At 34.6% G+C, this 72,089-nt stretch overlaps 3 protein-coding genes, 2 long non-coding RNA genes and 1 other non-coding gene across 8 annotated transcripts; 3 read left to right on the forward strand and 3 right to left on the reverse strand.

The window, feature by feature from the left end:
* Nucleotides 1-12,579: 12,579 nt before the first annotated feature.
* On the reverse strand, nt 12,580-12,715 carry LOC133038635 (small nucleolar RNA ACA64). Its single transcript, XR_009688134.1, has one exon. It is a non-coding gene; the product is annotated as a small nucleolar RNA ACA64 (small nucleolar RNA).
* A 221-nt stretch (nt 12,716-12,936) lies between these two features.
* On the reverse strand, nt 12,937-20,313 carry LOC115722827 (uncharacterized). 3 transcript variants are annotated; one of them, XM_061116065.1, is made up of 8 exons: nt 20,075-20,313; nt 16,572-16,664; nt 16,423-16,481; nt 14,387-16,051; nt 14,137-14,313; nt 13,945-14,055; nt 13,356-13,527; nt 12,937-13,181 (listed from the first exon to the last, which is right to left on the reverse strand). In XM_061116065.1, the coding sequence occupies exons 4-8, from the start codon at nt 16,039-16,041 to the stop codon at nt 13,080-13,082; spliced, it is 2,217 nt and encodes a 738-aa protein (XP_060972048.1). In that variant the 5' UTR covers nt 16,042-16,051; nt 16,423-16,481; nt 16,572-16,664; nt 20,075-20,313; the 3' UTR covers nt 12,937-13,079. The 3 variants fall into 3 exon arrangements, with proteins under 3 accessions (XP_060972048.1, XP_060972047.1, XP_060972049.1); XM_061116064.1 differs by having other exon boundaries at nt 14,387-16,481; XM_061116066.1 differs by having other exon boundaries at nt 14,387-16,481; nt 16,572-16,667.
* LOC133038137 (pentatricopeptide repeat-containing protein At1g74850, chloroplastic-like) lies at nt 18,258-19,103 on the forward strand. Its single transcript, XM_061116194.1, has one exon. It carries the CDS (start codon nt 18,258-18,260, stop codon nt 19,101-19,103), a length of 846 nt encoding a protein of 281 aa, XP_060972177.1.
* A 26,069-nt stretch (nt 20,314-46,382) lies between the features above and the next one.
* On the forward strand, nt 46,383-47,211 carry LOC133037797 (uncharacterized). The gene is made up of 3 exons (XR_009687792.1): nt 46,383-46,738; nt 46,887-47,051; nt 47,139-47,211. It is a non-coding gene; the product is annotated as an uncharacterized LOC133037797 (long non-coding RNA).
* Nucleotides 47,212-52,064: 4,853 nt separating this feature from the next.
* LOC115716971 (ribulose bisphosphate carboxylase small subunit, chloroplastic-like) lies at nt 52,065-53,769 on the forward strand. Its single transcript, XM_030645899.2, has 3 exons — nt 52,065-52,483; nt 53,074-53,208; nt 53,299-53,769. The coding sequence occupies exons 1-3, from the start codon at nt 52,298-52,300 to the stop codon at nt 53,524-53,526; spliced, it is 549 nt and encodes a 182-aa protein (XP_030501759.2). The 5' UTR covers nt 52,065-52,297; the 3' UTR covers nt 53,527-53,769.
* Nucleotides 53,770-54,245: 476 nt separating this feature from the next.
* On the reverse strand, nt 54,246-55,240 carry LOC133038056 (uncharacterized). The gene is made up of 2 exons (XR_009688014.1): nt 54,776-55,240; nt 54,246-54,518 (listed from the first exon to the last, which is right to left on the reverse strand). It is a non-coding gene; the product is annotated as an uncharacterized LOC133038056 (long non-coding RNA).
* Nucleotides 55,241-72,089: the final 16,849 nt, after the last annotated feature.

Consider the following 72,089-nt stretch of genomic DNA (forward strand, 5'->3'; position numbering starts at 1 on the left):
CTATCTTGGTCATCCTGGAACCTTTTGTTCTATCCCACAATTGGTGGTTTATTTAATTTTTGCTTCCTGAGCTGCCCGTAAGTTGGTTCCATATATTTCACCACATCCAGTGGCACAACAGGAAGTGTCAGTGGTATAGGAATAGACACAAGACGAGCAAGTTGCTCTCTCAGATCTCGAATCTGTTCCCCTTGGTGTCTAATTGTATCCTGCATAGTACCAATTACTCGTTCCCAATGTTGAGGCAGTAAAGGATGTGATAATATTTTTCTTAACAATTAGGCACGCCACGACAACTAATTACAAAACCATAATCCCCTAATCCAGGATTACTAGAAAGGTAAGCGCATGAAACTAACAACTTGACTAAAATTGTAACGCCTTAACAATTAGGCACGCCACGACAACTGATTACAAAAACCTAATCCCCTAATCCAGGATTACTAGAAAGGTAAGCGCGAGAAATTTAAACTTAATTGAAACCAAATGAAAATAAAACTTGTAATGATTATAAACTTTACAAATAACCAAAAGATACATGTTTCGGGATCTCGCAAATATTTTCACAAAATATTACAACTCTATTTCATGTGCTGACCTAAGCGGTAAAATTAGATTACAAAATACATCACTGGTAGACCCTAACCCGCTTAGTCTAGTGTGGCCCGAACATGTACAAGCAGCGCCAAACTCTTGCACTCATGGCTGATCACAGACTGATTTATCCTTTCCTGCACAGTAGAGCACCCGTGAGCCAAGCCTAGCAAGACATTATAAATATCAATAATCACAAATAACATATCACATATATAATTAAGCCATTTCACTTATTGTCTATTTGATATAGACATGCGTGTTACGCTCACACGCCTATTTGTGGCATAGACCCACGTGTTAAGCTCACACGTCTAAATATATTAAGGCCTTAGAACGGTTCATCTCGGTCCTAATTACCGAGTCTAACCAAATTATGCCTTGAACGTATAATTCTTAATCTCAATATATATAGCATTGCATATCATTTAAACATTAACAAATACTAGAATAATAACCCTATACCATATAACCGCTCACTTTAGGGTAATAACCCTAATCCCAGTTCTTAACAACTCAAAATTATAATATTCAATATGAGTGCCACTGTGCTTGACTCTACGTGCAATTACTGTCTTATCAATGTCCCGCAAACGTGGAGATTCCAAATCTCCAGGTGCTCCTGACCAAGTGCCGGTAATCCTAGTCACAATTTCTGGGATTTACAAATAGGGTTAATCCCTAAATCCACTTCCACATAATTATAAAATTTGGCATTCAAAACTAGATAAACATATAGAGCTTAGAACGAGCTTTCCAACAATATGTGGAACTCCCAAAACGGAGTCCGGATCAAAAAGTTTTGAATATTCGAATATTATATTCAAAACTGCCCAAAAACTAAGGGTGGGCCGCGACACCTGAGTTAAAAAACCAGGATTCAATAAGAGGCGGGCCGCGACGCCCAGTGAGTGGGGCCACGATCAGGAAACCCCATTTCTAGCTTCGAAACTCAAGACCAAAGCACACCTAAATCACCCCAAACATGCATTTAACATAAAATCATATTCCATAGATTAATAGGTACCATAGCAGGGTATTAGAACCCACAATTCAAGCTAAATTCTCATATAAACATGTATCCTAAAAAATAGATTAACAACACTCAAAATAAGCTCCAAACATTGAGCTAAAATCACTATATTTTTATACAGAGATGTTGCACTACAAAGTTTCAAAATAATCTCAAAAGCATGCAATTACAACAAACTTACTCTAATTTCAGTAATCCAAACCCCAATTTCAACCTAATTAACACACAACATAATCTAAATACAAAACATAAAATTTCCAAGCTTAAATCACATACAAAACACCCCCAATTTCAAAATCACAACAATCATGTATTTAAGAACATCATCACAAGAAATTCATGAACATTTAACCTCAGATTACAACACAAAATTAAAGCAAAAAAAAGGTGGAAAGCTACCTGAAACTCTTCACCAAGACAAGCATCCAAAACTCCACAAATCAAGCTTGAACCAAAGCTAATTTCCAAAAATCAAAGTAGGTTGAGAAGATGAATAAGGAGAGAAAGAGAGGGGGGTTTAAGGGCGAAGCAAAAATCAAAAAATGCTTCTCAATTTTTTTTAAAATTTCTTTTTGTTGAAAGTAATTCAAATAGGCAAAATGACTAAAATGCCCATAGGGCCATAATATAACATAAGCATAACTCAAGGGCATAAATGTCATTCAATCACACACCACACTTAAAATAATATTCATAATATTTAAATATCCATAAAATTCCAATACAATATCCTGAAAATGTATTTCTGCACCGAATTCGGTTCGGCCCGAAATACCCAATTGTGACTATACTGCACCTACTTGTCAAAAAATACCCGCAGAAGGACAAAACAAGTACACTATATAATAATATAGTCCATAAGCATGCAATTAAATTAAATTTATAATTTTACCCTTCTCAGGTCAAAATTACAAAAATATCCTTAGCTCACCAACGGGGTCTTAACATGTCATTTATCAAATTAATTCACATATAATATATTATATAATAATATAATTCCATATAAATACACATTTAACTAGTTAGCATTCGCTAATTCGTTTTCTTAATCTTAGGATATTACAATTATCCCCTCCTTATAGAAATTTCGTCCCAAAATTTACTTGAACAACTCCGAATATTTCTGTTGCATATCTGTCTCGATTTCCTAGTTTGCCTCTTCAACTTTATTGTTCCTCCATAATACCTTTATCAGTACAATTGTCTTGTTTCTTAAGACTTTTTCTCTTCTATCAAGTGCTTCCATAGGCTGTTCCTCGTATGACAGATCTGGCTGAAGTTCCAATGCTTCATAACTCAAATATGGGATGGGTTTGAGACATACTTATGAAGCATCGAAACATGGAACACATTTTGTACAGCTGCAAGCACTGGGGGCATAGCCAACCTGTACGCTACTTGCCCTATTCTCTCAAGGATTTCAAAAGTTCCAATGAACCTTGGGCTAAGTTTTCCTTTCTTACCAAAGCGTTTAATGCCCTTCATAGGTGATACTCGGAGAAATACTATATCCCCGATCTAAAAATCTATATCCCGACGCTTTGGATCTGCATAACTCTTCTGTCTACTCTGAGCCGCGAGCATACACACTCTAATTTTATCAACTGCCTCACTTGTTCTCTTAACAGCTTCGAGACCTAGGAACTTTCTTTCGCCTACTTCATCCCAGTGAATAGGTGATCCATATTTTCTTCCTTACAAAAGTTTATAAGGAGCCATCCCGATTGTTGCCTGATAGCTGTTGTTGTACGAGAACTCGATCAGGGGAAGGTACTTTACCCACGATCCTTCAAAGTATAGCACACATGCCCGAAGCATGTCTTCTAAGATCTGAATGGTCCTCTCAAATTGTCCATCCGTCTGAGGATGAAATGCTGTGCCTAATTTCAACTGAGTACCCATGGCTCGATGTAGACTCTCCCAAAATCTTGATGTGAACTTTGAACCCCTATCAGAAACAATAGACTTTGGGACACCATGGAGACAAACTATTTTTCTAACATACAATTTAGCTTACTGATCAATGGAGAAATTCATCCGAACAGGTAAAAAGTGCGATAACTTTGTTAACCCGCCAACTATGACCCACACAGAGTTGTACTGCCCCATGGTCCTAGGCAATCCAACCACGAAGTCCATGGCAATACCTTCCTATTTCCATTTCAGAAGATTCAATGGCTGCAACAACCCTGCAGGCCTCTGGTGTTCAGCTTTCACTTGTTGACAAGTTAAACACCTTGCAACATATTCAGCAGTACCATTCTTCATTACAGGCCACCAAAACATGGCCTTGAGATCTTGGTACATCTTCGTTGTTCATGGATGAACTGAGTAAGGAGTCGTATGAGACTCATTTAAGATTTCTCTTTGAATGTCATCATCCATAGGCACACAAACACGATTCATAAATCTTAGCATTCCTGTGTCATCCACTGTAAAATCACTAGTCTTTCCAGCCAAAACCCTCCCTCAAGATTTCACTAACTCTGGATCTTGCAATTGTGCTTCTTTGATTCACTCTAAAATAGTATATTACAGGGTAATATTAGCCAATTACCCTACCACGAACTCAATCTTAGCTCGGGTCATCTCATCTGCTAACTGTTTGGAGATCTACTTCACTATATTTATCTGACTTTGGCCTTTTCTACTCAGGGCATCAGCTACAGCTGTGGCCTTCCCAGGTTGATAAAGAATCTCACAATCGTAATCCTTCACCAATTCTAGCCAACGACTTTGTCTCATATTCAGGTCTTTCTAGGTAAAGAAGTATTTCAGACTCTTATGATCAATGTATATCTCACATTTCTTACCATATAAGTAATGCCGCCAAATCTTTAGCGCAAATACTACTACTGTGAGTTCTAAGTCGTGAGTAGGGTACCTCTGCTCGTACTCCTTTAACTGTCGAGAAGCATAGGCTATTACCTTTCCAGCTTGCATAAGAACACAGCCCAGATCCTGTCTCAAGGCATCATAATAAACAACAAACTTTACCTTATCTGAAGAAAGAGTTACTGGAGCGGTAATCAAGCGCTGCTTTAACTCCAAAAATCTTTTCTCACACCGATCAGTCCAAACAAACTTCAAATTATTTTGGGTCAGCTCCGTTAAGGTTACATCAATCTTTAAAAACCCTCCACGAACCGACAATAATACCCAGCTAAACCCAAAAAGCTTCTAACTTCCGTAGCCAATTTTGGTGTTGGCCAATCCCAAACAGCTTCGATCTTGGATGGATCAACCATGATCCCATCTTTATCCACTATGTGCCCTAAGAAAGAGACACGAGACAACCAGAATTCACACTTTTTGAACTTGGAATACAACTTGTGATTTGGTAACCACTGCAATAACGATCTGAGATGTAGCTCATGTTCCTCTTCTGACTCAGAATAGATTAAAATATCATCAATAAACACGATCACACATCTGTCCAGGTAATCCTTGAACACCCGATTCATAAGGTCCATAAATTCCGTCGGAGCATTGGTTAGTCCAAAAGACATCACCAGAAATTCATAATGTCCATACCGAGTACAGAACGCAGTTTTCGAGATATCCTCCTCTCAAATTCTCAGTTGATGGTAACCTGAGCGAAGATCAATCTTAGGAAATACCATCTTCCCCTTCAATTGATCAAATAGGTTGTCAATTCGTGGTAGAGGATATTTTTTTTTTTTTATGGTAAGCTTGTTCAACTCTTGATAATCAATACACATTCGCAGTGACCCGTCTTTCTTCTTTACAAACAATATTAGAGCACCCCAAGGAGAGTAACTCGGTCTAATGAACCCCAAGTTCAATAACTCCTGAAGTTGGATCTTTAATTCTTTCAATTCTACTGGAGTCATTCGATACGGTGCTTTTGGTATTGGTTCCGCTCCCGAAACTAACTCAATCATAAATTCAATATCTCAAGAAGGTGGCAATCCCGGTAAATCTTTAGGAAAAACATCAAGGAACTCGTACACCATTCTTATATTCTCAGATAAAGATGTTACAGGTTGGCTGGTATCCATCGCAGTGACTAGGAATCCTAGACAACCTCTACACATCCGATGTTTAGCTTTTGAAAGTGTTATTCTAGGTATGCGCGTCTCCTAAACTTTACCCACAAACACTGCTGGGTTAGCACTATCGGGCTCAAACAACACCATCTTTTGCTTGTAGTCGATCGTTGCCCCATACTTAGGCAAGAAATCCATTCCCATGATTATGTCAAAATCAATCAGTTGTAATCAATTAGATTAGAGGTTAATTCACAACGGTCAATCCAAAAGGATAAAGATCAAATTCACCTAGTGGATACTATAAGGTCTCTCGAAGGTAACAGGGTACCAAAACCACAAAGCATACACATCACATGGTTTATGGAAACTTTTTATTGCCCTACTTGACATGTAGGAGTGAGTAGCTCCCGAGTCAAACAGCACAGTGTAAGAACAACTATTTATAGATAACTGACTTATCACCACTGATGGACTAGCATCTGCATCAGCCTGAGTCATGGTAAATAGTCGTCTTGAGTTTAGATTTGCATTCTTCTTCGACTCTTCTTTCTTGGCCTGAGGACAATCTCTAATAAAGTGGCCCACCATGCCACACTGGAAATAAGTGTTGACCCAGCATTCACCTTGATGGTATTCTTACATTTCAGACACTCAGGGAAAGATCGAAATGAAGATCCACGGTCTTGATTTTGGATCCTCTGCTGGAAAACTAACACTCATTAAGTAAGTTCTAGGGGGTCTTCCTATGCATTAGAGGACCTGCCTAAGGATTCCTTTTTCTATTGCTGAAGAGCGTAGATAGACTTTTTATTTTTTTTGGTCTAACACCTTTGTTTCTCCGAAACTTTCTGTTACCCCTTGATGTTTTGGAAGCATCAGCCTTTCGTTTGTGATCAGGGTTACCACCGTCGGTCCCCTTACTGACATTACCACTTGCAGGAGGATTCGATGTCGTGGTGGCATCCTTTGTAGTCTGCTCCTTTATTAAATGTTGCTCAGCCTCCTCAGCTATCAAGGCTAATTCAAGCACTTTCTTATACAAAGTGTCGTGAGCAGTGATAATCTTCAAGTCCCGACTGATTGTAGCATTCATTCCTCTCATATATTTTTTGTTTCTTGGTGAAATCTGTAGGCACTAGATCACCAGAAAATTTGGACAGCCGATCAAATTCCAGAGTATATTCAGCCACAGACATTTTTCCCTGAGTTAGTTTCACAAAGTCTTCTGTATGTGACGTTCTCACAGCAATGTTATAATTTTTTTCCTTAAACAAACTCTTGAACTCATCCCAAGTCATCATACTAACATGTCGACTCTACCCCACAATATCCCACCATATGCGGGCATGATCTCCTAACATAAAGGCAGCACAGTTCACTCTCTCTGTTCTTGTCGCCCCCATGTTATCAAGGATGCGAGTGATAGTACTCATCCATTGCTCAGCTTTAATTATATCAGTATCTCCCAAAAACGTTGGAGGTTTCAACTTTACAAACCTCTCAAACACCGAATCTCTGTACAACAATACGAATCCCTGGTTACCCACCACTGGCACAAGAGCTGGTGGTAAAACTTGTTCTACGGGAGCTGTCGGTGCCGGTTGCCTCAACCAACGCCATTCTTCCTCTTGACGAAGTATGATACCTCGTATTTCTTGAAATATCTGCTACTAATCAGCATTCGGATTAGCATTATGCCAACCCCCACATTATCCCCCAAATTCTGCGGGGGTGCAGGCACTGCCGGTGGATTGGTTTGGTCTACACAAGGCTCTACTTGCTCGCCCTATGGTCTAGATGATTGCGGAGGGTCCATTTTTACAAATAACACTGAAATCAACAACACCGGCGAGTCAGGCACCCATACCACACTTATGCACTTATTGCCTTTAAATCATAACTCAACTATTTCATTCCAATTATATAGACATTTATTAATTGGTACTCGAGACATGGCTTCATATCACATAAATACACTAGATACTCACATACTGCCTAAAGTGGAAAGCGATAAATAAATAATCACATAAGTAGCTAAGTGCTTACTCTCAACACTTACTGCACCACGAGCCGAGCTTATCTCTGACGATGATTGTACATGTTCAGCCGGTCTACAGGAAGTTTAAAAACCTTGGCACTCTAATACCAAACTGTAATGCCCTAACAATTAGGCACGCCACGACAACTGATTACAAAACCCTAATCCCCTAATCCCCTAATCCATGATTACTAGAAAGGTAAGTGCGAGAAATTTAAACTTTATTTAAAACACAATGAAAATAAAACTTGTAGTAATTTTAAACTTTACAAATAACCAAAAGATACATGTTTTGGGATCCTGCAAATATTTTCACAAAATATTACAAGTCTATTTCACGTGCCAACCTAAGCAGTAAAATTAGAGTTACAAAATACATCATTAGTAGACCCCAACCCGCTTGGTCTAGTGTGGCCCGAACATGTACAAGCACTGCCAAACTCTCGCACTCATGGCTGATCACAGACTAATTTACCCTTTCCTGCACAGTAGAACACCCGTGAGCCAAGCCCAACAAGATAGTATAAATATCAATAATCACAAATAATATATCACATATATAATTAAGCCATTTCACTTATTGTCTATTTGATATAAACCAGCGTGTTACGCTCACATGCCTATTTATATCTATGTGGCATAGACCCACGTGTTACGCTCACACAGCTAAATACATTAAGGGCTTAGAATAGTTCATCTCGGTTCTAATTACCGAGTCCAACTAAATTATACCTTGAACGCATAATTCTTAATCTCAATATATATAGCATGGCATAACATTTAAACATTAACAAATACTAGGGTAATAACCCTAGACTATATAACCGCTCACTTTAGGGTAATAACCCTCATCCCGTTCTTAACAACTCACAATTATAATATTCAATATGATCACCACCGAGCTTAACTCTACGTGTAATTACTATCATACCTGATGTCCCGCGAATGTGGAGATTCTAAATCCCTAGGTGTTCCTGACCAAGTGTCGGTAATCCTAGTCACAATTTCTATGATTTACAAATAGGGTTAATCCTTAACTCCACTTCCACATCATTATAAAATTGGCATTCAAAATGAGATAAATATATAGAGCTCGGAACAACTTTCCAACGATATGCAGAACTCCTGAAATAGAGTCAGAATTAAAAAGTTATGAAGAAGGGCGGGTCGCGGCACTTGGGTTGAAAACCCAGGATTCAACAAGAGGCGGGCCGCGGTGCCTAGTGAGTGGGGCCGCGACGCCTGGGTTCCAAACCCAGGAAACCCCATTTCCAGCTTTGAAACTCAAGGCCAAAACACAACTGAATCACCCCAAACATGCATATAACTTACAATCATATTCCATAGATTACTAGACACCATAGCAGGGCATTAGAACCCACAATTCAAGATAAATTCTCATCCAAACATACATCCTAAAAATCAGATTAACAATACTCAAAATAAGCTTCAAACATTGAGCTAAAATCATCATATTTTCATATAAAGATGTTGCACTACAAAGTCTCAAAATAATCTCAAAAACCTAGCATTCAATTCCAACAAACTTACTCTAATTTCAGTATTCCAAACCCCAATTTCAACCTAATTAACACACAACATAATCTTAATGGAAAACATAAAATTTCCAAGCTTAAACCACATACAAAACACCCCAATTTCACAATCACAACAATCATGTTTTTAAGAAAATCATCACAAGAAATTCATGAACATTTAACTTCAGATTACATCACAAAATTCAAGCAAAAAAGAAGGTGGAAAGCTACCTCAAACTCTTCAACAAGATAAGCACCCGAAACTCCACAAATCAAGCTTGAACCAAAGCTAATTTCCAAAAATCAAAGTTGGTTGAGAAGATGAATAAGGAGAGAAAGAGAGGGGGTCGATTTAAGGGCCAAGCAAAAATCAGAAAATGCTTCTCAATTTTCTCTAAAATTTATTTTTGTTGAAAGTAATTCACAAGTAGGCAAATGACTAAAATGCCCCTAGGGCCATGATATAGCATAAGCCCAACTCAAGGGCATAAATGTCATTCAATCACACACCACACTTAAAATAATATTCAAAATATTCAAATATCCATAAAAATGCCAATACAAAATCCTGAAAATGTATTTCGGCCTCGAACCTAGTTCGACCCGAAATACCCGATTGTGACTATATCGCGCCGACTTGTCAGAAAACTCCTGTAGAAGGAAAAAAAAGTATAATATATAATAATATAGTCTATAAGCACACAATTAAATTAAATTTACAATTTTACCCTTCTCAGATCAAAATTTTAAAAATGCCCCTAGCTCTCCAGCGGGGTCTTAACATGTCATTTATCAAATTAATTCATATATAATAATATAATTCCATATAAATACACATTTAACTAGTTAGGGTTCTCTAATCCATTTTCTTAATCTTAGGATATTACAAAAGTAAAACACTAAAAACGAGCATCATAATGACATTAAAAATGTGTTCAGGGGATCCCTATTATAAAAGGTTTACAAAACGGCTATATACAACAATAATTTAAAATACTAAAATCAAAATACATAGTAGATACAACCCAAAACAACTCCAGGCGACTTGGCACACAGGCCGATGGGATCATTATGTACATTGTTGTAGAAGACTGTCACCTCATGGTTGATCTAACTTTTCTTTTCCTTTACTTGCACCACATAGCACCCGTGAGTCACAAGGACTCAGCAAGAAAAGTAATAAAAGATAATACATGGTGTTATCCAAGTTTTTATGCATGAGACACGTAGCCTGATTAAAGGACAAAGTGTATTAGCGAAAAGGATTAATCAAATTAACCCATAGGGTATCCCAGAGAGAACATCTTGACAATCTTGGAAGTGTTCGTTCGATACATGATAAGGCAAGTCATTCGCGCGAAAGAAACCCCTCCCGCATTTGGAAGATGGTTAAAACAGAAGACTCCCAGATGAAACTTCCTTAAGTAATGAACTTGGAGCGCAATAGCGATTTCAAGGGTACGGACTACGTCAGCATCACACAAAAATCGCTCTATAGATGGTTACACCTTTTTCTAACATCACATCAGATCTTCTCCCCTCATGCCAGGCCATGGTAGTGTGCATACGCACCGTAGGACATACCTTTTGCCCAATAGTTTGAATAGAGAGTATATTGCAAAGGAGGGACCTTTGCATGACACGTATCCTAAGTTATACAAAATCTCTTATTGCAACTGTACGCCACACAATGAAGAAGGTTCTCCTCAATCGATGGTCAAATCATCTTCTAGTATATCAGCCTTGGCATCGTGTAGGGTACGAAACCCTAGGTAGGTAAAATGAATTCCCTTCACCCCATGTGTGTCTATAAATACTCCTATTTTCTTTGGGCAAGGGGAGAACAATTTTTCGTTTACAGTTACTCTGCTAAAATTCCTAGAGAGCTTCCTCCCAAGAGAGAAATAAGAGGAATACAGAGAGCATATTTGTAATTACTTGTAATGTCAAAACACACGCCCAAAGAGGCTAATACTACTAACTCGTGGACTAAGGATCATTAACGCTTGAACCACATAAAAATCTTCTTGTCTATTATTTAATATCTTTAACTTTCTTATGTTATAAATATTTAGTTTCCAAAAAACTCGGTAAATAACCCTTGTGTGAATAGCCCTTGGGCACAATGAAATGAGGATAAAAATAGTTTACATTTGAGTTTACACTTTATATTTTTATTGGGCCACACGCTATATTTTAAACAAGTGACCGCGAAGTTGGAGATATCCACACTTCTCATCTCACTTGGAGGGATACCATGCCTAGCTGTGTGTGCCCCTAAAAAATGTACAGTGTTCCACAATTAATTATTTTGTTTATTAACATACACGAGTTCTATAACTTATATTAAAGCTTAAAGCAAGATGTGTTTTCAACCAAATTACTTAAAAGAAATAACACTTGAATCCCTTCTTAAAGCTAAAACAAATGTATATTTTGAAAATAGAATTATTTTCAGCCAAAATTCCCAGAAAAGGGAAGAACTTGCCTAAATTCTTTCTTCAAAGTTTTGAAGTGTTGCTTAAAATTTAAAATTATCAAAATGGAAAGGCCTTGCTTGAACTCATATGGACTTCAACTATATCATAACCAGGAGATATCGTCTAAAGTTCATAGCGTGTAAAACCGGTCTCCAAAAATTGTAAAGAAGTTTAAGTAGTTGAGGCTCCGCAACCATGCAGTGGTCCGGGAACAGTCTAAAAGGCTTATTCGTGTTGTTTATTTGCATTGTAAAATTTTTTAGTCTGCTTAAGTTTGGAGACTTTATAAAGGGCCAAGGCCAAGACCACCCTACTTGAAAATAGGAAGCAGGTAAAAGGATTGGAGGTCGAGCGAAATTCGAGGTTTGAAGTAGTGGTCATTGGAACCACACGTTTCTAAAACAACCAAAGAAAATAACCTTTAAAATGACCTAACAGGATGACACGTAAAGACTTAAAACTGAAAAATCAAAAGTTGGACAAAACATGAATGTCTGTAACAATGCCTCACGACAAGGCAAATTAAGTTGTTCCTGCACAAAAGATGATTGTCATACACAGCCCCACAGACTAGGAAAAAATAAAAAATAACTCTGCAAAAAAAGAAACTAAAATGTCTTAAGAAAAGAGATAGATAATGAAGAACAAAGGTGGTCCCTATTGGTCTTGAGTGGGAGAATGGACCGTTAAGTCGACTTGGACTGAGTCACCAACTAGCTTCCGTGGAAGATCTGGATTAGGCTCAACTCACTACTAAAAAATCCCAAATTCCCGTCGGTTTTACACTGTCAGCCAAAGAATTCCCGACAGTTCATAAAACCGTCGCCTATACGAGCGTCGCGAAAACTGAGTAAAATTAACGACGGTTGAAAACTGTCGGGAAAATAGTATGGGCCACGGTTTAAAACCGTCGCCTATAGTAAACACTATAGGCGACGGTTTTAAGCTGTGGCCTATACTATAGGCCACGGTTTTTAACCGTGGCCTATAGTATAGGCCACAGTTTAAAACCGTGGTCTATAATGTTGTAGGCACAGGTAAAAACCGTGGCCTTTAGTATAAGCCACAGTTTTAAATCATAGCCTATACTATAGGCCACTGTTTTTAACCATGGCATATAATGTTTTAAGCACAGATTTAAACCGTGGCATATAATGTTTTCAATCTATTATAAATTTCGTATTTTTCAACGACGGGTTTTGCCAGTCATTGGATTGTAAAAAAAAAAATAAAAAAATAATTAGGATAAAGTATATATATTGTCATTAGTGAAAGTTAAACAGATCCTGTTTTACATAGTAAAATTTTCCCTACATTAATTAATTTTTACTGTATATTGTCACTAATTAGTTAGGATAAAGTATAAACAAAAATAGAAATTGATCATTGTAAAAGCCCTTGTCGCACTGCTTGTGCTCGAACATATTCAATCCACTGATCACGCAAAATATTCATCTCGTCATTTGAGTACGGATCGCTCTTACCCTGCAAAAAAAAATGAAAGAAATTACATATTAATTAGTAAAAGACCTTATACATTATACTAAGTCCTAGCTAACTACCACGAAATTAGTGAAAAAGAAGCTTACAATAGACTATAATTACTATGTTTACGTATTATTGTGTAATATATAATGACTACGAGAAGATAAATTTTACCATTTCTCTCACTCGGCGTATTGGATCTTCTTCGTTCATGAAACTCTCAATAAATTTCATGACATAATATCCACATTGCTTCCCGTCTGGTTGTTGTGGACATATCGGAGTTATCCACTCAATGGGACGATCATTGCGGTTAGTTAAGCTTTTATTAACTATGTTGAGCGACCTACACAAAAAGTGAAATTAGCATATAAAATATCACACACTTATTCAGAACACCTATAATTGTATTTAATATGTATATAAGGAAAAGAAAGAAAAAAAAAACAAATTTGGTGGTATTTAATGTGTCTTTACTTACAAATTTAAAAATAGAGTATTGTATGAGTCTCACATTCATAACTAGAGGAATCAATATATAATTAAACAGCCACAAAAGAAATCAAACATTCTTACTCTCTCTTTCCAAAACTTTTCATATTCAATCTTCACATATATTAAGTACAATAAATATGCATTGGTTCTTAACACTTGGTTGATAAATTTACTATGTCTACATGCAGTTACTATGTCCTAATCAACAACAAAAGAAAAGGATAAAGTTAGCAGATTGCTTAAGATTTTAGGCATGTATAGAACTTACGTGTTAACAATGTATTTTAAATCTTCTGGTACATATCCATTGTTGGAATCCAAGTACGCTACTGTATGTGTACTTGGTTGGATAAGTACAACCATCCAATGATACATATTACTACACAAACAAACATGTTAGATTAACCATAAATTATGTAGAGTTATAAATTATGAAACTATAAATTTTAAATTTACTTACTAATTGTTATAGGGGGCAATAATCCATTTAGCCGGATTATCAATTTCAAGAATACGTTTGCGCAGTGCTCGAGAACGGGCATTATAATCCCCAGCATCAGAGGCAATGGCCCCAGGATTTAAAAATGCATATAGTCTGCTTAATCCATTAACATCTAGCAACCGTTCCTTCAAAAACCTGTTAAAAACACACAATTAATAACAAGCTCTCAAAACAAATTTTCAAGTTTAATAAGAATTGGATATCATACTTGCACCAGATTGCAATAGGTTGGGCTCCTAAAAATCCCATTTGGCACAATTCCTTGATGTCAATTGTTGGAAGCCATATTGACTTCTTTTTCCATGGCCCCTGATGTTCACTTGCAGCAACGTCACTTTTCTCACGCTGACCTTTTCTTTTCTTCGAAGTCAATTTTCGCTTTCCAAGGTGGAATTGAACTTTATTCAACTTTTCTAACAATTCTTCTCCTTGCAAAGGTGACGGCGGCATTTCTAATTCTTGCTTACCATCGAATGCTTTTTTCCAAGTCCTAAATACATGTCCTGTAGGCAAAAACTTTCGGTGTCCCATATAACTCATTTTCTTCGAGTGTTTTAACCACATAGAACATGTTCTCTCCTCACAAATCGGGCATGCATTGTACCCTTTGACACTGTATCCAGAAAGATTTCCAAAAGCTGGAAAATCATTTATGGTCCACAGTAATATAGCCTTAAGATTAAAGTCTTCATTCCTAAAGGCATCGTATGCAGGAACACCCTCATACCATAATTGACTCAAATCATCAACTAGAGGAGCTAAATACACATCAATGTTATTACCAGGCTGTGAAGGGCCAGATATCAACAATGTGAGCATAGTGAACTTTCTCTTCATTACCAACCAAGGCGGTAAATTATACATCACAAGCAAAACTGGCCAACAACTATACTTACTACTAAGGGTGGTATGTGGATTAATTCCATCTGCAGAAAGACCAAGACGGATATTCCTAGGTTCATTTGCAAATTCAGGCCACCTAGCATCGATTGTTTTCCAAGCAGGGGAGTCAGCTGGATGTCTCATCTTACCATCTAGTTTTCTATCGGTGGCATGCCAGGTCAAATTTTTTGCATGATTGACATTTCGAAAGAATCGAACCAAACGAGGTATTGGGGGTAAGTACCATAATACCTTTGCAGGGACACCAATCTTTACCTCATCAGAATTCTTTTTCTTTTGCCACCTAGACTCACCGCACGTGGGACACGATATTGCATCCACAAAACTCTTACGATATAGAATGCAATCATTAGGACATGCATGTATCTTTTCATATTGCATACCTAAGGAAGACAGTGTCTTCTTTGCCTCGTAGAAAGACAAAGGCATCTCATTACCTTCAGGTAATAACTCTACTAGAAAAGCTAGTAAATCCGTAAAACTTTTATCACTCCACCCATGTTTCGCTTTTATATTGTATAATCTAACAAGCGTAGACAATTTAGTAAACCTATTACAATTAGGGTAAATAGGTTTCTCAGCATCCTCTACAAAATTTTGAAATTCCAATGGATCGACATTTGATTGAAATTGTGCATCTCCTATCATTTCTGGAATGTGATCATCCTGATAATCCAAGTTAACATTCTTAACCTTCTTACACTTAGATGTTTCCTCGCCATGAACTCTAATATTTTCCCCGTGGTAACACCAAACCTTATAACTCTTGTCTATTCCGTTCCTAAATAAATGCTCCTTTATTTTACTAGTATTCATACGCTCCATGTTACCACATTTAAGACAAGGACAAAGAATCAACTTTGGATTTTTTGCGTGCTTATGACAAAAATCCAAAAAAAAGTCAACACCTTCCTTATACTCTGCTGATAATCTATTCGCACTCATCCAATTTCTATCCATTTTGCAACTTCTAAAAAAGAAAAAAAAAACTTTATTAAATTATTTGTTTGAATGTGTATTTATTAATCACCACACATATAAATTTTCACTAAGTTCTTACATTTTTTATCTAAAATTTATGTATTTTTAATGAAATTTATCCTAATTCGACCGAAATTTCGACAGCATAACAACTGTAATTGGACGTTCCCAAAAATTTTAAACATGCAAAAAACAAAAAACAAACACAGAAAATAATACAAAACTAACAAAACAATATTAAAACTATCCACCCATCCGACCGCAGTACATGTATATTCACAGAACCTACTTCACTACGGATGAATATCTAAGATATTCAAACTCCACTAAATTAAGAATTTAAAGTTTTAGTGATTATACCTTTCTCCGATAAAGTTAGCTACTTGTGTACTCTTCAATCAACACAAACCACTCGATACCTAAAAATTAAATTTAAAATATGCATCAATAATATTTACTTTTTCATGGGCTATTAACTCTTTTAGCTATTATTGATCAGAGTTACTTACACTTTTTTTTTGTTGGACCTCTTTCATATACAGTAGAAGCAGAAAGAATCTTAGTTGATCGTGTTGCTCATCTTAATCCTTCTGATGGAGGTTCTGCTACAACACAATGTAATTTTGATTTATCTTTGTTGCCAATAAAAATTAATAATAATAATAATAATAATAAGTCATTCATCCATTAAAATTTCAAGAACTTTAGCCACAATTGAAACAAGCATTGATTTTGTATTCTACTAAACAACAGATCAAACATTTTGCCTCAACTCACATCACCTGTTCAAAATTGAAAAATAAAAAATAAAAATATTTTTAAAAAAAGAGTACAAATTCTGGGGGAAAACGTAGACAAGATATCATTATCTTTCTTGTATTAATGTGAAATAGTAATACAAGATATCATTTTTGATTTTCCTAACCTACCAAATTGTGACTCATATATTACTATGCTTATCATCCAATAATGAAAGGCTAGCTTCAACTGCCTAAAAAGATTTTTGTTATTAATTAATGAAGCTAACTCATTGAAAGTATTCTTTAAAATAATTAATGAGTGTGTAATAATTATTTTAAACTTATTTTTCACGTCATAAATTATTTAAAAGAAGATGTTTAGTTACAATATACAACATGATACAATGAAAAATTGGGAAATAATTTTAAGTAACACTACAAAAGTAATTATGCTAAGAATCTCCAATTAAATATTATTGAACATTATTCATCAAGTAACGTGGGAATTTAATGGGAGAGAAAAGAGTATTGATAATTGGTTTTAATTAAGTTCAACTTTCTTAATCTTATTTATAACAATGACAAAGAATAACACCACCCCATGAAAGACCACCATCATCAACTTATTACAAATAAATAACTCATCTAAGTTCTAACTACCACTTTTATTCTTATTCACACCACAACAACTCCATATTTCAATGAAGCCACAAAGACAAACAACCAAACACAAATATTATAAGTGTATATAGAAATAATAATAATAATAATAATCTAATTTGATTCTCAATCAAAAATGGAGGACAAAGAACACAGCCTATGATTGTGAATTTATAATATGATATTTCAGAGAAGTTGTTTATTATGATATACAATAGAGATGGCAAACATAAAATAATTATTTTAAAAAAAATGATATGGAAGTAATTACAGTATTTTCTTATGACAAAAACAACATACATTTGTTTTAGTACTTTTCATTTTTGCAAGCTGAGCTGCTATGTAATTGCAGAACCAAAACTAGACTATGGATAAAATCTCTATATCAAAATATATCAGAAGAAAATAAATTCTACACATAAATCAGGGAAGAAAAAGTTAAGTTGTATCATTTATATCATTCTTGGAGACTTTACTCTTGGTCTCCAAGGAAAAATTTGTACATGGTTTTGGCATTTATCCCTTTAAAAATTTGTAGTAATCAGTGGTATTGTTAGCAGTTATTCTACTCATTGTTAAGCGCTTAAGTGAGAAACAAGTTCGACGAAGGCCTCTTCATTGCAGGGAATCGTAAGAGCTCCCATTGGATGATCAAATCCAAACTCTTGTTCAGCTTGACTTAGCAAGTCTTGGAATGATGGCTGGTTTAAGAATGATATAACCACATATACTTGTCTTGTTGAGACTTTTCGAAATTTGGGTAAGCTTGAGAAAGTTTCTGAGCTGCTCAAGGAAATGGAGTCTGAAGGGAATTTGCCTGATATAACCTCTTATAATGTGTTATTACAGGCTTATTCGCAATCCGAGTCCATAAAGGAGGCAGTGGGTGTTTTTAGACAGATGCAAGTGGCTGGTTGTATGCCAAATGCTAACACTTATAGTATTTTGTTGAATTTGTATGGAAAGCAAGGGAGGTATGAGGATGTTAGGGAACTTTTTCTTGAAATGAAAATTAGCAATACAGAGCCAGATGCAGCTACTTATAACATTCTTATTCAGGTGTTTGGTGAAGGTGGGTACTTTAAGGAGGTGGTGACTTTGTTTCATGATATGGTGGAGGAGAATGTAGAACCAAATATGGAGACGTATGAGGGACTAATAACTGCTTGTGGAAAAGGGGGGCTTCATGAGGACGCCAAAATAATTTTAAATCACATGAATGAGAAAGGAATAGTGCCTAGTACCAAAGCTTATACGGGGGTCATTGAGGCATATGGGCAAGCTGCATTGTATGAAGAATCTATTGTTGCATTCAACACAATGAATGAATTGGGAAGTAAGCCATCAGTTGAAACTTACAACACACTAGTTCATGCATTTGCACGAGGTGGTCTGTACAAGGAGTCTGAAGCAATTTTTATGAGAATGGGTGAATCTGGAGTTGCAAGGAATGTCGATACATTCAATGGCCTTATTGAATCTTTTAGGCAAGGAGGTCAGTTTGAAGAAGCAGTGAAGGCATATGTTGAAATGGGAAAGACAAGATGTGAGCCTGATGAGCGAACTCTTGAGGCACTTTTAAGTGTTTACTGCTTTGCAGGGCCTACCGTTCCCTGGACTGCATATGTTGAATATGTGTAAGACTTGTCCCAATTTCAAGGGTCACACTCATATTCATATTGAAATTAATAATTAAAGAAGCATTGGCTGTAAAATACATATAAAATAATTTTTATTTGGAAAGTACTTAATCCTAAAAATCAAGAAGATTCAAATCAGTATGTACTTTTTATAGTTCAATTAGATCCATTTGCTTATCATGTTAATTAAAAAAAAATTATTAATGAAGTGAAGGCTTGTCTTGATCTAATACTTCACATTTATCATGAAGAATAGTTCAAAATCAAGTATTTTTCTTTACACTCAATTCATGGCAAAAAACATTGTAGCACACACTTTTTACTTAATGTCTGACTTATATCCATAAACATTGATTAATTTGAAAATTCAGTAGGTCCATGAATGACATGGAATTATAGATAAGAGCCACTCATATAGTTTTACAGTTTCATATAGCCACATCTTTCATGACCTACTTAAGATATATATTTTGAAAAAAAAAAAAAGCATTAATGTTTTATTGCTCATCATTGTTGTTCTAATTTGTTTTGTTACAATCTGCAGAAAGAACACTTTGCAATTAGAGAAAAGAAAAAACCAGAGGACCCCATTGACTTAAATGACCTCAAATCAATGAGGTTTACTCGTGCGGTAAGAGATTTCAATGCCTTTTTAAAGATGCTCTATCTGGGTTTATTCAGACACTTAAGAATTTAAAGCATTAACATCTTTTTGCTTTAATTTTTTTAATTGCAGGTGATTTTTGAAACCTCGAGATTAGCTACGATTGTCAATGGTGTTCTTAGAAAAACCACTAAAGACATGGAACTAAATGGTGAGTTTGGAAGATTTCAAGCCTAGATTCATAGGTCATAGCCATATATCAACTTAGCCAAAAAATAGAAAACTAATTCTGTAAAAATTTGAAAAAGGAAAGAGAGAGAGAGAGAGAGAGAGAGAGAGAGAGAGAGAGAGAGAGAGAGAGAGCATACCGGCAGTGGAGGGGCTCTCGGCAGTGGAGGGGTGGCGGAGCTGCGTCGCCGGCAGTGGAGGGGTGGCGGAGCTGCGTCGCCGGTGGTGTGATTTCCGTCACCGTTAGAGAGAGAGAGAGAGGGAGATAGATGAGTGAGATCGAGAGAGGGAGATAGAGTAGTGAGTGAGATCGAGAGAGTGAGATGGAGTGAGTGAGTGGGTGAGAGATGGAAATAAATGGAGGGAATAATAAGGCAAAATGGGGGGAAAAATTTTAATAAAAAACCTTATACCCGACGGTTTTGAACCGTCGGGCAAAGAATGAGCCACGTTTTAAAACTGTGGCGAATACTTTCCCCGACGGTTCTAAACCGTGGCGAATAGTGCATCAATTTTTTTTTTTTAATTTTTTCTCTACATTTATTAACTGTCGCCTATTGTTTACGAGTGTTCAAAACTGTCGCCTATAGTACAATATAGGCGACGGTTTTAAACACTCAGATAATTTTTTTAGCGACGGATCCCCAAAAAAAGCGTTTTTGGGACCGTCGCGAATTTGGCCTTTTGTAGTAGTGACTACATCTTGGAAAAACCCCTTTCCAGTCCCCCAAGAGGATGCCTTAACTTTCGCAAGGCCTTGAGGACTTAAGACTTCATCGTCTGACTCCTCGTCGCTCTCAATGGTAAGGAAAAATTCCTGAAGATATGTGTCGCGCTGTATGGCAAGCACTCTCTTGGTAGTATCTTCTCTCTCTTCATCACCAAGAAGCCGGAGTATGGTAAGATCAACTTTCCATAAGTTATAAATGACCATGGCGTAAGCCCTCTCTAGGGAATAAAGGCAGTATCTCTCTACCTTGGCTTCCGCCTTAGATTCTTTAGTGAGAGTGTCCAGAATGGTCTGTAGGCAGTCTCTCTCATTCTTTGCATAGCAGCCAGGGCAATGTATGCTTTCACACCGTTCACCAGTCGTCGTTCAGCTTCCTTTTGGAATTTTTTGATAGTCTCTTGACGAAGGTTACTGGTATTACAAACTCCTTGAAAGAGCAGGTCTAGATTGTTGTACTTTGTCATCCAAGATTCCTTCTATTTCTTCTCTTAGTTATAATCATCATGCAAACCCTGGATAAGTAGGTCCTTTTGTTGGATGTCTCCCTAGAGGGTGTTAACTTCTTGGATTTGGGCAGTGATAGTTGCAGACTAGAGCATCACCCGGGCCTCAGCTTTATCTTTCTCCTCATGGGAAAGACAAAGTGCCACCTTGGTCTGGCCTAACTCTTCTTGAAGGGAACATACTGTTGGGTTTTATGCCCTAAATAAAACTCATTTCAATATAATCAGATTTACTTATTAATAAAGATCAGAAATAACATTTTATGTTGCATGGTTCACATGATTTATTTCATGATTATATATATATACATAATGTATGAATTCTATTTCAGTCCAGAACATATGAATTTGTTAATGATTATAGTGTTGTCTGCATAGTGGAATATAATCTTAATTATATGTTCGAAAGTTTATTCCCTGATTTGTCAGAACACTGGATTTATATTGGCATGGTATAATCAGCGATAGGTATTCTTACACCTTGGATAAGTGTTATGTCCTTTCCAGGGTATTGGCAAAGTTTACCAGTATCGGATGTATGGAGTATACATCGGAAGGGACCGATATTGAACTTTGATTAGATATATTAAAATTTACCGTAATATCTATTCAATTCAATCTCACCCGTTGATCCTAGATCAAATGATCTCAATCCTGATATGTTTAGGTTCAATCTCAAGAGTATTATACATGTTCTTTGATTTGTTAGTTAAGCCTACTTTTGGGTCAGGGTGATACGTACATTTTGGGAACATGATAGTATAATTGAGTGGGAGCGCTAACATAAATATGGAGTCTATAACTTCTATAGGAATTTAGAAGTGAAACGATGGTATCCTTCGAGCTTGGCTAAATAGAGATAAATGGTGGAGATCTCATTTCACTTCGCTGAAATATTATTTATACGGAGCTAAGTGTTTTAAGGATAAAATACATTGAAGGTGTAACGGTAACTTAGTACCTATTCAATGTAGATCATCTATTAGAGGGTCATTGATCAAATTAAGATTATAACAATGGATAACTAATGACGTATCTATATCGTGGAACATATAGAGCGCTCTATATGACTGAGAGTGCAATTCGAAGTTCTAAGTGTGGATTCAATAAGGAATTAATAAGTTAGGGAATTTACTTGGTAAATTCGGTTCGACTTATTGGAAGCTCGGTTTATATAGGCCCATGGTCCCCATACTAGTTGAGACCATACTGCTTGTAAGACTCAGCTAATTGATTTTGATTAATCAATTATAATTATAAAGTTAGACTATGTCTAGTTTATGAATTTTCACTATGTTATGGCTTGATTGTGAAGAAATAGTGTTTTGGGGTTTATTTGTTAATTAATAGACTTTATGGAGTCTAATTAATAAATATTATAAATGACAATTTTATTTGATAGTTATTTCAATTATTAAATAAATAGTTTGTCATTAGTAAGGTTGAATTGGAAAATATGGTATTATTGAAAAGAAGAATACGTGGTTGAAATAAAGTGGCAAAATTGTAACTATGGATTGGCTCATTTAAGTGTACGGCCAAGTGTGATTTATTGCCCAATATTTTATTCTTTTTTAATCCATTTAATTCAACCCTAACCCTATTGAAGAATAGTATAAAAGGAAGGTTATGGTCTCATTATCCAACTAATGCCTCCAAAGCTGAAAACCTAGATGAGACCTCTTCCTTCTTCTTTCTTCTTCAATTCGAAATACTAAGCCTGTCTTCACATTAAATATTTTCAGCCATTAGTGATAGAGTAGTGCCCACACACATCAAGTGGTATCTCAATCATAGTGTGTAAGACTATAGGAGATTCCAAACAACAAGAAGGAGGATCAGCATCAAAGGAAGGAGAGAAAGAGATCCAGGTTCAGATCTTGGTGATGCTCTGCTAGAGAAAGGAATCAAGGACTAGAGATCTGAACGGAAGGAGTCATTATATTCCGCTGCACCCAATGTAAGGTTTACTAAACTTTATATGTGTTTATTTCATTATTTTAGAATTCATATTAGGATGTTAATGAAACATACATGGCAGTAAATCTAGATCCATCACATACAGTCTCCTCAACCTTTTTCATAGCCAGGGCCTTGTGTTCAAGATATAGTTTTTAGTACTATGAGTCTATTTCTTTCTCTTTAACCACCAGCGTGGCATCCAGTCTTCCTTGCCCTTCTTGATGTCAAGTGTAGCCTGGGTTTGGATTTGCTCAATTTCTGCGTGTAAGGCCCCATTTTTAGATGTTAAGGATTGAACTTTGGCGCGAAGATGGCTCAGTTCAATAGTCATGTTGCCCACTTCTTTGGCTGTCGTCTCCGTAAATAAACCCATCAGATGAAGAAGTAGACAGTCAAATGACCTTCAATACTTAGGTGTTATAGCAAAAAGAATTTTTTTTTAGAAGGTTGAGGCTTACTCCTGCTGCCTGTTGTTTGGTGGCCACTAATAAAGTGTATGGGTCGACCCTACTACTTACAACCCATTTTTCGAACGTGAGCTCACTCATGCTAAGAACCACACTATCCAACATCTCCGTAGCAAAAAGAGCTACGACTCTGCAGCTTTAGGCACTAAGGTCTGACTCACCATAGCCATGTCCAACACCAGGCTAGGTGAGGAGGGTAGATGAATTCCTTCTGTAATCTCAGCTGTCTTGATGGAAGACAACCGGTTGGCCCATTTTTGGAGCATCACATGTTCACTCTCATGATGCCTCTTTAAGGTGGTAGTAGATTACCCACTTTGGTAAGGTAGTCCTGACCCAGAACAGGAGGCCTCATGGGGAAAGAAAATCCCAGTTGAGGAATCTTCCCCAAAGTCGTGCGCTGAGTTGGGTCACTAGAGGTAGACTTAGGAGTTGAACCCTCAGGATGATGTTAAGAGGCTGGTAACTGAGATTGGCGTGAAGCAGACTGCGATGGCACTATTTGTAGCTAGTAGGGAGACAAAACCGATTGTTTTTGTGATTGTTGTAGTTGTTGTTGCTATTGAGGGTGTTATTGGTGTTGTGGTTGTCGCAGTTGTTGTCGTTGGTGTTGTGTTTGTTGTTACTAATGCTATTGTTGTTGGATTGGGAGTGATGCAATGGAAGATGTGTTATGTGCCGTCAAGTTCGGGACCAAAGACTTGATCTTCTTGGCACTGTGACTCGGGGAAGAGCTTGATCCGTTGCGCTTGGACTTGGTAAAAGCCTCATTTGAGAGAGAAACGACCCATCCAGGCTGTCATCAGAATCCCCTATGTTTGGCACAATGTCACAAATTACTCCATCCACAGGCAAAACTTCTTTCGAGGTTCGCTCTCCTGGAGCGACTGGCACGTCAAAAGCCTCCCAGAAGGTAGGGGTCTCTTTCCTATCACCTACCAGAGTTGAAGAGCCCGGTACTAGAGATACAACCTTGGTGGGAGGAGTGATCTGCCTGACGTCAGATGATGGAGAGGTAGAGGGAAGGCTTGGCTTTTGGATCCTGGAAGCCCAGGTCTTGGACTTCCCCTTACCTCCTCCCTGACTGTTCTTAGCCTTGGCCAGAGCAGCGTTGATTTGGCTACCCAAAGATTTCAACATTTTGAACTCTGGAGTACCTGCACATAAAACAACAATATATGCAAATAAGAACCACAAAACTGATCGATCTCACTAAAGGAAATAATGACAGCAAAATGAGAAATCTACTAAAGAGGCTCGTGCATGGGTGCAACCCTTTAGTGAGACGCTATAAGATTGCCCACAAGCGAAGGCAGCTATGCCCCCATGACCAAGAAAGCTACCAGATTCCTCAAATTTGGGTAGAGACATAGCCATTAAAGGGTCCACTGTAATAGTGTCTGGAAGTGCTCCTGGATTCTTAAGGCTCCTAATGATTTGATCTACTTTATCTATGTAATCCTTCATGGGGTATCTACGACAGTTTATGCCTAAGAAATTTTTGTCAAATCCTCCATGATTCCCTTGGGACATGTGATATAGACTGGGGGTACGAAGAATGCAGAAGAGTCTATTACCTCTTCTCGAAGTACTAGCTCCCAGAGTCCCCACATCGGGGTACGCGGCAGCGAACCTCACTAAAATCTCTTCCTCCTCTGACAAAGGATCGAGATGGTGTGACAACCAATGAGATTTCAATGTATTGTCATTTCTAGCTGCCTCAGTGATGATAGCAACCAACTCAGCAAAAATGACCTCTTTCCTTTCCTTTGGAGGTTAACGTTGCCCTTAGAGGTTGACAAAACTTTATAATCAGACAAGCCTACGAAGAAGTTTGGTCGTCACTAAGCCCTCAACTTTAAGTTGATCTTCGGAGGAGGCCCTGTATTGAGCCTCTTTTTTAGCTATCTCTTCTGTCCTAGTGCTCTGGGGAGGGAGTTCTACTGAAAATCATGCACATTAGTAAAACTATGAAAATGTAGCAGAATCAGACCCAAACAGGAATTAAGTTAAAAAGTAAGAATACCTCGAAGATGGAAACTTAGGCGTAGAGATGGCACCCTCTTGGTAGGAAACTAGGAGGAGAAAAACCAGTATTCATGGAGGTCGTGAGTACGGTTCGTGTGGCAAATGGGACAATAAGAATTCAAACGCTTATCTAACTTGTAGAACCCCAGCTTTTTCATGTCCATCCTCATTGGATTAGCTTTTGCACTGTAAAAGTAAGGAATTTCCTCCAAAGAAGGGGTTGCTAGGTTGTTCATCTTACAAAATACATACCACCCTACCAAGAGCCTGTATGACGAGGGGATCAACTGAAAAGGAGTAATCCCAATTTTTTCAACTAGGTTCGCAAAAAAAGTCCTCAGAGGGAGGTGAGGGCCACTAAAAATGTGAGACCAGCTCCATGCACTAAATCTCTCTGTACTGATGGAAGCAAATTCTCCAATAATAGAAAGTCTGTGCCACATTAATCCAGGAACATTGCGAATGCCGACAACGTCGGAATAAGCTTGCAACATCCCATAAGATTGGAAGCAATTGTCTTTTTGATCCATTTCTCAAATGGAGTCATTATGAGCCTGAGCAGGTGGAGGAGTCTTGAACCCCTTCCCTTTTCTAGTTTTCACAGGAAGGTCCTTCTCAGCAGTGATTTCATTTTCGGGAGTGGTCTCCAAGGCCTCCTTAGGATGAGGTGCCACTGTAGGGACTACAATTTGATCTTGTCCCACAAAAACTCTTTTAGTAGGAGAGATAAGTAAACCCTCAGTAGGAGCAATCATGCTTGCGGGAAGGTCCTGGTTCAAGTCCATAGTTACTACCACAAAAAAGGAAAGAAAAAGTAAATTTCTTTAAATGGCTGATAGATGGAGGGAAAATAGTCACCAGATTAACATCCTAGTCGATTTAATCTCACAAAAAATGAGTATCAGGGCAAAGGTTCTCTCCCACACTCTATCCCAATGGTCGGCACAAAGGCAGTCCTAGCCCTAACTTGAACAAAAATTTCTACCCTAGACGTGAGATGTAAGAGGTTCGGATAGCGGGTTAGCGTACTTACTTGTCTAATACGGAGGGAAGAGTTACACGTTAAAGTAGTTGGCCTAAAAGCTCCATAGCTAGTCGATGCATTGGTCACAGCTAGCCTAAAAATCAAACGCTTCACCTAACGAGGATTTTGGTTGATCGAGTCGGAGAGGTTTGGTGATAGGAAAAAGCCTTGCATGGATGCATAGTAGGTTTTGGATTGAAATTTCTAACTCCTCTTGCATGCAAGAAGTTGGCTGATGAAGAGAGAAATTACAGAGAGAAATATGAACCTTCATGTGAAAGAAGTAAAAAGAATGCTATTGAGGGCAGTTTATATTTCAAAAAGAAATCTGGCCCCTACAAGATCAATGATTCAGACTCTGTAGTGGATCCAACAGTTAGGGAGATAAGAGGTACGATATAATTAGTCTTGGGCCCACTAAGTCATGACGATGGGCCCCTTCATTCAGTCGTTAGTTGCCACCACCTCTTTTTCCATATGCGCCTCGCCACGTGCCACAAGGGCCACGTGAGACCTTCAAAGGGTTACTTGGGTAGCACAAAGGAAAGATGTCTCATTCACCCTTAATAGGATACCGCCCTTGAGGAAGATGTATCCTTGACCTAAAACATCAGCACGTGTCATTAGCTAGTACCGAGAAAAGATGGCAAGCTCCCAGAACTCAAGGAGTTTCAAAAGCTTGGGGAGTAAATGTTATCCAAGTTTTCGTGCATGAGACACGTGTTATGATTAAAGGACAAAGTGTATTAGCGGAAAGGATTAATCAAATTAGCCCATACGGTATCCCAGAGAGAACATCTCGGCAATCCTGGAAGTGTTCGTTAAACGCCTGATAAGGCAAGTCATTTGCAAGAAAAAAAACCCTTTCCAATTCAAAAGATGGTTAAAACAGAAGACTCCTGGATGAAACTTCCTTAAGTAATGAACATGGAGCGGAATAGCAGTTTCAAGGGTACTGACCACGTCAATATCACAAAAAAATTGCTCTATAGATGGTTACACTATGTCCTGACATCAAATCAGATATTGTCCCCTCATGCCAGGCCATGGTAGTGTGCATACGCACCGCAAGACATACCTTTTGCCCAATAGTCTGAATAGAGAGTGTATTGGAAAGGAGGGACCTTTGCGTGACACATGTCTTGGGTTGTACAAAATCCCTTACTACAGTTATGCGCCACACGATATAGAAGGTTCTCCTCAACTGATGGTCAAATTGTCTTCTAGTATTATCAGCCTTGGTAGCGTGTAGGTAAGGAAACCCTGGGTAGGTAAAGGGAATGCCCTTTACCCCATGTGTGTCTATAAATACTCCTATTTTCTTTGAGCAAGGGGAGAACAATTTCTGATTTATAGTTACTCTGCTAAAATTCCTAGAGAGCTTCCTCCTAAGAGAGAAATAAGAGGAATACATAGAGCATATTTGTAAACACTTGTAATGTCAAAACACACGCCCAAAGAGGCTAGTACTGTTGACTCGTGGACTAAGGATCATTAACGTTTGAACCACGTAAAAATCTTCTTATCTATTATTTAATATCTTTAGCGCTCTTAAGTTATAATTATTTAGTTTCCGAAAAACTCAGTAAACACATGGAATAACCAATTATTTATCTCACTAATATGGAAGGATTTAGTAATAACATTCAAAAGTGGATAACATAATCAATCATATGCATGGAAATAAAAGTAATCATATATTGCATTGCCTAATCAAGCAATTCCATATCATAATTTGGCATTATATATAATGTCGCTGTATCAACTAATCAGATGAGCTCGTGCCATAATCTAGCACTAATGTATCGCTTCGTCTAACCAGACGAGTCTGTGCCTCAACCTGGTACTAATATATCGTATCGCGTAACCAGGCGAGCCCGTACCATAGCCTAGTACTCACATGTCACTGCCATTCGTACCTAATAAGGTACACCGCCAGGAAGACACCTAACAACGGTTTTAGTCTATGCCATAACCTGACATCAACATGTCACTGCCACCCGTACCTAATAAGGTACGCCGTCAGGAAGAAACCTAACAATGGTTTTGGTCTATCCCATAGCCTGGCACTCATATGTCATTACTGCACGTACTTAATCATGTACGCTGCCAGGAAGAAACTTAACAATGGTTTCAGTCTATGGCATAACTTGGCATCCACATATCACATCACCTAATCAAGTCCACTTGTATATCACATTTCCTAATTAGGCAAGCCCATGTCTTAGTCTATCATTCTTATGTCGCACACAATCAGGCAAATGCATACCAAAATTTGGCATTCTTATGCCACATTGCACAATTAGGCAAACTCATGCCATAGTTTGACATTCATATATCCCTTCACCTAATCAGGTGAGCTTGTCGCATTCAAATTCTCATTGCCTAATCAGACGATCAATAATTACGAAACTTGTCATGTCATGTGATACATTATACTTTTCTTACCTTTGATCTAAATTCATGCATGTCGGCCAACCCAAGTGGAGAAATATCCCTGATGGCACTACTATAATTTAGCCTTTTAGTGACACTATATAGTGACACTCACTTTTGTGCGAGTCACTAAATAGTTAAGAATGATTTTTAGTGACATGCATAAATAGACTTTAAACTTTCGGTGTTAGTCTCTCATATTGCATGTCACTAAAAACATGAAGAGTCACTAAAAAGTATTACCCATAATTTTCTATTTTTTTCTTTATTAAAAAACTTGACTTATAGAGTCACTTCATGAATAACTAGGAAAATGTGTCCCCACATGCCTTGCATGTCACTGTAGGTATTTTTAATAAAAAAATATATATAATAAAATAATTGGAAAGGCACGGCAATGCTTCTCTCTCTTTCTCAATAAGTCTTTTCAATTTTTTATTATTATTTTTTTATTTTTTCATTAAAAATTATTTAGGGTAATAGTTTCAATAAAACCATAATATTTGTTTCCCCCTCTCTCTCTCTCTCTCTCTCTCTCTCTCTCTCTCTCTCTCTCTCTCTCTCTCTCTATCTCCTTTCTCAACAGAGCGCCTCTTTCAGCTCTTTTTTTATTTTTTTTTATCTCATCTCTATGCTTGCATCTCTCTCTAAAATCTCCAACCCTCCTCCATTGAAGACAACAACCTCCAAACTTCCAGCCCCAAGTCGTCTCCAACTGCTCTACCACTGTAGGTCCACGGTTGATGTCTCCACCACCAAACACCCACTAAGTTCACTCAAACCGCTGGCTTAATCGGTACATTTTTTTTCTATCTGATAATTTTATGTATCTCTGATCTATGCCGTTGGACGGCGTTTGAAGGCCATCGTGGGTCTCACATTTAATGGCGTTTATGATTCTGGGTACACAATCGATGTTCGTGTTCGAAGGGTTTTAGTTCGACAAGCTTGGGTTCGACGGGCATGGTGTTCGACGGGCTTGGTGTTCGACGACTTGGTGTTCGACGGGCTTGGTGTTCGACGGCTTGGTGTTTGACGTTTGTGGTTGACAGTGGCTTTGAATCTGAATTTTTTTTTGTTATTTAGGTTTATTTTGTTATAAGTTTACACTTATATGGGTTTATTTCATTTTAAATAAATATGGTATCAATAAACTAATTTAGGTTTTCTTTTATTTATTTATTTTTGTAATTTTTAATAGAAATTGATATGAGTTTGTATTAAGGCTCATATAATTTATAATTTTAATTTAAAATTGTGTTTATAGATTGTATTACATTTTATTAATAATCTTAATAAAATTATTTTGTATTTTGTTATTTTATTTTTTAGTTGAAATAATAGAATGTTTACATTTACTTAATGAAAATTATTTTTATTATATTTAATTTTATTTATATATAATTAATATAAATTATTATTTATAATATATGAAATTTGAATTAAATCAAATTAAATATTATTTTTTTACAAAAAAATATATAATATAGTGACACTTTTTGTGTGTCACTATAACTCCAAAAATATTAATAAAAAAGAAATAAAAAAGGATACAGTGACACTTCATGTGTGTGGCTGTTACCTTTCCAGTCCGACAAAACCTGACTCTATACACCTATAGTGACACGCAGAAAATAAATGCAAAAGGTTTCAGTGACACGTGTGAAGTGTCACTAAAAATTGTCTTTCCAGTCACCCTCATTAGTGACGCGCGTTGAAGTGTCACTATACACTTTTAGAGTTACTCTATGTGTGTCACTAAAACCCAATTTTCTAGTAGTGTGGTCTCGGTCCTATGTAACAACAATGGTAAACCAATAAGTGTTTATCCTAAAATACTAATTAACAGTTACAAAGGACAACTTAGGGTTTCCTACCAAAACCTATAGTATAAATACACTAAAATAAAACTTATATTTTGGCTCTAAAACATAAACCATATGGTAGAGATTATGGCAAGCTTCGAAAAGGTATATAGAATGTCTAAAACGGACACTCAAGTGAAAAGTTATGGCGAAAATACGATTTCTAATTTCCCGAGACTTCCCAGAAACAGTTAATTGGTTGGGAGGTTAACCGCTTCCACCATAACCAGTTAATTGGTTCACAACCAGTGGACCAACTTGGCAGGTGGCTAAAAGTCACGATTTCTAAGTTTTTCACTCACCAAAATACTACCGAAACCTGTTCAAATCACTCCAAACTTCACAGGGCACATATATATCATAAATACTACCACCCTTATGTTACAAAAATTAAAATTGAGCCCTTCAATGAAAAACTCAATTAACATTCAAACTTAAGCTTTAGAAAATTCTAAACTCGATTTCTAACTCAAAATCACCTCAAATTCAATAAGTAAACATCGAAGCTAGTCCCATGGCTACCAAAGAACAATTCTATAAAATCAAAATCTTCGTATGAATTCTAAATCACAAAGTCACTATATAAAACCAATCGTATTTAATTTAAAACGAAACCAATCCTTACTTTAAGCTCTTCCTCTTCAATAATTTACTATCCTGCTACTACAAAAGCATAAATTACTAGGTTTCGGGTCAAAAATCAAAAAAATATGAATAGAAGGGGATGAGGGTTTCATTCGAATGGTTGAGGAGGGTTTCGTTCGTACGTACTGTTTATGAACTTAATATATATAAACTAAAAAATTTTATTAATTTAAAAAAGATATAATATTATTAATAATAATTATATAATAATATAATATTAATAAAAACTTTATTATTAATATTTATCTTATTATTTCTTAGCCACTAAGAAATCTCTAATTCTAAGACATTTGGTTAACTCCGAGTACCCCAAAATACTTCGATAATTTTAAAATCTGCTTGTCTCAATAATCCCAACAATATTAATAACTAATACTGTTGAGTTATTTTTGGCTTCCAATTGAGTCTCCAGGATCGCCGAAACTAAAAATATTTTTGTCTCACAATTAACTTACATTATATCCACATATTTCAAAAATTTATAATTTATGCTAAATTAGGTTAGCGGGATCATAATCCTTCGCATACTACCTAATCATTCCATAATGTATAATAAATCTTAATTATTCATAATTTGGTTTCCAGAATATTACAAGTTGCTTTCCACCTGGTCGCCTTACAAATGACTTAGAGTATAGTATGAGCGGTTCTGTAAAATCGGGACTTGGACTGCTAAACATACGTGTTGGAACGATTCTTCCTCTGAAAAGATACTTCAAAGACTATTGGGATTATGGTAGAACTAACTCATTCTAGCTAATCCTTAATGGATATATGGTTTTAGCTTTTATTAGATCGTTATATCACATGTTGGGATGGGATGGTTCCGAACCCTATGAGATCACTTGTATGTATACCCTTAAAGCGACTCCTGCGAGGAAGAATTATTCTGGAGGCTTTTTCTACCTCAGAATTTACACAAGTCATCGCAAAGTTATGGTTGAACTTTCCAACTAAAAGGAATTTAAGGACCAATTATTCTGGACAACAGGATTTCATCCTTGTTCATATACAACTTTTCAAAAACCTCATAAGATTCATATCCCACTCTCCCTATTTTTCATATGATGATTCCCTTGCATTTGTATCAATCTCACCATCCCTTTTTTATTTTAACAGCGATGATGCTAAAACCTACCCCATTAGAATTCGCGAAGCGATGTCACCAAATTATAGTGAATTTATCATTTGGAATGAGGGCATCAAGCTTTCTCCTCCTTGAACCAAACTCAGTAGCTTGTGGGTTTCTTAGAAAGAATCAGTCGACCATGGATGTCAAAGATAAAAAATTTTCTTCCTGGCCGTCAGTAAGGGTCCCCCCCTAGGAAGAAGATCAAGATCGGGCTAGTAGGGCGTTACATGTAGTTTACGAGATATGGCTTAATCAAAATTTTTGTGTATTTGAGAAGAAATGCTTGGCTCCACATGCTATGATAAAAGTGCTTAAAGATAGTTTAAAAGCGAGGATAAGACTTGTAAATGAAAGAGAAATATTTAAAAAAGATAGAGGCAGCTTGAATTGTGTTAAAGGCCTATAGATCTAATGTAATGGAAGGGGTATGCTCTAAATTATGATGTAATTTGCTAGTTTTGATTAATTAAAGTTGTTAACTCTAAAATTTCACCAGGTGCTGTCTCAAAGTTATGATGAAGTAGTTAAAATTGAGAGATTATCTCTTGACAATGATATTTGAAGGTTAATCACATAATTTATGTTAATTTGGGTGCCTTTGGCACTAATGGGTAGAAACAAGAAATGATTGATGATTAAATTTTTGAGGCGTGTCGTACCAATATTTTTAGGCATCTTTAAATTCCAAACTAGACAGGAAATAAAACATGAAAGTTGTAGACCTCTTTCTCAGCTTTGCAACGCATTCTTAATTGTCCAATTCTGAGTTATATTTAGAAAGTTATGGTTAATATACTAATAGGCTATGCTGTAGGAGGAATCCCAGTAGGAGAAATGCATGAGTCTCGCCCCAATGAAGAGGCTCCCCCATCTGTGAGAAAATGCACAAGCACACCCCCATAAGCGACCAGGGCCCCACAAGCTTGCCCAAAGCCTCAAAACTCAAGACAATTGGCGTTCGCTCCAAAACTTTGCAAGAGGGAAAATGAGCCAAAGAATGTGACTATCTCATGGCTCATTGCCCATAAAGGGAGAGTCGCACCTTGCCCATAAAGGGAGAGTCGCTCCATGCCTATAAAGAAAGAGTCGCTCCTTCCCCATTGTTGACCGTCCGAATTTTGCTAAGTAAAAATATCGAGGTCGTAACGAAAGGAGAGAAAAATAAGAGAGCTCGAGAGGTACCACGGGCAAGGGGTCTCCTAACGATGTCGCGCTGCAGCAGGTCGGAGGGATCTCTTGGTGTCGCACCATTGAGTAAGTGTTGTTGTCACTATTTTGGGCAATTGACATTGTCACTATCTCAGCCAAGTGACATTATCGCTTCTAGAGATGGAAGTTACAGGAGGAAGCAAGCACTACGAGATATGATGAGGAATTCCAAAGGGTATCAAAGGTGCGCCTAGGAAAGGATGGATCAGAGGGTACGACCACGATACCTGAAAAGGCTAATAAAGAGTAGTGGCAGAGGCGTGCTTGTGTCAGTATCACATGACACTCAACCAACAATGCCTCCATCTCACTACCACATGTCATCATAATAATATATGGTCCTCACCAGGACCACTTATAGTTTATTTTGTAAACAACACCAATAGAGCCTAACTATAAATACACTATACTCTAATAGAGGGAGTTAGAGCCTTGTAATTTGGGAGAGATATTTTTTGAATAAAAAAACATCTCACATCTTCTCTCTGTTATATTTTGACATTAAGATTATTTTAAAATTATTATCCGTTATTACTCAAAATTTCTGACTACAATGTAGTTGATGAGTTTTCTCTGTCAACAAAAATCTTATTAATTAAAAAAAAAAATTCAATTAATGTAAAATATATTTCGTATAACTAATTAAAAAATAAATTGACAATATTAGTTATTTAAGTTTTTTTTTTTATATAAGATGTATACATGTATATTTTTCTAAATAAAATGTAATATAATACTATAATATAAAATAAAAATAACAAATAATGTCATGATAAAATTAATAGGGGTTCTCTTTTTCTTTTTGACGCGGTGATCAAAATCACACATGATTAACAAAGTAGCAATCCATAATCGGCGAAGGCACCTCCTCTCGAACCAGGATAGCTCATCGTCTAATCGAAGGGCATGTTTTGCCAACCATGTGTTGTAGAATTCTAATCCCGAGCCACATGAGACAAATCTGCCCTCGGAAATTTAGACAATTAAGCTATAACGTCTACAAAACAGCACCACATCAGATTGAAGAAACACCTTCCCATTATTAATAATTGTCTCCAGAGCTAGCGAAACTGAATAAACAATGCAACACCAAACCAAAAAATATAGTTATATTAGAATGACAATCTTCAAAATAAAATTAATATACAAACTTAAAAATTGACACGCAACTCATATCACTAGCTCAACATTACTAAAAAAATAAAAACTACAAAATTTTTAAGAATAACTAGCCAAAAGTATTACCCTTTGGCTAGTAACAACATACTAGTAACCTAATATATATTGCTGAAAATCAAAATCAATCAAATTATATTTAAAATTAAAGTTATGAGTAAATTCCTTGTAATTGTAGACCCTCCACAAAAAAACCTACAAAATAAACAAAAAATAAATTCTATTACCACACAAGATAATGGAAAGAGATAATGTGAAAGAACAATGATATATCAATCCATCTTAAATATAAGGACATAAAAATTTGAAATATTTATCTGTTAAAAGTGAAAAAAAGTCGTTGAAGTAGAAATCATGAGCACAAAAAGAATCACTTTTCTTGCTAATTGACCATACCACAAAACTAGCCTAAACAAATAGGGACAAACCATAAAATATGGTACAAAAACCATAAAAGGCACATAAGTCGTAAAAGGTATCAAAACCATCAAAAAAATATAGTACAAAAAACTTGAGTGGTCTTAAAAATACTTTAAACATATATTAACTATTAGAATAGTTAGCAAAAAGAAACAAATCAAACAATTATATATACATATATAAATAAATACGAATAATAAAAAATATTAAAAATACTTTATCAGATTTATATAACAAAACTATGCATAAAACTCATCAAGATTAAATAGGAAAATGTATAAAAATTCGAATGTCTAATGTCGGTATCAATACTCAAAATATTAAATATACCAAATACGATATTGAAACTAAATTTGACACCCTTAGAAAATATTAACACCCTTAGAAATTAAAATTAAAAGTGAAAGTTGACCTTTTCATCATAAACTTCACACCTAGAAAATACGCACAGACTATATTTATTATAATAAAAAACTATTTATAATAATTACGAATTAAATTAATATAAATAAAATAATACTATTAAAACATAATTGACTAAAAAATTATTAAGTTATATCAAACCGTAATAAATAAAAATAAAAGATTATAAACATCTTAAAACAAATAAATATTAATAGACAAAATAAAGTTGACTAAAATAATGCAATAAATGAAAAGAGCCCAAAATTAAAATTTACATTAAAATTATATCGGTGGCAGAACCTAAATCAATACAAAAAATGATAAATACCATTTTGGACTCTGGGTTTTGCAAAAGTTATTAATTGGACCATCTGTTTTGTTAAATGACAAAATAGACCCTGTATTTTCTAAAATGGTACAAATAGGACCCTGAATTGATTTTTTTATCAAAATAAAATTTAATTATAATCCGATCTAAAAGTATTATCACAAAATTGTTTATATTTTCTGCATCTGTTCGTATTAGGAATTATTTTCAAGTTGATTATATTAAAAAAAAAAGTTGTCAAAAATTAAGCTCAGGGTCCTATTTTTACTATTTTGGAAAATACAGGGTCCATTTTGTCATTTAACAAAACACGTGGTCCAATCAGTAATTTTTGCAAAACACAGTGTCCAAAATAGTATTTACCCTACAAAAAACTTGCCAAAATAAATATTAATTAAGAAATAAAATATTGCAAAAACCTAATATTGTTATAAATATTAATAATTATGTGGATGTCCAAATCTTTTATTTATTACCATTAATTGTAATCAACATTCCTCTTTTTCTTAGTTTCCCTTTTTCTTAGTTTCTTAATATCTCACTCTTGTATTTGTATAAATAGGAGTTCACCCCATTGGAATAAACAACTCAAAAATTCTCATTCACTTTCTCTTTCTCTCTTCATCTTCTTCTTCTTTCCTCTCATCTACTTTATATTATTTTATAACACGTTATCAAACCGAGTCTCTGCCCAAGCTTCAAGCATGAGTCTCTGCCCAAGTCCCAATGTAAGTATCTTGTTAAAGTTCTTGAATTATTTCAAAGTCAAAATACACTAAATATATTTATATATACTCCTCTGACTGAAACAATTTCAAGAATCATTTAAGTTTCTTTTTTCTTTTTATCTATATATCTATATATTATATATGTATGTATATATTTTTATATATTTATTATTGATTTCATATATATATTATGTTATTATCATTCATAATATTTACAATATATGTGTGCCTATGATATGATAGAGAAAATCTATATAAATTATACATATATCCAGAAGATTATGTATCATCGATAAAATATTGCATATATCCTAAAGATTATGCATCATTGATAAAATATTGCATATATCCTGAAGATTATGCATCATCGATAAAATACTGCATATATCCTGAAGATTATGCATCCTCGATAAAATACTGCATATATCCTGAAGATTATGCATCCTCAATAAAATATTGCATATATCCTGATGATTATGCGTCCTCAATAAAATCTTGCATATATCCTGAAGATTATGCAAACGTAATATTCATTATATAGTTGATGGATATATAATGAAAGAGATGAATACATATTTATATATATGTTCTTGTATTCTTTGAGGACAATGAAAAGTAATCTAATATCGATATAGATTTTGACAAACATTTCCTGAAGTAAATGTTTTATATTTATCGAAGAAAAAAAAATGATTGTATTTACGTGAATACAACTAAAGAATCATTAAAAATGATTAGTATTGATGCAATTTTACAGTGGGTTTTGAATACCCAAAAAGAATGTTAAGAAAATTGCATTGAAACATCAAAGTATAAGAATAACAATGAGCATGACTAATGTCATTTAAATACATGAGGCAATATTTATTGTTCATCATTCCCTACAGAGAATGATACGAATTGAAGTCAATCACTTTTAAAGATTCCTCCTATTAGTCATGTTATTATACATTGTTATTACTTGCAATGTTTGAAATTATTGAATCTGACATATGTTAAAGATTAAATTTTGCATACATCTTGGAGACTATGCAAAAATTGCATTCATATATTCTTTAAAATATCGTAAAAGAAATTGTTGAATAATTTCTTATATTTTTTATGGATGAATAAGTAATAAATTTTTAAGAAATTTATAATAATGTTCTACTTGTTCAACGTCATTCCCCGAAGTGAATGTAATGATTTTAAATAATCAATGACATTATTTACTACTCAAATATTTCCAGAAAAAGTGGAAACAACCAAAAGATGAGATACCACACATAATCAAAGTGCATGAAATCTATATATCATGTATGGAATTGAATAATAGTGGTCGCGTACCTGTAGTACGGACATACTTATAATCAAGATAAAAGTATACTTGATTATTTAATAGAATGTGAATTGTACAAACTTATTGTACATGTAGAATATTTAAATATCATTACCTAAAGAGAATGAATAGACATGAAATTCTATTTCAAAGAATATAGATTTCACATATATTGGTAATGCCAGAAGCAAATTAATATATACATATTTTATTATTTCTTGAAATCAATAGTTTCAAACTATTGTTAGTACAGATATGTATATATATAGTTACTATTAACTATATAATTCAGTTTGCATATTCCCAAAAGTGGATATATAATTTACTAATATTTGTTAGTGATCCAATATAATCAAAGTGATAAAGAATCACAAAATGATTATTTGAAAAGCTTCCTGAAGAAGTCTTACATACAATTGCTACTTGGAGTAGTAAAAGATATTTGTATGTACCTAGATGTATAACTTTTATCTAGTTATGAAAGTAATAAGAAATAACTTATTGTATGTACTGGTTGTACATTTAAATATATAATATATCAAGTCATGATAATTAGACTAATTAATAGTCTATTAATAAATTAGACGACTTGTTAAAAAGATACCAGGAAAAATGAATGATATATTATGGTTATATCTATTTGACCATTACAATAACATGATGAAGTTGTCATGTATCTTTAAATTATACACATCATTAAATTGATGATAGTGATTCCTGAAGAAATATAAAATTTGATAAACATAATAGTGACTCCTGAAGAGTGTATATGTTTTGGAGAATAATATAATTATATTATTCGTGTATATAAAAATGAAACTTTTTATGATTACTTATATGTTGTAGTGATTTTACATTACCTTGTGAAAGTTTCATTAAAATACAAATTATAGTGAACCTGAAGTTCATGAATTGAGTTATTTTGACATGATCAATCATATGCAATAAATTGTCAAAGGATTTGACTAAATTTTGTTGAAGAACCAGAAGATTCTTCTCATTATTAATTTATAAGGCTCAAAATAAGAATATGCATATATTTGCACATAAAAAATATTTAAATTATATTTATTTAACAATCTTGAGCCATTGTTAGATTTTTATTGCATAGTTTCTTATCGATGTGATAAGATTTTATGATCATGCATTTACAAAATGTGTAAATTTATGTATTTCTTATTATACACGTGTGACTCATTCTTAGAAATGAATTAAGTTCATAAGTATTGAACTTGGACCTGAAGTTTATTGAACCTGAAGTTCAATGTCATATAGTATATATGGGTTTAAATAAATATTGATTCATTGTGATATATTGAAATCCCTATAGGTGTATTAATATTATTAGATATCACAATTTTTAAAAATTCTCTCGATCAGGGGGAGAGAAGCAGTTGGGATCGATGATAATTTTTGAAAAATGATCCTTGCACAAAGTATATAAGAACGATATAGTTCAAAATGATATATACCAACTGCAAATCAATATTACTCAAAGTTGAGATAGAATGAGTTGAAAACGCCTAAAGCGTAAATGAACAATATAGAAATTATTAGTAAACGTTCATTTGATTTGTCCTGAAGTTGTTAAATCTAGAAGTACTCATGGAGATACCTTAATGTTATAAAGTATTAAAATGATAACCGTGATGAAAACGGTACTCGAAGAGACTCCCAAGAGAAGTTAGACATAACACATTTCATCATAATTGAATCCCTGAAGTGATTCGTTATAGGTACCTATAAATGATAAACATATTTGAAAATATGTAATTTAAAGAGATCTCTATAAGTTATGTCAATATGGGAGGAAATTATCATTTATTAAAATTTTTGTCGTCAATAAATATTGAATGTGTGCATATGCAATAAACTAACATGAGATAGCAAGGATCATTGTATTAGATTGTCGAGAATTATCGACATACATTTTAATTTTTGGCCAAAATATTATGACGCAGTCCAGGCAAATTTACTCACATAAAGTGAAGTAAGACCTGTAGGGTGTGTAAATAAATATTTCTAATAAAAAATTTGCATATATGTATTGTACATAATGAATTGTTGTACAAAGTTTGCATAGACATGAGATTGATTGAAGTAAGGCTTAAATATTGAGAAAATATAATCATGATTTGATTATAGCCTGGAATATATTTTATGAGAATTTATAAGCGTCACATAAATATTGCAACAAAAAATTATTTATTTGGAGCTCCTAATATAGTGAGAATTTGAAATAAGCCTTATCTAAAAGTTTAGAAGAATTTAATACATGTCTTAAGTGATATAAATTCTAAGTCGCGCGCACTATATGACAAAGATCTTTGTGTGAAATAAAGACATGTAAGTAAATTATTGTTTGAAAAATACGTATGGTTGTCTATGCAGTATAAATACGTATATTATACGTTGTGATAGACTCTTGAAGAGTTTTTGATTAATTGCAAAACAAACTTTTATTTCTTTTGTATATCGAGAAATATTAAATGTATAAAGTTTGTTCATTAGTATTGAAGTCCTGAAGTACTTCATATGTATTAAGAATTATAGATATATGATCATTTGATATGGAAATTAAGATCATACAACAAGGTGGAACAAATATATAGTCTTGGAGTACCATCATTGTCACAAACAAAAATTTATATTATCATTAATGTGTTATGTTCATATCTACTTGAAATGTTAAATTTTAGTATGAACAAGATTGTATATACACATGAATGATACAATTAGTTGGATAAAGATTAATGTTCCGTGAACCCCTCATCTATAATTTAGATGTCCATACATACTCTGGAAGAGTTATAGAAAATATATGATCAAAGATTATATATGGTGATATTTTAAAAGTGATAACAATAATCTTATGAGATCTATTATCACTAAAAGAATTATGGATCATATGTGCATGAGGGGGAGACATATTCATGTTGCACTCTTTTTCCCTTAGCTCAGGTTTTGTCCCACTGGGTTTCCTGGCAAGGTTTTTAACGAGGAAACTTGCAAATAGTTATGAATATGAAATATATATTGTACTCTTTTTCCTTAGCTCAGATTTTGTCCCACTGGATTTTTCTGACAAGGTTTTTAAAGAGGCAACTTTAAATCATGTTAACATACTTGCATTTTATGAAGCAAGTAGAGAATGTGTGTGAGTTAGATCATTGACATAGCATATTCGGGAAACATATGGATTGCACGCAATAAAGAAGTATCAACCCAAGCAATTCTCTATGGATAATACTGCTTGCATCGCTCAACTAAAAGGATGGTACATTGAAGGAGATAGAGTTAGAACACATTTCACGAAATTCTTCTTTATACGCTTCAAGAAAATACATATTGGTGTTCAACATATTTAATCAAGTGTCAATCTTGTAAACTTATTCACAAAGTTATTACCAACATCAACATTTGAGAAGACGTCAGATAAGATCGAAATTCGTCGATTAGAAGATTTCCACAAATGCTTAAATGAGGGGGAGTTAGTTTACACTATACTCTTTTTCCTTTGATCAAGTTTTCAGCAAGATTTTTAATAAGGCAGTTATTATGGACATCCAAGGGGGAGTGTTATAAATATTAATAATTATGTGGATGTCCAAACCTTTTATTTATTACCATTAATTGTAATCAACATTCCTTTTTTTCTTAGTTTCTTAATATCTCACTCTTGTATTTATATAAATAGGGGTTCACCCATTAGAATAAACAACTCAGAAATTCTCATTCACTTTCTCTTTCTCTCTTCATCTTCTTCTTCTTTCCTCTCATCTACTTTATATTATTTTATAATAAATATAAAGTTGTAACCATATAATATAAATGCTAATAAAAGTACCAAAACAAAAGGCTAATAAAACCTAATTTTACTACCAAATTTAAAGCAATTAGAAGAAACAAAAAAGTTAAAAAATATTTAAAATAAATTAAAATAATAAAAAAAGACAAAAACATAGTTATTAACGACATCAATCATGTCCCATGTAATGTTATCACCGGTGAACTCAGCCTTGATAATAGAAAACGAATAACCCATGGCTGCCGGATATCATAAAGCAAGCACCTAGATCTTACCGATCATTGAAAGTTGCAAAGAATCTCAAACAAAACACATGATAACTATTAAATGGAAACTAAAAAAAGAATCTTATATCAACAAATACTACCTTAGCAACTTAAACAAAACACATGATAACTATTAAACTAATAACACTACAAAAAATTTTACTTTTACTCACAACAAAATTTGTGAATAAAGATAAAAAAGTTGTGACTAATTATAAATTATTATTATTGTGTTGTAACTAAAAGGTCCGTGACTAAAAGTATTAGTCACAAAAATTACAATTTGTTGTGACTAAATGTGTTTTTAGTCACAATATTTGTTGTCACTAAAAGTAAATTAGTGACAACTTGTAACTAAATACTATGTTTTAGTCACAAGTAATTTTTTGTTGTGACTAAAAAATTTTCACTAAAAGTAGCAGTTTTTTATAGTGTAATAAAATAATAAGATGCCTATATACGAAAGACGAATATATTACTTACCGAACAAATATATAATTATACAAATAACAAAGGAATTTTAATCATGAAATGATGTGTATTATGAAGCTTCTAAAATAATAGGTAGAGATCTACGATTCTTAAGCTTCTCCCACATTCTTAGTCACTTTTTTTTTTCAGCACCATTTCTTTTTCTTTAAGTACATTCTTTTCTCTCTTTGTTTTGTATCATCAAAAACTTTTTTTTTTCTAAAATCTATTTTTATCATGCTTTTAAAAAAGAATTATAACCAGCTACATCATTAATTGTTTGAATTTAAGAAAAGTACTATCTTGACCTATATTTTAGTATGTGGGAAGTATATGTTTTTTTTACCATTATCAAATAAGTCATTCCAAATTAAAAGTAATCTTTTAGTTTATTTTATATTTAATTAACCAAAATAAAATATTTTAATTTAGTTATATAATTAAAAAAAAAACACTAAGACATTAGTTTGGTTTTGTTTTAAATTTTTAATAAGCTCCATTTTAAGGTTATATTATCCCATATGTGTTTTTGTTACCTATTTGATTAATTTTTAAACTATAGTTTTATTTTTAAGTTATATAATGTTATTGATCAAGATAATTTACGTTATTTATTTTTTAATTTCTTTATAGCAACTTTCACATTACCTTCCAATATAATTAATGAGTTACAATAAAATATAAAAAAACTACCAAATAATTAATTAGTATATAAGAAATATATAAGTATAATTTTTTTTCTTTGTACTATAATCATTGTATAATATTTAAGATATCATTTAGTTTCTTCACAAATTAATTGTTTTTAGATATTTATTGAAAATAATTCTATAAAATAAGCTTATATAAAGTACGTACATACCATATGGTAGCTTTAAAATAAATTTACAAATAATTTTTAGTAATTTATAAAATAGCTAAACGTTTTTATGTCCTGTCTATTGACATGGTGTTTTATGTTTTGATTTAGTCTCCAAAAGTTCTTATTTGTTTGTTTGCGGTCAGAGTTTTGTTTGTTGTGATTACGTGCTATTATGGCTGAAGAGGTGAGGAGAGGTTATGCCAGTATCTCGATTGAGGATGATGAAGATGAAGGCCTATTGTTTGACAATGGTGATCAAGAGATGCCTGAGTTCGATGCACGCTGGTGCTTAGTCGGCCGATTATTAACAGATAGATCTCTGGATTTCATGGCAATGCAACACAAGATGGCGTCCCTTTAGAGGCCGGGCAGGGGATTAAGTGTGAAAGAGTTGGATCCAAATCTTTATCTTTTCCAGTTTTTTCATGAGTTTGATGTAGAGAGAGTGATTGAAGGAAGCCCCTGGACTTTTGATAGGGTCCCTCTGGTTTTTACAAGGCTTAAAGAAGGTGATGATCCAAGAATGGTGGTAATAAAGAAGCTGGATTTCTGGGTTCAGATCCATAGCTTAACAGCTGGGTTTAAATCTGAGACTGTGGTGAGACAGTTAGGAAATTTTGTTGGCTCTTACGTTGAATCGGATAAAAATAATTTTATGGGCTTATGGAGGGATTATTTCAGAGTAAGAGTTTCGGTTCAAGTAGATCGGCCATTAAAACGCAAGAAAAAGCTACAGTTGAAGAATGGGCTTGAATGTTATGCATATTTTAAATATGAAGACCTTTCCACTTTTTGCTTTATTTGTGGAATTTTGGGGCACTCGGAGAAGTTCTCTGATGTAAACTTTACCACACCACAGCACTTGATTAAGAAGAACTATGATCTTGAGATGAAGGCTGACCCACGACGTCGTCGTCAACATACCATCGGTGCAAAATGGCTTCGTTATGGGCTATCAAGCAGCGTGGGCAACTCCAGTTGACATGGCAGTGGAAGCTTCAGGGGACAAGGTAGTGATGACAGGGAGCAATCAATGGAGGAAAATCAGGGATTGAAAGGGGTTATAACAGGGAAGCATATTGCTAATTTAGGAGTAATGGTAGGAATCAATCCCGAGTCTGTAGTGGTGAATATGGAAACTAATAAAGATGGCAATATGGATATTTATTCATGTAATAGTCTCGGTCAACAGGAAGTTAATGAGGAGGATGAGTTGATGATTTTAGAAAATAAAAGAAGAAAGACTTTTCTAAAGGAAGCTAATGGGCCGATAGATATTCAAAATGCCAACACAACTGTTTTGGAGGGTCCAAAAAACTCATTTGGTGCGGGTTCTGGTATCCAGGTCCGCAAGGAGTTATGAATGTTCTAAGCTGGAATTGCCGGGGGCTTGGGAACCAACAAGCTATTCAATTCCTAAAAGAGCTACTTTCTCAAAAGAAACCCAATTTGTTATTTTTATGTGAAATTGATAAAAATCGTGCAAATAATGTGGGCCGGTTATTGGGCTTTGAAGGAGTTTTTGTTGTGGAGGCCCAAGGCTTGAGTGGGATTTGATTATGTGTTGGAAAAATAGAGAGGAGGCCCGTATTCTTGGTTACTCCCAACATCACATTGATGTTGAAGTAACGATAGATGACCGACTTCAATGGAGGCTCACCGGACTGTATGGAGAGCCGAACCGAAATTTGCGTCGTGAAACGTGGACGCTTATGCGTTCTCTGGTGACTCAATCGGTGCAATCTTGGTGTATGATCGGAGACATGAATAATCTCCTGAACTTCAGTGATCAGCGTGGTGGACGTAGTTACCCTTGGTGGTTACTGGAAGGATTCCAACAGGCGGTTCAGAGCTGCAATTTGGTTGATGTTGAGCTCCAAGGCCACCGTTACACCTGGGAGAGAGGCAGGGGAACCCAACATTAGGTGGAAAGCCGACTGGATAGGGCTTTGGTCTCTAATAATTGGTATGATTTCTTTCCCCAAACTAGATTAATTAATCTGGAAACTTCCACCTCCGATCATTGCCCAATTTTTCTTGAGATTGAATGCAATTCTATTCCTAGTTCTAATAAAAGGTTTAGATTTGAGAATGTGTGGTTGAAGGAACCCGTTTGCTATGAAATTGTTAAGAGTTGCTGGAATGAGAGTGGACATATGGATGTTTTTTCAAATATTAATTCTTGTGCTTCTGCTTTAACAATATGGGGAAAAGATGTTACTGATAATTTCAAAGCTAGAATAAATAAATGCAAAAAGGAGTTGAAGCTGTTAAAGAACAAGAGAGACTCCCTGTCTGTCAACAGGTATACTGAAGTGAAAAAGCAACTTTTTGAAATCTTAGATCAGAAAGAGGCTTTTTGGAAAGGGAAATTTGCGGCAAAAGTCCCCAAAAAGTTCACGTTGATACAGATTAGTCCCCAAGGTCCGAAAATAGCGGCAATAGTCCTCAAGGTCACACTTTTTATTTGTCCGTCGATACCCAGTTTGACAGCCTCGTTAAGTACTGGCAAGAATGCCACGTGTTGAAGTATTATTGGTCCAAATTTTAATTTTAATTAAAAATAAAAAAAATAATTAAAAAATAAATAAATAAAAAGTTTAATATTATTTTTATTTTCTTATTTAAAATTAATTTCTTTTTCTTTTTCTTTTTTTCTTTTTTCTTTTTTCTTTTTTTTTTCTTTTTCTTTCTTTTCTTCTTCATCTTCTTCGTCTTCTTCTCCTTCTTCTCACTGCCATCACCATCAACCCCCAACCTTAACCCCAAACCAGCTGCACCACCACCTTCAAATAATTTCCAATGCATTAATAAATTTCTATTGCACAAATAAAAAATCCCAAAACCCCAAAAATAATTTAAATCAAAAAAACAAATCAAAACCCCAAATCCTAAATTGTTTGTAGTGATATGAATAGTCTAGCTTATATGTGAATTAATGATGGTGATTAAGTAGCTATGCAAATCCACCCCTACATAGTTTCAGTAATATGATTATCTCATTCTGCATTGATATTCTGGGTATGTGGATTTACTCTTGGAATGCTTCTTGTTTACGAGGGAGAGAAATTTGCAATTCCTTTTCCAATGTTTTCATTTCCAATTATTCCTTCACTATATTGCTTCTGTTATATATGTATCCTAAGGTTCCATTGTCATGTAATTGCAGATCAAGAATTTGTCTGCAATGGAGGTGAATATAGTCCGCCCATTTGTTGGTCGAGCGCTGCAGGCATTCTATAAGCACGGTAGTCCAGATCTCATTCCGAATCCAGAGAGAATGTCTAACTCTAACAGATTTCAACAACCAGCACCAGCTGATCATGGACAAAGAGTATGTCATAAACTCAAAAACATTTTGTGGTTGCAAAGGTTATTTGCTAATCTGTTGTCAACTTTTTTTTTTCTTTCCCTTTCTCAGCGTCCTCTACGTAAAAGGTAGAAGGGTTCTTAAGTGATATGATTAGTTATCTTCACAAATCACGTCGAAGCAATGGATTTGGGGTTTTTGATTGAGGATTTGGGGTTTTGATTTGTTTTTTTGATTTAAATTATTTTTGGGGTTTTGGGATTTTTTATTTGTGCAATAGAAATTTATTAATGCATTGGAAATTATTTGAAGGTGGTGGTGCAACTGGTTTGGGGTTAAGGTTGGGGGTTGATGGTGATGGCAGTGAGAAGAAGGAGAAGAAGACGAAGAAGATGAAGAAGAAAAGAAAGAAAAAGAAAAAAAAAAGAAAAAGGAAAAAGAAAAAAGAAAAAAAAGAAAAAGAAAAAGAAATTAATTTTAAATAACAAAATAAAAATAATATTAAACTTTTTATTTATTTATTTTTTAATTATTTTTTTTATTTTTAATTAAAATTAAAATTTGGACCAATAATACTTCAACACGTGGCATTCTTGCCAGTACTTAACGAGGCTGTCAAACTGGGTATCGACGGACAAATAAAAAGTGTGACCTTGAGGACTATTGCCGCTATTTTCGGACCTTGGGGACTAATCTGTATCAACGTGAACTTTTTGGGGACTTTTGCCGCAAATTTCCCTTTTGGAAACAAAGGGCTAAACAATTTTGGCTCAAGGATGGGGATCAGAACAGTAAGTACTTCCATAGAGCGGCAAGTAACAGACGAAGTCACAACCGCATTGTTAAGCTGAAAAATGACAATGGCGATTGGGTAGAATGGGATCATGGATTGGAAAATGTGATTGTTGACTATTTTTCGAATTTGTTTGCTACTGATGGTAGTGCTTGTACTGAGGTGATTGATTGCATTCAGTCACGGGTTACTAGCCAAATGAATGAGGAGTTGACTCGGAATGTCTCTGCAGAGGAAGTGAAGCGAGCAGTTTTTGATATGCATCCTGATAAGAGCCCTGGTCCAGATGGGATGACCCCCGCGTTTTATCAAAAATGTTGGGGAATTGTTTGCAATGATGTGGTCAGCCTTGTTCAACAATATTTCAGTACAGGAGTTTTTCCACCGGGTTGTTGTGACGCTAATATAGTTCTTATTCCAAAGAAGAAAAGGCTCGAAAGAATGGTTGACTTAAGGCCTATTGCGCTATGTAATGTTCTGTATAAAGTGATCACCAAAGTCATGGCAAACCGAATGAAACCTTTTATGGATGAAATTGTGGCAGATACTCAAAGTGCGTTTATTCCGGGTCGTCTTATTTCTGATAACATCATGGTCTCCTTCGAAGTGCTTCATTATTTAAAGCGGAAAAGAAAAGGAAAAGAATGGTACATGGCTCTGAAATTGGACATGAGTAAGGCTTATGACAGAATTGAGTGGGGCTTTTTGAGAGCGATGCTTGCTAAACTTGGCTTCGGTCAATTTTGGGTGAACTTAATCTTAAATTGTGTCACTTCTGCTTGCTACAAGGTTACTCATGGAGGACGTGGCAATATTGGCCCTATTGTACCAAGTAGGGGAATTTGTCAGGGGGATCCGTTATCACCATATATTTTTATCCTTTGTGCTGAAGGACTTTCTGCGCTTATTCGGAAGTATGAAGATCGGGACTGGGTACATGGGTGTAAGGTGGCTAATGGCGCTCCAAGGATCTCTCATATGCTCTTTGCAGATGATAGCTACCTCTACTGTAAAGCTACTGTTGCGGAGGCGTTGAAAATTCAAGAGTTGCTTCACAAATTTGAGATGGCTTCGGGACAGAAAGTGAATTTGAACAAATCCTCAATATTTTACAGTGTCACAGACATCAGGCAGAGATATGACATTAATGCATATGACACAAGCGGATGAAAATAGTCTCTATTTGGGCCTGCCTAGTACACTGGGGAGAAATAAGTCTGCAGTTTTGGGCTATCTCAAAGATCGAGTAAGGAAAAGACTTCAAGGATGGGAAGCTAAGATCCTTTCTCGTGTCGGAAAGGAGATTCTCATAAAGACGGTGGCTCAATCTTTACCGAATTATGCAATGAGTGTTTTTCTGTTACCGGCGGAGATTGGTAAAGACATTGAGTGTCAGATGGCGAATTTTTGGTGGAAAACATCCTCGGGGGGCACCAAGGGGATTAATTGGATGTCGTGGGATCGTATGTGTAAGCATAAATCAGTGGGTGGCATGGGCTTTCGTAAATTACGGGACTTCAATCTTGCTCTCCTTGGAAAGCAGGGCTGGCGTCTACTTTCTAGGCCAAACTCTTTGGTGGCACGAGTTTACAAAGCTCGTTACTTCCCAAATGAGAGTTTTCTTACAGCACAATTAGGAAACAACCCAAGTTTTGTTTGGAGGAGTATTTGGGAAGCTCAAGATCTTGTTCGGAAAGGTATAAGGATGGCAAGTGGGAGACGGCGGCTCAATCTCTGTTTTGGGGGATCCGTGGTTGCCTGATGCTGATAATCCGTATGTTCTTTCATCTCATCCAGGCTTGGAAGGGGTTAAAGTTTGTAGCCTCATGTGTCCGAATGATAGATGTTGGGATTTGGAGATTTTGCAGGACATGTTTAGGGATAGGGATATCAGTCTGATCACAAAAATTCCTTTACAAGTGTCCCCGTATCCCGATCAATATTTTTGGCATATGGAGAATTCAGGTCTTTACACTGTTAAGAGCGCGTATAGCCTTATCCAACAGAGCAAGGGGCTAGTCTATGAAGATAACTTCTCCACTTTTTGGAAACACTTATGGGCATTACGCATTCCACCAAAGGTCAAGAATTTGATTTGGCGTGCAGGTACGCAGTGCCTCCCAACTATGTGTCAATTGCTTACTAAGCGAGTGGCAGTTAGCGCATTGTGTCCTGTGTGTGAACTTGAGGAGGAGACTATCCTTCACTGCTTGTTTACTTGCCATCATGTGCATCTTTGCTGGGACAGAGTATGGATAGGAACTCAGGTACCTGTCAATCATAACTTTTTATCCTGGATGGCTCTTCTTTTTGAGAAACTTGAGGTTGAGATGAAAGCGATGGTTGCTACTCTTTGTTGGGCGATATGGAATGCCAGAAATGAGCTGGTATGGAAACGGAAAAGAGTGGGTGCTTCAGATATTGTTGTGTCGGCAAGGAACTATCTTGACCAATGGAGAAATGCTCAGAAATCTCAAACCGAGATATCATGGCCTGGTTTCCAGGCGGGTGATGGTGCTGAGCAATGGTCTTGTCCACCTGAGAATAGTGTCAAGATTAATGTGGATGCAGCTTTGTTTGAAGATGGGAATCGGGCGAGTGTGGGAGTAGTGGTCAGGGATGCCAAGGGACTCTTCATCGATGGTTTCACAAGGATGTTTCAGGAAACGTTAGATCCAGCTCTTGTGGAAGCAATGAGAGTTCGAGAAGCGCTAAGTTGGTTGAAGAGAAGACCAAGGCAACAGGCTTTTGTTGAAACTGATTGCCTTACGGTAGTGCAAGCACTTCGGAGTCAAGTGAAGATGATTTCGTTATTTGGTATTGTTATTTCAGAATGTAAATGTATTCTTCAAGAGTTGAAAAATGTCTCAATTTGTTTTATTAAGCGGTCAGCTAATATGGTAGCTCATTGTCTCGCAAGAGCTTCCATTTTATATCCTGATCGTAGTTTCAGTTTGGGGGATGTCCCAACTGATATGCTACCTTATTTGGTAGCTGAATTTGCTGGCTAATAAAGTTTGCTTTTGCTTTCAAAAAAAAAAAAAAAAGTACGTACATACCATATGGTAGCTTTAAAATAAATTTACAAATAATTTTTAGTAATTTATAAAATTAGTTGACATATATTATATTTTGTTTAAGTTATTTGCTAATTCTTTTTCGTTAACAAACTATAAAGTTACTTTTAATTTCAAACATTTTACGTTATTAAAATTGGTATATTAGATTTTTTTTTTATGTTAAAGTTTGATTGCTTATTTTTTAAAAAAAGTGAATAGAAAAGAAATTAAAATGTTATATACCCTGAAGTACTTTTTCAGGTGTATTTAGAATACTATATGAATAACAAATTTATTTTAGTAACCTATTAAAATTGATTGGCATATATACTCTTGTTGATTTTAAAATTTGATTAATTAAATTGGAAAAGAAAAAAAACCAACAAAGTTATTTTTATTTCGGTCATCTATTGGTGTTGGCGAAGAAATATATTTTTTGCATATCAAAATAATTATCTCTAAAAGTAAATTATAATTAGTATAATTTTTGAACTCAAATAATTACTAATGAAGTCAGAAAAACTTTATAAAGTTTTTAAAAAATAAAATAAAATTAAAATTAAGAAAATGAGAGAGACATGTAAATGTTATTTTATTGTGAAAAAATAAAATGTAAATAAATAGAAAAGCAAGTCAAATAGTGTTAATAAACAATTGAGTAAGAGGGTTTGAAAAAAAAAAATAGAAGAAGAGACTCTCAGTGGTTAGAAAGTAAATAATTTAAAAAATGTGTATACTGAGCTAATTTTCTCTAAAATTAATATGATATTTTACTACTTTTTTTGGCGCATGTACAAAACCTATGGTTGTAATAACTCATGAAATTCCATGGTCTCTAATTGACAAAGACATATTTAACTGTCTATGAAAGAATACAAATATTTATATGTGTTAATATTAAGCAATAAAAAATATATATATATAATTTACATATAGCAAGTAGACATATATGCAAGGTGGAAATTAAGCTGATAAATTAAAAAATGACGTGGAAATTATCAATGATATAGGTTAATTCACAAGTCACAATTAAAATCATATCAGAAAAATACAATTGCTTGGATTGGATATTCACTCAAAACCCTTCATGCAAACTCAACTACTTAGGCTGTGAGATAAGATTACACTAGAGAATGCCACGTGTCAATACCAATGAAGCATAAGACGGCTATTTTTTTTGCAGTACGTATATGTGTGTGGTCAATAAGATTCGAATTTGGCACTAAACATGATCCAACGGTCAAAAGACACCCATCCTTTTAGAACACAAAATCAAAGCTGTTGGATTGAAAAGAAGGGCAAAACAGGAGTAGTTGGTCTATAAATAAAGGAGGAACAAAGCTTATTAGAGCATAGCAAAACAAATCTATATTCTCTTATTTACATAGTAAAGTAGTTAAGCAAAGGGTACAATATAAATGGCTTCCTCAATTGTATCTTCCGCCGCCACCGTCGCCTCGGTCGGCCGCTCCACACCGGTACAAGCCAGCATGGTGGCTCCTTTCTCTGGGCTCAAGTCAAGTGCTGCATTCCCAGTGACTCAAAAATCCAACAATGATATCACAACTTTGGCCAGCAATGGTGGAAGAGTTCAATGCATGAAGGTACTACTTTACCTTAGTTAATTGACTTTCATTTATAGAATGTGAGCCAAATTTTAGCTAAATGTGATTAAATTAACCTAAAACTATTTTATTATTATTATTATTATTATTATTATTATTATTATTATTATTATTTAAAAATAGAAAATTACTCCATATATGGTGTGATGTATTGAAAAAAAAATTAGTAATGTATTTTAAAAAATAAAGAAAAAAAATTGTTGATAAAGACTGTCACATATATTACACTAAAACTATAAGCGTTATAATTGTAAGATTTTTGGATCTTTCATTTATAGAAAGTGAGCCAAATTTTAGCTAAATGTGACTAAATTGACCTAAAACTATTTTTTTTTATTTTTATTATTATTATTATTTAAAAATAGAAAATTATTCCTTATATGGTGTAATGTATTGAAAAATCAATAAATGTTTTTATAATGTATTTTAAAAGATAAAAAAAAAAAAATTGTTGATAAAGACTGTTACACATACAATTACACTAAAATTATAAGCGTTACAATTGTAAAAATTTTTAATCTGTCTCTAAATTTGGGTGAATTGATTAATAAAATGTTGTATAAATATAGGTATGGCCACCAAGAAACTTGAAGAAGTTCGAGACACTTTCATACCTTCCACCTTTGACTACTGAGCAATTGTTAAAGGAAATTGAATACCTTCTCAAGAACAACTGGATTCCCTGTTTGGAATTTGAAGTTGGTGTAAGTAATTATTAATTATATTACTAATTATGTGAATTAATTAATAATAATTATAATAATAAATGTGTTATTGTATGTATATATATATAGGAGGCTTTCGTGTACCGTGAGCACAACAGGTCCCCAGGGTACTACGATGGACGTTACTGGACAATGTGGAAGTTGCCTATGTATGGTTGCACAGACGCAACACAAGTGCTTAAAGAGGTTGAGGAAGCCAGTAAGGAGTACCCAGATGCACACGTTCGTATCATTGGATTCGACAACGTTCGCCAAGTCCAGTGCATCAGTTTCATTGCTTACAAGCCCCCACAATAATTAACTTAATTAATTGAGTTAATTCTTAATTAATTATGTGACCATATCCATCCACATTCCGTTACTTTCATTTCAATTTGTTTTTGTTTCGGTTTGTTTTGTTATCAAAAGACTTGTATTAATGCATGTTTGTGTTAATTAAGTTCTTCATTATCTTTATACTTAATATCTTTTTTTCTTTTTTGTATTATCAATGTGAATGAATTATTTTATATAATAAAGAGAATAATGTTGGAGTTCAAATTTATAATTCGTCATTTAATAAATATATTTGTAACCGTCCTAAATATTTGGGAAGTCCTCTTCTAATTTTAAAAGTTGGGCCCCTATAAAAAAATATACAATTTATAAATAATATTTTTAAATATTATCATACGGTTATATATTTTACAAAACACTACAAAATTCCAATTAATTTATAAAAATTGTTATTGATTGCAATACAATAAAAAATTATAAAAAAAAATATAAAAGGTTTAAAAAAAATAATATATAGCAATAATGAATTTTTATTTTTTTGCTAAAAAACAATAATAGAATTGAGAATAAATTTTGAAAATTGACATAGAAATAATCAATGATAAGTTATTAGCTTTTTAAAAAATTGAGTTCATTAAAAAAATTGAAAAGCATTAAAATATATCTTACCTTATATATAAAATGGCTATGTAACGGTTTTTGTTGTGTCCTTTTAACAGTTTGTTATCTATTTAACAGAATATACTCAAAAACAAGTTAACTTTAACAGACATTTATTCATACACAACTGAAAAGAAACCATTTACAACAATTATACAAAACAACATAATTATTCGAAGGATACCTATTCACAGAAGCACCCATTCATTTACACATGTTATATATGAAAAATTAAACATTTTTGCAATAGTTAAACAAAACAAAAACTTTGTGTGGTGCCGCCTTCCAAATTAATTTCCACTCATTGTTGAAGCCTTATAATCTGATAAAATCTGCAAAGTTCTCACTGCGATCTGTAAAGGTATTTTTTTGATGCTTCATTATTTAAATTTAATAGCAATAAATTTATAGACATTCTCACTGCGATCTGTAAAGGTATTTTTTGACGCTTCATTATTGTAAATTTAATAGCAATAAATTTATAGACAAAACTTAATAAATTTAATAGCAGATTGAAAGAAGGAGATTGATAGAAATTTTATTTTATATATGTATACTATATATTTGATTTATATATACATTATATATATAAGGTAACAGAACTACAAACCTGGGATTATCTTTGATCATTTTCATTATTGGACTATGATAAGATCAGTCCTTTTGCTCTGCTTCCCCTCCCTTTCTCTATGCCATTCCCTTCAATCGTTTTTTTAAAGCGGAAAGAATCGGCTTTTGAAGAAAATCGATGGGTAAAGAGGAGTCTTCTTCCTCTGCCCTTCTCTATGCCTTTCCTTCAATCTTTGAAGTAGTATCAATTGATTTCCTATAAAAAAATGGTTTCTATGTAACAAAAGAAAAATATATAAAAAACATAGAACCATACAAAGTATATACTTGTGAGATTTAGTGTGAATGGCCAAACATTCTCCACCATCGAACACTAACGGCGCCACCATCACCACCATCGACCATAATAAAATTACTCAACCATAAAAATTCTAGCTTCTTCCGTAAGAAGAGAGGAGAAGAAAATTTCATAATTTGAAGTTTTTTAGACAAAATAATGGCTGCCCTAAGTGATATTATAATTAGATGGAAAATTACTTAGGTTTGACATTTAGGGTTTTTTTTTTGGGTTGCTTTTACCTTTTGGGCCGACTAAATAGTTTTTAAATATACCATTTTTATTGTATGCGCAATTAATTAATACGTGTCGTTTTCTAAGTTTACTAAATTGGTTATTGATCATTTTAATGAGATTTTTGGATTTTAACTTTACTAATTACTACATTCCTTTAGATTTGTTTCAAAATGTCTAATTAATACAATTCCTTTGATTTTAACTTTACTAATTACTACATTCCTTTAGATTTTTGGTTACATTGAAGTGCTATAAAAAGTGGTATGGTGGCATAATAGAAAGTAAAAATTAAAAATACCACAATTTGTATTAATTTGTTTATAGGTTTAATTGATACACTAAATTATGATGTAATTCATTTTAATTATATTATAATATACTTTTTTTATTTAGCTGCTATTTGTTGACATTTTATAATTTATTAATTAATTTTTACAACATTGATAAATACAACTACAAATTAAAAGCATACATGGCTAATGATGAGGATTGGTTTCCATTTACGAATAATGCCGGCATTGTAATTTCTTACCTTAATGCTTATTTAGTTGGAGAAAATGATAAGTGTTTAGGTGAAAATTGTCCCGTGTGCTTAGAAGAATTTAAAATAGGCACAAATGGTGCAAAAATGCCTACATGTATACATTTATTTCATGTAGATTGTATTGCTAATTGGCTTCGTAGGAATCCAACTTGTCCTGTTTGTAGGTCTCATTTATTTTATTTAATTTGGTTGTAACTTGTAATAATTAATATTACTTATTTAAATGAAAGCTATTTTATTAAATTTGATTGCATCTTTTAACTATTAACATTAGTTAAATTTATCAAAATTATTCCATTTAGTATAGTTGTAACTTGTAATAATTAATACATTATATTTGAAAATTATTTGTGGTATTGAGAAAAAAAAAATTCCAAAAAAAAAGGCTAATTTTTTAAAAAAAAAAAACTAACTCAAGTATTTAGAAAACTATCATAATATATACTATTATCATTTAAATATGTAAGAACTAAACCTTATAACTTTTAACTTCTCATATCTTCATTTTGCAGTTTAAATAATAAAAAATTAATTTGATAGTTTTTGTATTTATAAACCAGGATAAGAAAATGAAAAAAGAAAAAAAAAAAGAAGCTTTATACAGATCTTTCAGAAGAAATGAAAGAAACAATTTGTCGAAGAAAAAGAGAAAGATATGCTAAAAAAAAAATGAAAGAAATAATGCAATTTCTATAGATGAATCATCATCAAGCATCCAAAATCACTTACACGAGGCCAATAATAATACAATGAGAAGTAAGAAAGTTGCTAATGTCATGAATAATATTTGTGAAACGTCTACACAACTATCAACAATTAACGCAGGTAACTAATTTTTATTTACATATAAATTATTTAAGTTTATATACTAAGTTTTCATTTGAAAATAAGCACATAATAAATATTTAATTTACAATATTTTTTTGGTGTATAAACAGATCCAAACACCAAATCATATCCCAACTCAAAAATTAGAAAATTTCTCAATGATGTCCCATATGAAGCTTCTACTTTGAAATTAATGCCAATATGTGTACATTGTAAAGCAAAAAGATATCCTCATGAGACATCTGGATTTTGTTGTGCTAATGGAAAGATTCGATTAGCCAAAACCAATGTTCCTGAAAAGCTTCGTGATTTGTTAACAAGTAACACATATGAATCTACTCAATTTAGGACATATATTCGCACTTACAACAACAAGTTTGCATTTACATCATTTGGAGTTAAAGTTGATAAAGATCTTTGTCGAAGGAATAAAGGAATCTACACTTTCAGAAGTCAAGGACAAATCTATCACTACATCAATGATTTGCTTCCCTCAAATGGCCATCCGTTTAAGCTACAATTATATTTCTATGACACAGATCATGAATTAGAAAATCGTCTTTCAGATTCAAAAATAATGGTTCCATCAGTTGTTGCTGAACTAATAGAAATTCTCCACACCAATCCATATTCTTCATTTTTCAGATCACTAGGTGATTTGGAACATCTTCAAAACCAAAAAATAATTGTACGAACAGATATTGGACTTGATCAACGCGTTTACCATGCTCCAACGTCTTCACAAGTTGCAGCAATATGGACAGAAAATGATGATGGTGAAGAACTAATTGGTTGTAACATCTTAGTAAACAAAACAAATGATAAGAACAGGGAACGAAATAAGAAAGAAAAACTAACAAATGCATAATATTCATAGTATACTTTTAAATACAAGTATATATTGGTACTATATTATTTCACATATATATAATTCGATTGATATATATTATAATATATAATAAATTTTATAAATTATATTATTTTTAAATTTTTATGTTTCTAACACTATAGTTAATAAATCTTAAAAATGACAGAATTAACCAATATGGAGACTACAATCAACAATATCAATCCAACAACAAGTAACTGGAAAGCAAAGATGATCGTTGGTTATAAGTCATTGGTGCAAACAAGTCCATACAAGCATAAAAAATATCAAAAGTTAACTCTTATTGATACAAAGGTAAATTAATTTATTTAATACTCAAATGAATATTAAATATTATTTTTTTTATTTCATAAATTTAATTGAAATTGTATACTTACTTTTAACACAGGGAAATAAAGTAGAAGCTACAATTTTGAATCTAATATCGACACTTAGAAAGATACATTAAATATGTATCAATGGTATTACATCAGTAATGCACGTGTTACTAAAGCACATGACCATTTTAAATACAAAGATTATCCATACCAATGGATAATCACCTGTACAACAAAAATAGAAGAATCAACAAAAAATGAAGACAAAAACCAACAACCAGAGTACAAAATTCATTCATTAATGTTTTAATTTTATATAAGGCTTAACTTTGTCAACGACAAAAATGGCTAACGTCATAATCAATCCACGACTACAACAAGCAACAACAATGAAAAAAATGGTAAATTCTCAAATAAATTAAATTCATTATATTATCAAATGAACTACTAATAAAAAATTACAACATATAATTAATTATAACAATATATTATTATAACATTTCTCAGGGCAGAGAAGAATAAATTAAAAATAAAAAAATATAATTGCAAAAAGTTGTACATATCCATCAACCTCTTCATCATCAGTTGGAATTAGAGAAATTGTGAAGATCGAAAATATCCAATATTTAATGACAGCTTTACAACCAACAGAGGTAAAATTTACTTTCCATATATTAATAATTATATCTAAAAATATTGCTAACTATTTTTTATAATCTAATTATTTAGATTGCAAAATTCTGGATACAAGGAAAAGTTGTTATTACAAATTTATCACAATCATTCTACTATATGTCATGTCATGGATGTAACAAAGGAGCTCAAAAAAACTACAATGAAAGATTTCTTTGTTTATGTGGATATGAATCAACAGCTACACCACGGTACCTATCTAATCCAATAAATATAAATATCAAACATATTTTAAAATAGAATTTTAATATATATATAAATCGTACTATATTTGCAGTGCAAGAATATATGCTCAAATAAATGACGATACTGGAAGCGTATCTGTAATTATGTTTGGTCATGAAGTAGAACAAGTGTTGGGTTGTTATGCAACAAAAATAATAGAATATTCTGAAGAGGTATAGTTTCAATTTACACATATTTATTTCTTTATATACTTAAAAAAATAATAAATAAAAACTAATACCAACTTTTATAATTTATTCTCAGGAAAAGAATAAATATATTGAAAATGTTTCAAACGAATTGACAACTAAGTATTGGATACTACAAATTTGTGCTGACCAAGAGAAGATGAAGACTGAAAGATACAAAAAAATTTCAATGTATACTCAATTGAAGAAGCAAAACAAGAAGAAGTTGCTAATTCTTCATCTTAAATTATAAAAAACATAAAACTAATATTGTATGAATTAGATTAATAATCAATGTAATATTTTAAAAGAATTAAACATCTTATGTAAAAAATATAGAACTTAAAATTTATAGAATATGTAAAATAATATAATATGTAAATATATAATCAAACACAACGTGTCTTGCACGTAGTTGTCGCCTAGTATATATATATATATATTAGGCCCTTTATTTTTTTGGGGCCCTGTACAATAGCCCAGCTTGCACGCCATAAGAGCCGCCCATGGTAACGAGTAGTAAATATTAAGTCCTCTGTTTAATTGTTTAACTACTGATCCCCTTTTCTAGCTTAACAGTTATTGTTAGTTAGAATATTAGTTACATGTCAGTAGTTTGTTATTGTCTAAGTCGGTGGTTGTTAAATACTGTTAGTCATTATGGTCGACTATATATGTGTCCCCTATTCTCATTGTAAACTTAACTTTCAGATCAATAAATCTTTTTCTTTCTGTCCTCTCTTCCGCATTATGGTATTAGAGCGGGAAAGCTATACTCTCCCTGTCCGATCCTAGTCTCCTTCTCCGGTGACAGTATTGCGTTCAGTCTTCTTCTCCGATACTCTGTCCATTGTGTTCTTTTCTTGCTTTGTGTCATGTCGAGCGAAAACCAAGCTGAAACCCAGATGGAAGGTGAAGATCAAACACCAAGAACTGCTCGAAGTCCTTCAACCTCCATTGGACACAGCAATCAGGAATTACAGTTCATCAACTCAAAAAAGCCTCTCGAAGATCCAACCAATCCGTATTACATTCACCATGGCGATAACCCAGGTAACATTCTTGTCTCTCAACTTCTTACTGGACAAGATAATTATGTTTCTTGGAGTAGAGCTATGCAACTCTCTATATCTGTCAAAAACAAATTAGGATTTCTTGATGGGTCTATCCCAAAACCATCCCCCTCCGATTATACTCTGTATAATGCTTGGGTAAGGAACAACAATATCGTTATCTCCTGGATATTGAATTGTGTTTCAAAAGAAATTTCCTCCAGCATCTTGTACGATGAATCAGCTGCAAACATTTGGGAAAACCTTAAAGTTCATTTTCATCACAGGAATGGGCCTCATATCTATAACCTAAGGAAGAACTTGATGAATCTTAAGCAAGAAACACTCAACATTGGGATGTACTTTACCAAGTTGAAAACAATCTGGGAGGAATTGGCCAATTACAAACCAAGTTTCACTTGCAACGGATGCACCTGTGGAGGAGTTAAGAAACTCCAAGAACATCACCATATGGAATACATTATGTCTTTTCTTAGGGGTCTATCCGAAAAATTCTCTCAAGTCCGTGGAAGCATTCTTCTGATGGATCCTCTCCCAGAGATCAATCGAGTTTTCCATCTCATTACTCAGGAAGAAAATCAAAAAGGGAACCCTTCTGCAGAAACCGATATCAATACTAGCCATGCCTTTGCTTTCCAAGGTGACAAAAACAAGACTGATCAACAAGGCATAAAACCTCAAACATCCAAGAAAGGGAGGCCCTTTTTCACCCATTGTAACATCCATGGACACAACATAGAAAGATGTTACAAGATTCATGGATACCCTCCTGGGTACAACAAGCCTAACAAACCAAAGGATGTTGTAGCTAATCAAGTCCACACCAGTGGAGACACCAGCACCAAGATCGAAGATTCACACACCCTTTTGCCTCAACTAAGTGCTACTCAATATCAACAATTATTCAATCTCCTTGCGAGCCAACATGGTAACATACCTGTAAATGATCCAAGTTCTTCTACTGAAAATTCTGGTATAATTCTGAACTACACTTCCTCTGATTTTTTTGACACTTCATGGATCATTGATTCAGGTGCCACTAGGCACATTTGCAATAATATAAAAATGTTCCAAAGCATCAGTAATGTGTCTCCCACTAGACTCATTTTACCTAATAATGAAAATTTATTAGTAAATAAAAGTGGTACTGTTTCCATTTCAGAAAAATTAATTCTTGAAAATGTACTGTATGTCCCAACTTTTAAGTTCAATATAATCTCTGTTAGTTGTCTTACCAACCGAGAATCTATTGAAGTTAAATTCTCTACTAATAATTTTTTTCATTCAGGAAAAGGAACTCAAGATGGTGATTGGCAGAGGTAAAGAGAAAAATGGTTTATATGTCTTGGATGATATTCATTCTGTTGCCTGCAACATTACAGTAACAGCTATGTTTGGCATTCTCAAATGGGGCATCCTTCTCATAAACGTTTGGCTTTGCTTTGCAATAAACTTGACTGTAATTTTGATGTTTTTCATAAAGGTAATCACTGTTTTGTATGTCCTCTAGCAAAACAAAGGAAACTTCCCTTTTCTAAACATACTGGTTTTGCAAAATTCAAATTTGATATGATTCATTGTGACACTTGGGGTCCTTATCATATACCTTCTCACTCCAATCACAAATACTTTCTCACTTTGGTTGATGACAAAACTAGATTCACATAGATTTTTTTAATGAAACAAAAATCTGATGCTATCCAAATCATTCCTGATTTTCTATCTTATGTCCAAATTTGTGTTAAGGGTCCTGGATATGTAACTGCTCAAGATATCATCTTACCATCTTCGGTGGAAACTCAATTTCATTACACTTTTAAATGCTTCAGATCTGATAATGCACCTGAATTATATTTTAAAGACCTCTTTGCTAGATTTGGCATCATACATGAGTTCACATGTGTTGAAACTCCTGAACAAAATGCCATAGCCGAAAGAAAACATCAACATCTTTTAAATGTTGCTAGAGCTCTTTATTTTCAAGCCAAACTTCCTATCCAATTTTGGAGTGATTGTGTGATGACTGCAGCTTACCTTATTAATTGCACTCCCACTCCTAATCTGAATAATAAATGTCCTTATGAATTAATGTATAATGAACCACCAAAATATGAGCATCTAAGAAATTTTAGTTGTCTTGCCTTTGCTAATACTCTCACTGCTCACAGAAATAAGTTCTTTCCTCGGGCTCGAACTTGTGTTTTTATTGGATATCCTAAAGGTATCAAAGGATATAAATTGTATGATATTAATACTAAAGAATTTTTTGTTTCCAGGAATGTAGTCTTTCATGAAAGAATTTATCCCTTTCATCGACTCAACACAGAAACAAAATTAATTGATCCGTTTACTAATATGGTTTTTCCCTCTACCAACATCTCTCATACTCATGTTCATGATTTTCCTAATCATATTCAACATACTCCTTGCATTAACAATCCTTTTCAGGTTGAAAGAACAAACCAGAATATAAATTTGCAGGATCCAAATCATAACCAAGATATTGGAATTTCGGACCAAGACAATATTGATGCTGACAACAACACCACAACACCTTCGAATTCACCTCAGCCTACTGATGTTGCGAGCAACAACACATGACCTTCAAATCCCTCCCAACATGCCCTTAGACGCACCAGCAGGATCACTAAGCCTCCTGCATATTTACGAGATTATGAGTGTCATTCTATCTTACAAGACAAAACCTCCACACCTCATATTCTTCAAAACTTCATATCTTATGATAAACTTTTTGATTCTCATAAAGCTTTTATATCTGTAATTACAGCTTTATACGAACCAGCTACTTATGGTCAAGCCTCTCAATACAAGATATGGAATGAAGCCATGAACAAAGAACTTTTTGCCTTACTAAAGAACAAGACTTGGACTTATGTCAAACTTCCACAAAATAAGAAAGCTATAGGCTGCCGTTGGGTGTACAAGATCAAACTCAACAGTGATTGTTCCATTGAACGACATAAGGCACGTTTCGTTGCTCAAGGATACACTCAACAAGAAGGCTTAGACTTTTTCGATACTTTTTCTCCAGTTGCTAAGATGGTGGCATTCAAATTGCTATTGGCCATTTCTTCAATCAAACTGAAAAACCGTGTTTTTGCAAATGTCAGTTGTATATAAGAAAATATAAAAATTGTAAGCGTTTGCAGCAGCAGAAAGCAATTCTGCTACAGCAAAACTGAACAGGCAGAATATAAAATATTTGCAGAAAAATAAATAACTTGACACAAGAGATTTATACGTGGTATCAGTATTCTCACGAACACTCCTAGTCCACGGGGCCACGCCCAGAGAATGAAATCAATTAATAAAGTATCAAAATTACAAAGACAATTGACTTAAACAAGTTTAGACTCCCTCTAAAGTATTGCCGCAATCCTTTGTAATCCACTTTATGAATCTGACTTTTTGAAACACCTTCAAGCCCGAACTCCCTTCGTCTTTGAAGTGTGAGTGCTTACTTCCTCCCGAAGTAAGGCTTCAACAAGTCTTCTCCCGAAGACCAAGTGCTTACTTCCTCCCGAAGTAAGGCTTTATCAAGTCTTCTCCCGAAGACCAATCTCTTGTTCAGTCAAGTAGTTCTTCACAACCTCTAGGATAGAGTAAGAACAGAAATAGAACAACTAGAACCTAGATGAACAACTAGGCTCTCACAAAACAAAGAAACACTCTCTTCTCTCAAAAGATAAATGTAGAAAATGAATAATGGAAGAGGTAACTCGAATGGTTGCTCTCTAGGCTCTATTATAGAACATAGAAACCAAAGAGGCAACCACAAGTTCGAATTAGCAGCTGTACAAAAACTTTCCAAAAGAAACACGATCTGCTACATCAGATTCGGATGCTGACGCAGCAGATCTGACCAGAAATGGGAAACTTACTAAAATCGGGTCCGATCCTCTATCAATGCTTGATTCCTGCCAAAAACAGATTAGATATTCTGATTGTATCAAGATACAATCGAAATTAATAAGGAAAAGGCAATAATCAAAGTTTCCCTAAAAAAGACAACTTTCCAAAAGAGAATTCCTTCTCTTTTGAGAAGTTTTCAACAAAGGAAAGTTCAGCTGAAAGTGCAACTTTCCAAACAAGGAAAATGGCAACTAAAACACCGAATTTAAAAGGTAAGAAATCGAAAATGAATGCATAGCAATCTTACCATAAATGGAAAAATTATTTTGTCACCTAACTTGCCAAAAAAGGACTTTACACAAACAATGGCACACTTTATAGCTTGATGTCAACAACGCTTTCCTCAATGGAGATCTTTATGAAGAGGTTTATATGCAACTTTCAAAAGGCCTGACTTTACCTCCTGAGTTTGCAAACAGTTTTGATATCGTTTGCAAACTGAACAAATCTATCTATGGTCTAAAACAATCATCACGACAATGGTACAAGAAACTTTCTGATGCTCTCCTTCAAGAAGGTTTCACCCAATCCATGGCCGATTATACCTTGTTCACAAGAGGTTCTGAAGATAGCTTTATTGCCCTATTAGTCTACGTCGATGACATCATAATCACTGGTCCTAACTAGTCCTTACTACATCAGCTTCAATCAACTCTTCACACCAAGTTTTCTCTCAAAGCTCTTGGAACCCTTAAGTACTTCCTAGGCTTTGAAATTGCTCGTGCTTCAGAAGGCTTCGTTCTCTCTCAAAGGAAATATACCATACAACTTTTGGAGGACACTGGATACATTGGGAGCAAGCCAACAAAGACCCCTATGGATCCTAGGACCAAACTTGATGATCAACAAGGTGAAGCTCTTGAAGATCCTTCCTCATATAGACAAATTGTTGGCAAATTGCTCTACCTAACCTTGTCAAGACCTGATATTACCTTTGCCGTCAACATCCTGAGTCAATACATGTCTTCCCCTCGCACTCCACACTTGCAAGCAGCACACCATTTGCTTCGTTACTTAAAAGGATCCCCCGGCCAAGGTCTCCTATACTCGGCATCATCCTCCTTGCAACTTCGAGGCTTCTCTGACTCAGATTGGGCCTCCTGCCCCATAACACGTCGTTCAACTACTAGTTTTTGCATATTTCTTGGCGATTGTCTAATTTCCTAGAAAACCAAGAAACAACCTACAATATCTAGGAGCTCCGCTGAAGCAGAATATTGCGCCCTGGCTGCTACAGGCAGTGAAATTACATGGCTCCAATACCTCCTCAACGACTTCCACATACCTCAACACCAACCAGCTTTCATCTTCTGTGATAACCAATTCGCCATACACATCGCCAACAACCCCACTTTCCACGAAAGAACAAAACATATCGAACTAGACTGCCATTTTATTCGAGACAAGATCAACCGTTCCCAAATCAGGCTCAGTCCTGTAAGCAGCACCATGCAGCTAGCAGATGTGTTCACTAAACCCCTGGCATCTACAACCCTACACACTCATATCAGCAAAATGTCCATCCACGATGTGTACTGTCCATCTTGAGGGGGGGGGGGTATTAAGTCCTCTGTTTAATTGTTTAACTACTGATCCCCTTTTCTAGCTTAACAGTTATTGTTAGTTAGAATATTAGTTACATGTCAGTAGTTCGTTATTGTCTAAGTCGGTGGTTGTTAAATACTGTTAGTCATTATGGTCGACTATATATGTGTCCCCTGCTCTCATTGTAAACTTAACATTCAGATCAATAATCTTTTTCTTTCTATTCTCTCTTCTGCATTAGTAAATGTGTAATGCCTTGATACTTAGGTGCGCTACAATAATTTTTAATTCTTGTGCCACATTTGCTTATCGAAGGATTTTTTCTTGAAAATCGTGCTAAAATAAATTTTTTAATTTAAACTATTAAACTTTATAAACATATATATTTACATAAATTTTGATCCCGTGTTTAAAATTTTACAATCATAATCAAAATAACTTTTACAGACATGTCGCACAACAACTACAAAATACAGCGTAAGTCGTCCCAAGACTAAACACTCTAGGTGCACCGTCTTGACATGTATAATCATCCCCCGAGCTCAGCTGTCACTCCAGTTCAGCTTTCGCCCTTCCTTTACCTACACAAGAAAAATAATATCTATGAGTCAACAAAATCAGTAAGAAATGCATATAACATATAATATATTACCAACTTGTATCTAGGCGCCCATACACCTATCCACAAGACTTATCAGATAAGTAAGAATATTCTTTACTAAGGTACGACCACTGTACCACATGCAATACATACCGCTACTGTACGAGTATTGGTAGGTTTGTACCGTACCTCGAGTACCACTAAGTATTGTGCCACATACACTTCGTACTCAACTGTACTAGTGTTGGTAATACCGTATTGTACTCTTTGAACATCATACACTATACCAATGCACTCAGTTCCGCTATCGTACTAGAATTGGTAGTATACGAATCATAAACAGCATGCATATATTACACATACACATATTCTTATATAAATACGTTCTATGCTATTCTTATCTCCTTTCCGAATTCAAGTGTGATGGCCGACCTAAATAGAAAATCATGCGCTTGATGGATGCCCTATGTCATATTTACACAAATGGGTAAATAACACGCTAAAACCCGAACTGGGGACCTAAACTTACATCTACAAGTTTCGCTATCGATAATTAACATAATAGTATTCTAATTATCGAAGAAACAAAAAACTAAGGCTTTGAAAATAACACGAATCAGCAAAATAGATTTTTTGAGGATCCTGCCTGTGTACAGGTCTGGTTTACACCAAAAAACCCCCCAAATCCAAAAACTTGCACAATTTGTACCCAAACTTAACCATACCTTCCAAATCAACTATAATAACATCAAAGAGTAAATTTCAACTAGAAACAACAAAAATTATCCATAGAATTTTAAAACACCATTGTTATAAGTCAAGTTTGAGTTCTTAGAACTCAAATATGCTCAACCCAAGAATTAAGCACCAAAACCAGAAGATTCAGACCTAAAACAACTTCACTAATCAACAAAAAACAATCAAGTATTAACCCTAACTCAAAAAGTAGTAGAATCACAACCTTAATATGCTTGAACTAACAAAATAACTTAAAAACTCAACAAGAAGAAGCTAGGGCTCTTACCTTTACTTGATACACCATGAATTCTTAGCTGATTCCCAGAAAAATAATGAAAGTTTGGCTGAGTTCTTCTGGTTCTTAAGGGGGGGGGGGGGGGGTGTTGAGCAAAGGGAGAGAGAAAGAGAAGTTTGTTTTTTCTCAAATTTTGGTTTTTCTTTATTTTCTAAAAATGAAACTAAAAGGAAATTATTAACTTATTTATAATAAGTGGCCAAGTGCCAATCAAGGGTAATGTCACCTAATTCCCTAATGCAAAATATCAAAAATACCCCTCCTACTTCCAACTTAAGCCATTAAAAGCCTAGGGGTAAAAAAGTCCAAAACTATGACCCCGCTCAAACCTAGCATTTAAAATATCTCAAATGTTTATCCCCCTAAGAATTAAGTTCTAAACTTACCCATATGACTCTAATAGTCATCCATCACATTTTCGATCGCTGCTGAGCAAAAATCATAAAAAAAATTACATATTTCATATTTAGCTTAAATAATACTCTTAGAGTTTAATAAAATCTCTTGAATCGATAAATTATAACTCTAATGTCCATGTCTAAAAATGGAGCCCACAATAATGATAAAATCATATATAATTATAAAATACCAATAATTAACACTAATTTCCTTTACTAATCCATAATTTAACATACGATCATTACAATTATCTCCTCGTTAAAAGATTTCATCCTCAAAATCTAACCTGAATAACTTTAGATATTGAGCCCTCATACCAGACTGTAGCTCCCAGGTGACTTCTTCCACCTTATTGTTCTTCTAGAGTACCTTGACCAAAGCTATGTTCTTGTTTTGAAGAACTTTTTCTTTCCTATCGAAGATTTAAACTGGTTGTTTCTCATAGGATAAGTCCGGCTATAGCTCTAGGGCTTTGTAACTCAAGACATGAGTTGGGTCTGAAACATATTTCCTCAGCATCAAAATATGAAATACATTATGAACAGCTAATAACGCTGGTGGCTACCTGCCGGACCTTCTTGAGTATCTCAAGTAGCCCTATAAACCTAGGGCTTAACTTGCCCTCTTTCCAAAGCACTTTAAATCTCTCATTGGAGAAACTCGTAGGAAAACATGTTCTCCTGCCTGAAATGAAATGTCTTTGCACTTCGGATCAGTATAACTTTTCTGCCTACTTTACGAAGAAAGCATCCGAGACTTGATCTTGTCTATCGCTTCATTGGTCCTCTGAACTAACTCAGGACCCAAATACTTCATTTCTCCTATTTCGTCCGAATGCCTTGGAGAACAACACTTTCTACCGTACAACATTTCATAGGGAGCCATCCCTATTGTACTTTGATAGTGGTTGTTGTAGGAAAATTCTATCAAAAGCAAGTATTTACTCCATGAACCCTCAAAGTCCATGACACTAGCTCACAATAAGTCTTCTAGTATATGTATTGTCCTCTCTAAATTCCCATTAGTTTGAGGGTGAAAAGTTGTACTGAACTTCAGCTTCGTACCCATAGCTCTCTAAAGATTTATCCAGAATTTTGATGTAAACTTTGGATCCTTATCTGAAATAATGGATTTTGGAGCTCTGTGGAGACGAACTATCTCCTTCACATATAACTCTGCATACTGATCTGCCGCATAAGTTGTTTTTACTGGTACAAAATGTGCTAACTTTGTGAAACATTCCACTATGACCCATATTGAATCATACATTCTTCTAGTTCTGGGTAAACCAACCACGAAGTCCATTGTAATATCCTCCCACTTTCACTCAAGAAGTGCTAATGGTTGTAGTGACCATGTCGGCCTCAGGTGTTCAGCTTTGATTTGTTGACATGTTAGACATTTACACACGTAATCCACTACATCTTTCTTCATTCCACACCACTAATAGTTGGGTTCCAGATCTTGATATATTTTGGTGATTCTCGGTGCAACAAATAAGGTGTAGTATGAGCCTCATCAAGTATTTCCTTTTTGAGCTCATCGTTGTTCAGAACATAAACTCAAATTTTATAAAGTAGCATTCCACTATTCGAGATTGAGAAATCCTTAGGCCAACTCGATAATACCTCATCTCGAATTTCAACTAACTTAGGATCTTCCAATTGTGTCTTTCTGATCCTTTCCAACAAATCTGACAGGAGTTTCAGGTTATGTAACTTCCCAACCGAAAATTCAATTTCAACCTTAACAATTCTGAGGCTAACTGAGGAGCTATCATTATAGTATTGAAGACCTGCTCGGGACCTTTTCTACTCAAAGTATCCGCCACCCCATTGGCTTTCTCAGGATGATACATAATCTCACAATTATAATCCTTGATTAATTCCAGCCACTGCCTCTACCTCATATTCAAATCCTTCTAACTGAAGAAATACTTGAGGCTCTTGTGGTATGTGTAGATCTCTCATTTTTCTCCATACAGATAAGTCGCCATATCTTTAGAGCAAACACAACAGTAGCAAAATCTAAATCATGTGTTGGATAACTGTGTTCATATTCTTCCAATTACTGGGAAGCATACACTATAACCCTATCAGCTTGCATCAGAACACATCCCATACCCTATCTGGATGCATCATAGTAAACGACAAACTTTTCTTGGTCTAATGGCTAGGCTAACACCAGTGATGTGATCAACCACTGCTTTAATTCTTGGAAACTTGCTTCACACTTGTCGAACCATACAAATCGTTGGTTCTTCTTAGTCAAATCCATCAGTGGCATTGAAATTTGAGAGAATCCTTTGACAAAATGCCGATAATACCCTGCCAACCCGAGAAAACTTCGTACTTCAGTAACTGTTCTTGGCCTTGAGCAATTTTTAACTGACTCGATCTTTCCTAAATTAATCTTAATTCTATCTTTTTTGAAAATATGCCCAAGGAAGGACACTTCCGACAACCAAAATTCACACTTTTTAAACTTTGCATACAACTTGTGATTCCTAAGTCGTTCTAATAGCATTCGGAGATGTTGCTCATGCTCCTCTTCTATTTGAGAGTACACAAGGATGTCATCGATAAACAATATAACATAATTATCGAGGAAATCCTTGAACACTCTATTCATGAGATCCATAAAGGTTGTTGGAGAAATTGTTAATCCGAATGACATCACTAAGAACTCGTAATGACCATACCTGGTCCGAATTGCAATCTTTGAAATACCTTCCTCCCGAATTCTTAGCTGATGATAACCAAAATGCAAGTCAATCTTTGGGAATACAATCTTCCTCTGGAGCTGATCGAATAAATCATCAATCCTTGGCAATGGATACTTGTTCTTAATTGTTAGCTTGTTTGATTCTCAGTAATCAATGCATATTTGGAGGGATCCATCCTTCCTTTTCACGAATAAAACTAGAGCTCCCCAGGGCAATACTCTGGGTCGGGTAAACCCTATGTCCGGCATCCTCTGAAGTTGTCATTTTAGCTTCTTAAGTTCTACCAGAGCCATCCTATATGGTGCCTTCGAAACAAGTTTTGCCCCAAGTGCCAAATCAATTACAAAGTCTATCTCTTGCTGTGGCAGAAATCCCAGTAACTCCTCAGGAAAAACATCAAGAAATTCCCTTACAACTCTGACATCCTCAGGCCCAAATATTTCAGGTCTGCTGGAGTCAATTACAATTGCTAAAAATCTAACACACCCACTGTGTAATAAATCTTTAGCCTTTGAAATTAATATAATCAGGATTTGAGATCCCTGAACAAATCCAACATAAACAAATGGATCTTCGTCCTCCGGTTGAAAAGTTACCATTTTCTACTTACAGTCAATACTGGTTGAATACTTAGACAAAAAATCCATTCCAAGTATAATATCAAACTCTGCTAATTCCAACTCTACTAGTTCAACACTCAATTCCCTATTTTCAACCCTAACTGGCATAGACCTAATCCACCTTTTAGAGATAACCAATTCTCTGCTAGGCAGTAGGGTTCCTAACCGTCTTACAATGAAATCATCAGGCCTACCCAATTGATTAATTATTATTGATGCCACATATAAATGTATAGCTCCAGAGTCAAACAATATTGTAAAATAGGAGTTGTTGACAAGAAGTTGACCTGTCACCACAGAAGGACTAGTCGCAACATCAGCTTGAGTGATAGCTAATACTCGAGCAGGTACGGGCTTTGCCTCTTGCTTTTGTTCTTCTTTCTTTGTATGAGGGAAGTCTTTCTTAAAATTCCCAACCATGCCACATTGGAAACATGTTTTCCAATTGCACTCTCCGAGATGGTGTTTCTTACAATGTGGGCACTCAGGGTAAGAATAACCCTGGCATCCACTCTGCCTGGGTTCCCTCGAAACCTTTTGTTCTATCCCAAACCACTAGATGTTAGGAAAGTCTTTCTCTTTTGATCAGCAATGGATTCACCACCATCCCTACCATATCAAGAAGTTGGAAGAGTGGTGGTCCCACTAACACTTGGAGTCTCTCGGGGCTCCTAAAGAAATTTTACTGCTTTGTTGGCTCGAAGAGCCTTCTGAACCATCTCAGCATAAGTTGTTGTGTCACTTGTAGTAATTACCAGATCATGTTTAATATTGGCATTTAAACCCGCCATATACTTTTCTTTCTTACTGAAGTCCATGGGTACTATACCCAAAGCCAACTTGGCTAGACAGTCAAACTTCGTTGTATATTCTGTTACCGACATGCCTTCTCCCTGAACTAGATCAGTAAATTCTTTCTTCTTTGAAATGCGGACTGCTTCATTATAATACTTGGCATAAAATAATTCATGAAACTCTTCCCAGATCATGGTGGTGACGTCTCGGGTGAGGGAGACTAACGCCCACCACACAAATAAGTCTTCCTGGAACTGGAAAGTAGCACAAGTCACTCGGTCATTCCTGACAACTCCCTTGAAATTAGAGATTCTCTCAATGACAGTGATCCACTACTCGCCCTTCATAACATCTGGACCTCCAAAAAAGACT

This window comes from Cannabis sativa, chromosome 5, assembly GCF_029168945.1.
Source record: "Cannabis sativa cultivar Pink pepper isolate KNU-18-1 chromosome 5, ASM2916894v1, whole genome shotgun sequence".
Lineage (NCBI taxonomy): Eukaryota > Viridiplantae > Streptophyta > Magnoliopsida > Rosales > Cannabaceae > Cannabis > Cannabis sativa.

Bases quoted from the DNA above. Each gene is read 5' to 3' on its own strand.
- LOC115722827 (XM_061116065.1), bottom strand. From the start codon at position 16,041: ATGGATAGAAATTGGATGAGTGCGAATAGATTATCAGCAGAGTATAAG. The intron at 14,056-14,136 runs GTAAGTAAATTT...TTGTTTGTGTAG, and splicing joins ATTGCCCCCTATAACAATTA to TAATATGTATCATTGGATGG. The intron at 13,528-13,944 runs GTAAGTTCTATA...CTTTTTGTGTAG, and splicing joins TTAAAATACATTGTTAACAC to GTCGCTCAACATAGTTAATA.
- LOC133038137 (XM_061116194.1), top strand. From the start codon at position 18,258: ATGGAGTCTGAAGGGAATTTGCCTGATATAACCTCTTATAATGTGTTA.
- LOC115716971 (XM_030645899.2), top strand. From the start codon at position 52,298: ATGGCTTCCTCAATTGTATCTTCCGCCGCCACCGTCGCCTCGGTCGGC. The intron at 52,484-53,073 runs GTACTACTTTAC...GTATAAATATAG, and splicing joins GAAGAGTTCAATGCATGAAG to GTATGGCCACCAAGAAACTT. The intron at 53,209-53,298 runs GTAAGTAATTAT...ATATATATATAG, and splicing joins GTTTGGAATTTGAAGTTGGT to GAGGCTTTCGTGTACCGTGA.